Here is a 72,089-nt window from a genome sequence, read left to right as displayed (position 1 = left end):
GGTATCTTTGGGTCAGGATAGACTTGGGTCATCCGACATGTGAGATTAAGCTTGAAGGCTAATTCACTACTTTGGGATTTCACTTGATTTTAAGATTTTCAAGTTATTTAAGCTTCCGGATTATGTTTTCAAAGGGGCACTCAATTATGCTTAACTTATTGTTATACTTTGGAATTACTTTGGATATGGATTGTATATGTATTAATGATATGCTGTGGCATTTACTTTGGTTTGTACCTTGGTTGTTGTTTAAGATACTAGTCCTATGTGATGTCTAGTATTCTTAGAGTTAGGGGTTGATGTGATTTTATATTATACCTTATTTTAGACCCGTCGACTGCTCGTGCTTCGGAGTCTACGCAGGGTTAGCTGTTTGCCAAGATTATCACGTGGATAAGTAAGCAGTGAGTTTGTAGTGTTATTTACCGTTTTATTAAGTACCGCAAATTATTTTAGTATTACAACTGTTTGCGAATTGTTTTAAGGATTATGGATCTGGATAACGAGCTACTCGATAGGCTTGTATCGAGACTGCGTGCACCGGTAAGTACTTTGGGATTGGCTGACCAATGTCTGGCCTACTTTGGGATTCGATTAGGATTTATTCCCATCTACTTTGGATTATACTTTGGGATATGTACATACTTTTGGTATTTCATTTCAATATTGTATTCCATAATCAAGTATATAAGTATATTAGTATAAAAGGGTTTTGTTTTAATGTAAATAGCATTATGAACTCATCTCAGTATATCTGACCCCGTTGTTTTCCCAATTTTTCCAGGGTTATGATTTGAGAGCTTTGGTCATCTCCGATTCTTTGATTCCTCGGAGGTTTTTATGCTATTTAAACTAGTCAACCGTTTTAAACTCTATACCGCAGTAGAGCTAGTTTATTTATTATGGATATCTTATGTTAGTTTGTCAGATTAGACCGATTGTTTGTTTTTAACTTTGGCATGTTATACTTTGGTTTATATCGTTATATATATAAGGCATGTTGTTGAGTCTCGGGTTTTAGCCGAGCATTTCAGATATTTAAGTTGTTATATAAATTGCTAGACTTAGGTTGGAGTCTCGGTTGCCCCCGAGCATTGTTTTTCTACAGGTTTATAAGTTTGTATGGTTTCCGCGAGGCTTGCTACGGGTTTTGGTACGACCATACCCATACCCTAGCGCCGGTCGCGATCCATGAAATTGGGTCGTGACAGATAAGATTGTAAAAAACAGCAAGATTAATTTTTATTAAAAAATGAATTAAGGTAGTTCAGTTGATATAGGTTCATATCAGGTTCACATCAGGTTGATTTTCAGTTGTATAGACTGTCAAATACACTTCACTTAAAAGAGATTCAGTTTGTACATTACACTAAATGTCAAAATTCTCTCTATATAAAATTTCATATAAGATTGTAAAGAGCAACGAGATAAATTTTATAAAATAATTGAATTAAGTTAGTTCAATTGATATAGGTTCATTTCAAGTTCACATCAGGTTGATTTTCGGTTTTATAGACCGTCCTTAAAAAAAATATTCAATTTGTATATTACACTTAATCTCAAAATAGAATCACAATTTCAAACATGTAATCAATCAGTAAATGAAAGAAACATATAAAATTAACAAAATCTAAAACCAAAAAATTGAAACATATAATCAGTAAATACAATTCATTTTATACGTCTTCTTTTGATACACATACACATAACTCTACATATAGGCTGAAATGATATGTTACGCCAAATTTTACAAAATCTTTCTCTAACAACCGAATAGCAAGATGTCAAAAGCTTACGGCTGCATACATGAGTATGGCTCGGATCCGCGACCTCACTTAACGCGGGAGAGCGCCTACCAACTTACCTGCATCTTGGAGTTACTTTTATTTTTAATATTATAGCTATTTTATATATTTTATCAAAATTCGATCAAACCTCACAAAACGCAAGGAAGAAAAAGAAAAAGAAAAACCAAAAACTACTTCAGCACCATCACTCTTGTTCTGTTCTCTAGCTAGATATTTTTTCAGGATATTAAACTCCCTGGGTCACTAGAGTTACCTCGAATTACATAATGATCATTAAACTTGATTTTGTTACAAAATTGTCACTGAACTATACCTTTTGTTACAAAGGGGTGTCACTCATATAAAACGCAACGTTTTTGCTTACATGGCAAGCTTTAATTACAAAAAGGTACATAGTTCAGTGACCTTTTTGCAATAAAAAGTATAACTCAATGACTTTTTTGTAATTCATGAAAAGTTTAGTATTCTTTTTGTAACAACTTAAGCATGAAAACGATGCGTTTTATATGAGTGACACCCCTTTGTAATAAAAGGTATAGTTCAGTGACCATTTTGTAACAAAATAAAGTTTCGTGATCATTATGTAATTCAAGATAACACTAGTGACCCAGGGAGTTTAATATCCTATTTTTTCAAATTGCAGGAACCTCTTTCATCCAAATTATGTCTTTCTCTACCAAATACTCTTTCAAACTGGAGGAACCTCTTTCATCCAAATTGCAGCATTCCAACATTGTATCTTTCCAACAACAACATTAATAAGATCAGAAACTAAATTTAGCATTTCAATATTGTACAATTCCAACAACATTAACAATATCAATAAGAATAGATGTAAAACTCTTCTCACATGAAAACTTATCTAATTTTCTTTGTGAAAAGAAAGTTGCTCTGAAACCTTTTTTTTTAACAAATCAACCAAGAGTTTTTTAATTTTTTTTATTTTGAAAAAAAGAAAGCCATTACAACTAAGCAGATAACAATACAATACTACTAACAACATCTATAGTAAAGGAAGGATTGATCTTAATTATATCAATTTCTCCTCTCTACTCTCATGTCCTCCATTTCTCTATTAAATTTCATAATACTCTAAAATTTGGTCCTTTGCTGTAACCAAAAAAATTCATAGTTATTTCGTTTGCAATTCAAAAATAATATTATTTTCCAAAAGCTTTTCTGAAATAATTTCCAAGTCAATTTTGACATAATCATAAGTCCATCGATATAGAAATAAAAAAAACACATGTTTGTGTGCGACAGCGCGTGCGGTTAGCATCTTTTTGTTTTTGGATAATGTTCCAAGAGGTTCGTAAAGGGGAATTTTGTTGAACGGTTTTAGCTGGGTCAACAACCTATTCCCTAATCTGAGTCGTTTGTTTCCTAACGCCGATGTCACGCCCGAATTACATATAGTAATGTCCATCTCTTACCAAAAACAAGCCATTTATGGCCCAATTTCATATAATATGTCTTCATCTTCCCTACCAACAGCCACTCTGTCAAAAAAAATCCCAGTGCCAAGGAAAACCACACATTACTCATCAGTGTGACTATGAGGGTTATAAAAGTAATTAAATTATATTGAGGTACATCATGAAAACAACTTTTAAAAAATGAGATATTTTTGCATAAAAATAATTTCTGAGTCACTAAACTAAAGATTTCAACAATTGAATCATTTGGTGTAATCTTCTCTTGATAATATATCTACAACTTAAGGCCCGCATGTGATAAAAAAAAACTAAAAATTAGCGTCTATTATTGATCAACCGATTAAAGAATAAGGGCCATAGCTGATTAAATTTAGTACAATTAGTGAATATGATTCTGTCAGATTTGAACTCCCAAACAAGTGTCTTTCAAAACCACATTTATATCTTGCAATTAAACTACACCACTAAAAAAATATTAACAGATTACAATCAAATATCTCCTTATAACAAATATTTTTTTTGTCAAATGCTAAAATTTCTATTAATAATAATGAATATTATATAAATAAATAGTTCTTCGTCAACTTGAAAGAAACTATTTAAAATAATGATGAGAGTTGTTTTAACACAGTCATCGAATAGGGCTTTTTCAACCATCAAATGGTTACCCAAATACATAAATGGTTCAAATATTGAGACTACGATCTTGAAACCGCTTGACTCTTGAAGCTTCAAACTTTTCAAGTCTCATATTCAATATAGATCCAAAAGTTATCTTTAGATCGTTAGATCCGTTGAAATTTCATATTTCTGATCTTCATCTTCAAGAAGATTTTGAAAAAATAAACTTTCATCTTCAACATACCTTCAATCTTCAAAATAAAAGAGAGACAAACACAATAACAAGACTTAATAAAATCTAGATCAAAAGAATTTCCAAATAAACATCTTTAAAGACTTATTTAAACAAGAACAATAGATTTACAATAAATATTATTATGGGCGGAGAGAAGATGATTTTCCGTTTAACCGGAAAAATCATCTTCTCCTACCCTCAAAAGATGATGAAGAAAAAAGACTTGTTTTTATAGAGAAGGAGGAGAACAATTTCTAGAGAGAGAAAACTTGGTGGTTGCTAATTGAGCTCTTCCTTTTAACAAATACAAATTACATCAATTGAACAAAAACAAAAATAAAAACATATGGCTAACAACATTAATATGGACAGACATATTCCAACAAAAACAAACTTTACATTCACATTTTGCATACTATCAAAATACACTATACCGATATACATAAATGCACTTGCGTCCACAATCAAACTACACCTTGCACATGTATCACAAGCTATCAAAAACAAATTATTTGTTTTGTTCACCAAAAGAAATAAACAAAAGCAGTATTTAAAATATATTGTACATAAACAAAATAATAATATAAATATTTAGGTCTTCTTGGATCTCTTTTTCAAATTGTCCTTGTACATAGAGGGTACATCTCTAATCCTTTTCCTTTATCAGCTTGAGGAGCCGGTGGTTGGGAAGGACCAGGATAAACAATTGTACTCCTTTGCTCTCCATTAATAGGAGGTTGGCCTTGGGTCACAATAGGAGGCTCCCCATAGTCAACAACACTCGAGTGCAAAAAGAAAACAAATAATTAAATATGTAACGCATTGAAACATGCACCACAGATAAATAATGAAATATGCAACACGGAAACTGTACTTAATAAAGGTATTTCCGTTGCAAATGGAAACATTCCAAGTTTAGAAGGAGACACATGAAGTATTTAACTTGTACCTTACCAAGAAAACACACATTTCACAAGACATAAATGGCAAATGATATACAAAAATTAATACAGTTAACATGGAACTTACATCGGGCATCCATCAAACGATGGCCGGAGTCTCATGTAGTGCAGACCCCCTAGAGGAAGGTTGTGCCCCAACACCTCCACAAACAGACTATGCCTCAACCTTTTTTCTTATGTTGCCTCTTGTTGTGTTAAAATTTGCCACAAAAACTGCATGTCATTTTCTGATTCCCTTTCTTTGGAACCTTGGCTCTCTTTGTGTGTGCTTGCTTTGAATTCTCGGCGTATTGTTGTTTGAGTTCTTCTGCCTCCTTTCTTTTTGCCTTTAATTTTCTCCCCCTTTTCTTCTTCTGAATAGGTGAGGGTGGAAGTATGATATTTGACAGATTTGGGTGTAACACCCCGTAATTTTAAGAAACATATACCACGAGGTCAAATCTGGGTACTTAAAATATTTAAAATAATATTTTATGTTACGAATATTAGGAAAAATATTCGTAAACGATTTGTTTTAAATGGTTAAAAAGGATAAAAGTATAATTTGGCTATATGAAATTATTAATTTAAATTACGGTAAGTGATTAATAAACCAAGAGTACAGAATTAAGTGTCATACCCTATACTTTTAAAAGTATTAATTACAGTGTCACATGGTATAATTGTGAAAATATAGGTTGAGGACGTCAATTTAAGTTGATATATGTTAGATATAGGCCAAAGCGGGTCTATTTAAATTATCGTAAAATAATAATTTAAGTTGGAAATTATTATTTCATTAAATTGGGTTTGAAAGGGACTAAAGAAAGTTTAATAAATTAAAATAAAATAAATCGTAAGTCCCGTGCTAATGAATTTTACTTCAAATTCCGTAAAATAATTGTAAAGAGCTGGGATCAAAATAATGAGAATTTAGACCAAGCAAAGTTTATTTTAATTATCGGAAATTGATATGTTAAATCAAAAAATTTATTGGTTAAGAGAGTGATTAACGGACTGAAGAAACGTTCAGATTAAAAAAAACTAAAATCAAATAGATTAAGGTTCCGAGCTAATTTTTATTATGTCAAAGTCTGTTAATTATTACTAAGAGTATCATTAAAGTGTCGTTTAATTATGAAATCAATTTGGATTGATTTGGAGGATAAATTAAGAATTGGGTTAGAAGTGTAAAGTGTATTTTTACCCACTACTTCACTAACATAAATAGCATCCACTAACTCCACTATCATCTTCATCTTCAACCTTAAGATGCAAAAATCAAAACCCTAATCCAGGTTTCTCTCAAATTTCCGCCATCACCCTCATCATCTTTATCAAATTCTCTTACTTTCCTTGGACACTTAGCACGCGCAGGACGTTTCTTTCAATTCCAACATCCGATCTCGGAGATTTATGTTCGGTTGGAATGTTAACTCATTAACGCTTAAGTTATAATTTTTAGATTTAATTTGATTGTGTTTTTGAGTGGTTTTGTTGTGGTTAAAGTTGGCTTAATTGTTGTTTTTTCTTTTCTAGTGATGGGTGTTGGAGGTGAGTTTTCATGTCGTTGTGAAGGTCGTTTGAGGGCTGTTTCTTGTCAGAAATTGAATGTTTTGCGTGTGCGCGTCTTGGACTAAATCCCGAACAGCTCGGTTCTGCTCCGAGAAGCAGAAACTGCTCGCTGGGATGTTTTTAGTGCTATTTTGAAGTCCCAAAAACAGCTCAGGGTAGATAGTTTGGGTGCGTTTTTTGACCCTCTACGCGTATCGGATGAAGTTTGAACCTAAAAAGAAGTTGTAGAAAGTGTTTCAGACTATAAGAATGTCGATGTTTTTTAGTAATCATACTGTTTTAAGTGAGCGTTTTGTTAACCCGAAGTTGGATAGAAAACCTATTTTGAAATAATTGAGTTTAACTAGGAATTCTGTTAACTCGATAATGTATCGGTTATTCGGATAACGTGTTGAGTCAAGATTAATTAAATTTAAGGAAAATTGATTTCATAAATTAATTATCATATCATCCCGATGATTAATTTATTTTAGCTAATTTAGATAGCTAATTAAATAACATTCGGAAAATATTATTTAACAAACAAAATTAATTATTTAAAGCTTATCGATTTTATATCGAGCCGAGTATGATTCGAGTACGGCGTGGTATAAATTAATTTATTTGTGATGCGTTTTGTGTCTAGGATATTCCTAGACTAGAGTTGGTTTTAATTGCTTTTGTTACCGTTTTCGACCTAAATCTGACGAGGTAACTACCGGCGAGAACTGTAGCGTAACGAAGTTGCCTTAATTGTTTGATTATTTTGGGATGGCAAGTCGTGAATTTGCAAATTTACTTTTGTGTGTTATTTATATAAATTTCTTTTATTCTATCTTTATTATGTTTAAATAAAAGCATACCATATTATGATTTTATTATGATGCTATGATTTTGGTTATGATGTTGATCATAACAATGTTTTGCTTTTTGGATCAATCGATTTGATACATAAGGAGATGGATTATGATACAAATAGGAGTCGATATGCGATTGAGATTTAGGGTTTCGATCGGATCTACTATTTGGTTTTTATTATAAGATATGTTCTGAATATATACGATTTATGTTTTACAATACTATTAGTAAATGCAAACTCACTCAACATTGTCTGACCTCCCCACAGTGTTTTTATTTAAGGTTTGCTTGGATATTATGTGGTCGAGCATCCGTTCTATTTTTTTGGAAGTCTCAGGTCAAAGCATTTTTGGAAAGCTTTGTTCCTCTGTAGAACTGCTGAACTTATTAGTAGTAGACCTAGTTATATATCAAATAGTTTGCATGTCTATTGTAATATCCCATAGAATTTTAATTTATTTTTCGATAATTTCCAACGTTTTTCCGGTTGTTTTAAAGTTAATTCGAAGTTAGTGGTTTGGTTCAATTGGCTCGGGGTTAGGTAGATCTTGGTGGTTCAACCATTTTAAAATTAAAAAAATAAACAAAAAAAATAGAATTGTCTCGTACGAGACCATCAGGTCTCGTACGAGACCTGGGTGATTTGGGTCTGGTCTCGTACGAGACCAGACGGTCTCGGACGAGACCTCATCACAATTTGCTGGTCTCGTTCGAGACTAGCTCTACCCTTCCGGGGGAGAAACTTTGTCCTTTGTTTCTAACCTAATCGACCTACTTAAATACCTAAATTTCAACCCTAATTCATTCTCCACACTACAAACAAACCCTAGCCATCTTTAACGTCCATTTTCAATGAGAAACAACGCTGTTATCGTCCTCCAAACTCGCTGCCCCAATAAGTTGTGTTATTCTTTTGAATTTCAGTTTACCTTAAAACGGCAACTTCGTAAATCGATTCGTTCTCCTTCGTTTTTAGATCGAATCCATTGCCGTTTGATCCCGGAGATTGTAGACTCAATTCCCTTCGATTCTACACTTTGATTTTGCATAACGGTACGCTATCGATCTTGTTTCAATCGCCGTTCGGTTTATCGTTTTAAGTTGCTAAGACTGTTTCTTGGATTGAACTTGTTGCTGCCGAAAATTTGATTCATTAGTTAATGTTATTTCATGATCTCCTTGGCCTAAACTATTCCTAGGATTTCTCGATTGACTGAATTGTTTGAATGATGATGTTCCGTCGTGTTATCACCGTCCGTTTCATCATCGTCCGAGTTGGTTTCTGTCGTTCCCCTTTGATTTGTTTACTGCTAAGTTATGGGGAATGAGTTATTAAATGGTTATTATTTAGGATTATGATTAACGGCTTATTTTTAGAATTTAAGTTGAATTCATGATTAAAGTTTAAAGTATGATCAGTAGCTAATAAATGGTTGAATGGTGAGTTATTCATGCTTGGCGGGGATGATGCTGTGTTCAAGTAAAGGAGATGGCCAAATGGCCATTTGGTTAATAGTTTTGGCTAAAGTCTAATGAACCCCTCTAGTTATTTACATATTTATTTTGTTTTGATAACTTAAATTTCAATTTGATTTATAAATAAATGTTGAAAATAATAGCAATTTATAATTTAAGTTGATATAATTACTCGGATAATTATATTTAATTTCGAAAATCTAAATGGCGTGAAAATTGGCTAAATTACAATTTAGTCCTTGAACATATTCTCTTTTTAACATATTAAGTTATTGGTTATAACCTTATATTTCATTTTGAATTATAATATCTATATTTAAATTCGAATATCAATTTGGCATGAAATTTGCCAAATTACAATTTAGCCCCTGAACGTTTTTATAACTTATTTAAGTAAGTTTTTGGTAAATAACTTTATATTTTTTTTTTAATTATAAACAAAAGTAATTAATTTGATTTCGAATGTCAAATTGGCTAAAGTACAGTTTAGTCCCTAAACTTTTATAAACTTATTTAATTGAGTTTTTGACTCGTAACTTGGGTTACTTGAATTCGAAGTTATTGAGTTTTGTTTTAATGGTTAATTATTTTATCGAATAATTTTATAAATATAAACTCGGGTTTATATTTAATAAACGTTTTGAGTCGGGTTAGACTTGGGTCACCCAACAAGTGAGTTTAGCTTGGTAGTTATTGGTAACTCGGATAACCCACTATTTGGAAATTATTTATTATTTAAAGTTTATTAAATAATATTTATAAATTGGATTTTAAAATAAGAACTCAATAGACTTGTATTAATTGGACGTTTCTACGTTCTGGATTGTTTTATTTCGACGTGTTATTTGTGCTAGTCCTGTGTGGTGCTAGTACTCTCTAGAGTTAGGGTCTGTTTTTAATAATAAATTATTTGTCTAGACCCGTCTACTGTTCGTGCTTTAGAGGTGAACCAGGATTAGTTGCTTGCCAGTTATCACGTGGATTAGCAAGCAGTTAGTCTGTACTTACTATTTACCGCTTTATTAAGTAAATTGTTATTTTAATATTAAATATATAATGTGCGTCTATTTCGAACTGTTTTTATATTATGGCTCTTAGTTGGAACATGCTACCTAATGGGCACATTAGGACTGCGTGCGCACCGGTAATGATCTGGGTAAGGTATATATGGAATTGCGGTAGCTCGGTGTGAGCATAACTCTCGGGACCAAATAGAGTAACTCGGTGTAGCACAGCTCTCGGGGCACTGGATATGGTAAAAGTGTGGTCAGTGGTAACTCGGTGTAGCTCAGCTCTCAGGACCATGCCTATTGGATTATGTATATTATTTAGAATTGTGGATTAGGGTTCCAACTATTATTCGTAATAGCGTTATTAAATGTTTTAAACGGTTTCAAAGGTTTTCCACTTGATAAATGTAAATAGTGGTATAAACTCATCTCATTATATCTGACCCCGTTGTTTTCCAAAACTTTTCCAGTGCTATGATCTGAGAGAGTCTGGTGATCTCCGTCTTTACTTTTCTCGGAGGTTTCATTTATTTTGATAGACTGTCAAACTATTTTATTCTTAGACCGCAGTAGTAATTAGACGTCTTTATTTTATTCTAGTTGTTGTCGGATTGGTCCGACTAGATTATTATTACTTTGGCATGTTATATAATTATTCAGAATTATTTATGTTACGCCTATTTATAACTCAGTATTGGAAAGCATGTTATATTTAAATGTTGAATATTATAACTGCTAGAATTAGGCTGAAGTCTCGGTTGTCCCCGAGCATTGATTTTCTTACAGGTTTATTATAATTGTATGTTAACTGAAAGGCTAGCTACGGGTTTCGGTACTACATTACCCATACCCTAGCGCTGGTCACGATTCATGAAAATGGGTCGTGACAAACTTGATATCAGAGCTTTGGTTTCAAATCAAGGCCATTTGCATGCTATGTGTTTACTCTGTTAAGTATGGTTGTGTCTTAGGAACTACTGCGAAGGTTTCTTGTCATGTCTTTAAAATGTCATCTTTTGATTTTAAAACATTCTGCCTACACCAATAGGATTGCGTCGAGTCAATCATATTACGTTAATTTGATTGCTTTTAATTGTTAATGTTATTTCACTTGGGATAATATTTTATTGTTGTTGATTTCTTGGGAAATCCTATATGTTGCTTGTTTTGTTCATACTTGGGTATGAATTTATGTGTTATTTAAATTGTTTTTGTTCAATCCTTAGGATATGAACAACGCTGTTCGTCCTCGTGCTGCGGCAGAGCAAGAAGCTGAGACTGATGATGCGATTTCCATGGAAGTCGATCAGAATGTACCACCGGTTCAAGCTAATGCTGGACGTGGTCGAGGTAGAGGTGCTGGTATTGGTAGAGGAGCTGGTAGAGGTAGAGGTAAAGGACGTGCTGCAGCAGGCGTTCAGACACCAAGAGTGCAGTAGTACCGAATGTGCAGCAGGCACCGGAGGTGCAATTGGCACCAAACATGCAGGCGTTCGACTTCACTACTTTCTTGGCTGGGATTGTCGAGATGTAGAACAATCAGGCTCTTCTGCAGAATCAATGTACTGTACTGGGTCAGATAGTGCAGCAACAACAGCCTCAAGCTGGTGCTGTAGCTGGTATTGGTGGACTTGCTGGTGTCGACCATGTTCCGACAGATAGAGACGCGGTGATGAGCTACACGAAGTTGACTCCGACTACATTTGATGGCACTGGAGATGCCCTTGAGTTTTTGGAGGAGTTTGAGTACAGCAGCCAGAGGATTCAGGCTACTGATCGTCAATCAGTGATGCTTGTGGAGATGTCGCTAAAGGGTCCAGCTAAGGACTGGTTTCACGATAACATCATACCAAAGATGGCTACAACGACTTGGGCTGCGTTTGTGGTCAGGTTCAAAGGCTTCTATCTACCCTTCTCTGTTACTGAGAATTTCAGAGAAAAGCTGCTACATTTGAAGAAGGGGATAGATCAGTGACTGATTACACTACGGAGTTTGTCCGTTTGAGGCGGTTTGCTACAGATCTACAGGGTGATCGAGTGCGGGTGAATGACCGCTATGTTAGGGGCTTAGGCTCGAAATTTTTTTCCATTGCTGATAGGGACAGACATGGAGTTCTCTCGAGTAGTGGATAGTGCTCGTCGGATGGAGAGCTCATTGGTTCAGTTTGGGACGATCTCTGACCCTTCCCAGATTCAGAAGGGAAAGAGTGACCTTCCTAGTGGGGGGGCAGCAGGCCCCAGCGCAGCATGGTAGTGGGAACTACTACAGCGGCTCTTCTCAGGCCAATTGGGGGAGTCGTCGGACGCACAACAAGGGGAGGCATAGTGCTAGGAGTGCTCCGTACAGTTCTAGCAGCAGTGGGAGTAACCGTGGTTCAGGACGCGGGTACAGTGGTGGATCTAACATTCTTTTCTGCCAGAATTGCTGACGTAGGCATTATGGTCAGTGCCAGTTAGCTCCAGGAGGTTGTTTTTCTTGTGGCCAGCCGGGTCATTTTTCCAGGGAGTGTCCGACATCTAGGCAGCAGATGTCTAACTCCAGTGTGGCGCAGTCGTCCTACCAGAAGCAGAGACATGCGTTTACACAGTCTGTAGGATACTCTCAACCTGCAACATCTTTTAGTGGCCAGCGGGGCCATAGTTCTGGTGGCAGAGATTTTGGTGGCTGTGGTAACGGTGGCAGAGGTTCCCACAATTATGCTACTGGACAGAGTTCTCAGCAGCAGCCGCAGGGTCAGGCCAGAGTGTTCGCTCTTACTCCTCAGGATGCGCGTGCATCAAATATCGTGGTGTAAGGTACCATTCCGATTTGTTTTACAGATGCTTTGTTGTTATTTAATGCGGGTGCAACCCATTCGTTTATGTCTACATGCTTTGCTGGAAAATTGGGTATTGCACCATCTATTTTGAGTGAACCTCTAACTGTGTCTACACCGATGTCTGAAGGTGTAGTAGTGGACGTCGTTTATCCTTCTATCCAGTGGTTATTCAGGGTAGAGAATATGTGCTAATTTGATTGTGCTTGACGTTCTTTCTTTTGATGTCATCTTGGGGATGGATTGGTTGTCACGCCACTTTACTTCTATTGACTGGCGAGGGAAGTCGGTCGAGTTGAGATTTTTTAAAAATAAAAAATAAGTTGGACGCGAATAAAAATTATATTTTTGTTCGTTTTATATTTTATTGAATTTTTGAAAAACGTTTCATGAAATTTGGAAATAGTCTCCGTTTGAGATATGACGACAAATTAAGAGTTTGCATTAAAGTGCATGATTGAACTAGTATTAAATGGCACTTTAGCTATTTATATATACTAGCGTCGCTTTGCGTGTTTCACACGTGACTTGTAGTGTGACTTGTCAAAATATTATATGTATGTTTAGTTACTAAATATTTTTTATAATTATAAATTATATTTAAATATCAAATATCAAATAATATTGATATAATAGTTAATTAGGAATAGTCTATATTAGAAGTAATTTAACTTCATTGGAATTCTAAGTGATTAAATAATAATTAAAATAATATTATTAAATATCAAAGTAGTCTATTTGAGTTAGTACTCTAAACAATTCTGAGCATGCACTGCACATACGTGCAGCCCTTGTTGCACAAACATGCAACAACCTGCCGTGGTTTGCATGGCAGGTCGGCTATCAAACGGAGGAATTTTCAGGGCTATGCCGTAAGTAGTTCGACATATTTTTTTCGGTCTGAAAGCGTTTTAAAACGGAACTTTTGAGTTTGAATTTAACAGATCGTTAAACGTAAACGAGGATATTTGGAAAGTTAAACGAAGTGTTTAACGCCGAGCCGAGGTTGAATTTTATTTGTTTAATGTCTATACATCAGAACAATATGACGTTTTAATTAGGCTTTATGTTAATCGAAGTGATTAATGCTAAAGGACGATAGGTCCATACCAAAAGCGGTATTAAAGTTTGAACGAGAAGTTCAACATTGAGTTTAATTTATGTGATTATTTATAGAGTCGTCTATAAACTGCAGTTATTTAAGTCTATCGTTTATATGATAGGACTAAAGTTAGGAATTCAAAGTCTAATTCTATTTTGATGTTTGAATTCTACCTAGATATGACAAATGTCGATATGCCAAGTCAGAACACCAAAGTGTTTGACAAGTAGACTATCAGGAGCATACGCTTTTGGGGACATCGGTTTTGTGAGTTTTCTTTATGGTTTTTACTTTTGAGTATTTATATTTAAATTGTTTTAAATAATAAATCACACTAATATAACAAACCAAGAAAGATCCATTGAAACAAGCTTCCTATTGGTTGTCAATAGGACAGTATGATCACTATAGTGTTCTTGATACGAGCCTGTGTCTGACATAGAGGTCAATTAAGTCATTGGGCGTTGGAAGTGCTGGCAGCCCTGACTTAACGGGTAATGCTAAGACGATGGTAACACGGTTACAGTCATAGGTAACGCGGTGATGGAAGTTTCATGTTTACAGTCGACATGCCCCAGATTAGACCGCAGTGATTCAGTTCACGGTCTAAAATCTAAGTTATGTGAGTTAAGAATCATACAAAAGTTCACCTTTTAGGGTTCCATCTGAATCGATTAATTGATAGTATTTTGTATATGTAAGCGTTTTGTATATATGTGGTTTTAAATATTCAACTGTAAATGTGTAGACTCGCTCAGAAATATTTATATTTTTATTCCCCCTAGTGTTTACCCTTTCCGGTAATCAAGTTACGAGGCCAGGCTTCCCTAATAATTCTTGAAGTCAATGTCAACTCTACCTCTAAAGCTGCAAGTAGTTGGGTACCGGGAAGTATGTCTTTCTGTTTACAGTAGTTCACGATATTTTAATAAACTCTGATTTGAATTATTGTATATGATATATGTTTGAAAAATTGCATGTTGATACACTAGTTTAATATTATTAGCATTTTAGGATTGTATTGGAATAGAGTAGGTGCATCATAAGAGATTGATGTTTGCTCTCTTATTTCTTAAAATACAATTAGGCTTTTACGATCCAGTTTTTATACTGTTTGCATTTTATTCGGACAGTGCTAATATGTTATGTAAAATGACAATTGCGCCCGATGTCTAGAGATACAATCACAGTTTACGATCGTGTTTTTAATAAAGGTGTCAAAAAAAAAATTGCAACAAGGTTGTAAACCTTTTTATGTTTTAAACGCAAAAAATTTGTAACGGGTTTCAGGTTTGCTACGGATTAGGAAGCAACCACTTCCATTTCCTGGCGCCGGTCTGGGCTCGGGTTTCGGGTGGAAATCGGGTTGTGACATCGGCTCTGCTTCCCACATGTCTACCCTGTTCATAGGGTTGATCAGAAAGTTGTAGACCTTCTCATAAGTGGCTTTGCTGTAACATTTATCTACATACTGCTCTGACCTTTCGTTATTCTCATATATGCAAGGGTATAGATGCATACATGGGATCCCATTTAACTACCACCACCTACATGTGCATGTTCTGAAGTCCAAATCCACCAGAAACTGCCTCCTTCGGATGTAATTACCCGAAAATTTAATGGATAAAAAATAGCTACGTGTCTAATATTTTATTAGACGGAAATAGATAAATTAAATTTAAAAATTTAATTTATAAGTGTCCCTAAAATTATATTATGACTATAGGATTGTAAATTTAAATTTTTAGAATTTAAATTTGATTAACTATATAGTTAACGGGGACAATATAGATTTATGAATTGGGTGCAGAATAATTCATAAGTCCTTAGCGAATATTTTTGGTGCCAATATTCGCAAAATATTTTTAAAAGCTTATCGTGAAAATTTGATAAAATTTGGTAGCATAAATTTTATTAAGCGTAGTCAATGCGGATTTAATAAATCGAAAATAATTTATTAAGAATAAAATATAAGTCGGATGGGAATAAAAATTATATTTTTATTCTTTTTTTATTTTATTTGATTTTTGGGTAAATTTACACGAAATTCGGAAGTCGTTTCCGTTTTGAGCTACGGACGACTAGTTTAGAAGTTGGTTTAAAGTACATGATTGAGTTTGTACTAAAGCGCACATTAACCAATACTATATATACCGAACCATATGAATTCTTAAGCATAAGAATTCATTTCTTTCTTAGAGGAAAGAAAAAAAGAGCAGCTTGCTCTCTAAAACGAAATCGAAGCTAGGATTTCGAACCGTTTCGTCCATTTCTCAATACTAACTCCGTTTCTTCAACAATTACTCAAGCAATCAAGGTAGTATATCCGTATTGAACATTTATTTTGAAATATTTTGATATATTTCGAATATATATTCGTATATAAACGATTACCGTATCGAATAAGACGTATACGTATTGTTTTTACGTTCCGAACGTAAATATGGATAGATTGGATTGTGTATACGTGTTATAAGCGGAAAAACAGAGTTGGACTACAAAGACAATGTGTATACTTTTGCTGGCCTTACGTTTGTGTGCCTGTTGTGCATGTTATAAATATGTTTGATATAACGCTTTGAAAAGGAAACTGTTTTATATATTTTATTAAACATATTGTTCGGATACGTGGTTTGAGACAGGGCTGTCTGTGAGGTAAGGCACGTGAGCTAAGTCCCTGAACCACCGCACCGGTTTTCAAAAATGCGTGTGGGTCAGAATAATTAGGGTTATTCAACCAGCATTTCTGAAAATATAATTTTGCTATATGAATATTTTCAGAACTGTTTCTATATTAAACGAAAAAATATTTTAACGGTGTTTTCTGAAAACGGGTCGTACGGGAGATACGATCTAGATCTATATTTGTGATACCTTTATAGAGGTTTTAGGCTTGCTACGGATTTCGGAACAACCATTCCTATTCTCTAGTGTCGGTCTCGGCTCGAATTTCGGAGTGGAAATCGGGTTGTGACATCGGACCATTAACTTAAAATTTGTTGCTATCGTAAACTCCGATGTGGAATTCGAAATCCTCATTCATAATTTTATCAAGCTTTTTCTAATTCCTGGACACAAAATATCCTCAATCTTTGTCCCAGTTGCTTTTCATTTATCCTCTTCATCAAATGAGTTATCATTTGGAATATTGTCAACGTTAGTTTCTCCCTATAAGCTAATATGTACTTGTTAAAAGATCCATCCAAGTTGTTGAGGAGGATATCACATTTCACTTCAATTATACTGTTAATTTTCTATAATCTTAATTGATCATTGTTAATGCCTGTGTTTTAAAAAATAATAGCCTAAATAATATGTGGTATGAAATGTGTATATTTTAATGTGGTAGTAAAAAAATAAATGTTGTAAAAAACATAGTATTTCCTGTAAAAAAAATCCCAGATTTTATGAGATTTATAAATTTTAAAAACTCTCAATGCAAACATTGAATTAAGTTTCTATGGAAATATTACAAGATTAGGCTAAATGCGGGTCTTTATTATAAAAATATTAAATTTATAATTTTCTTTCATCAGTGCTAATATAAGATTTACATCTATTAACTAATCTATACTATATATAAAAGCACGGATGGGGGGCAGGCAAATTTACCGAATAATCCTTTTCAGTTTACTACTAAATAAAGGTTTTATAGTCATTAACTAATTAGTTATTTAATTAATCACTATTATAATTAAAGTCCTAATTAGAATAGGTAGCTAAATTATGTCCAATTTAGTTTTTAATATGTAAAAAATAACTAAATTGTCTCCAAATTAGTAGGAATACCTATCTTTTAATTTGATTGAACTACAAAATTAAAATATTGTATTTGATCAATATAATATTATTTAAATTTCTATCTTATTATTTTTAAAAATATTATTAATAAAGTTAAGTTAATTATTTAATTATGGTTATTATAAAACTAAAAGAAGAATAAATTCAGTATGGAAAAAAATTTAACAACCGAATATATTATATTTACTTTTACAAAATTTTTTAATTAATTTAATATTAATTATAAATAAAAAAACTGATATAATTATAATAAATTTACTAATATGTTCATTGGCGAGTTACATTACGAGCCACGTGCATAGCATGTAATGCGAACTACAACTTATCTGTCAACGGATTCATTCGGCTTTTTTCAAAATTATTGTATTCCTATTAGTATTAATAGATCTGATGAAGGGAAGGCTGAACAATTTCGAGAAAATATTCGACCAAGTATTGTTTTAGATCTTAAATTTCCTGCTGACTCACATAGGGGGATTGCATGTTTATCATAATGCACCATGGAAGGCTGAGTTGGACAATGGCTTTCTGCTTGTGATTTTATTACCAAGGAAGTCAAAGTTACAGAGGTAATAATAAAACTATTAAAACTAAATTTTTTAATTAATTCCTGCTAATCCCGACTAACAACTAAGATAGAATAGTTCTACTTCTGTTATAGAAGTTAAATTTAAACTAAAACTCCTAATATAACAAAAACTCTAACTTTTTTGACATGGATTAAAAATAAAATAAATTAATACAATTATAACAAATATAATTAACAATTAAATTGATGAGTCACGTTACGAGCCACGTGCGTAGCACGTAATGCGAAACTAGTAATAGAAAATGTTTACATGTTATACATAATGCATCTCTGCCCTACACATGTCGGTTTGAATTTTATTTTTTTGGAATTAACACATGTATCTTCCCTTGGATTGGGATTCCCTCAAGTTCAAATGAACTTGAGGGGGTCATGTTCATAATCTACACCGTTCATTGTAAAATGAATGGTGTAGATTAATTTGATTAAAATTATACCTTTTTGATCTACACCGTTCATTTTACAATGAACGGTGTAGATTATGAACATGACCCCCTCAAGTTCAAAATGAACTTGAGGGAATCTCAATCCATCTTCCCTTAGCTCTTGTCATTTTCTTCTTTCTTCTATTACGCCATGGGAAGGCTGGGAAGCTTTGGAGAGGAGACTGGGCTGATTTCAAACCGGCAAGAAGATGAGAAATTGAACTTCGTCGGAAGAGACCCTTTCACCTACCCGGTGTTTAAAGCCGGACCGAGAGATTGTTTGGGTAAAGAAATGGCGTTTTAGCAAATGAAGAGAGTGGTGGCCGGAGTTTTAAGCAGGTTTAAGATTATTTTGGCCGATGGATTTGGGTTTGAACCGATTTTTATTTCGTACCAGGATTGAAGAGAGAATAAGAATTAAGAAATTGATTAACAGTTAACTCTATATTATTTATTTTATATTAATCCTTTATGGAGTGAAGAAGGGATTAAAGAGAGAAATAAGAATTAAAAAATTGATTAACAATTAACTCTGTATTATTTATTTTGTATTAATCCTTTGTGGAGTGAAGAAGGGGTCCTAATGTATTTGCACTAATGTCCAATGATATTCATAAATTTATCTTGTGACTATACAGTCGGCAATTACTTTAAATTTCAAATTTCTTTTAAATTCTTTCATCATTGTCGGTTTAATCTAATTTTTAAAATCTAGCCACGATTTTACTGTTTCACTGCTACATTCCTTTTTGTAGCTATTTCTTTTTTAAAAAAAATCTATAGCAATATATAAATTGTGTAATAGTTATCTCTATTAGACAGAGAAAAATTGTGGCAGTGGAGGCGAATAATTAAAAGCAAAAACGATGTCATTTAGTAATTTGCGCTCCAACCCCGACTTTGGTCCCTTTCTTCTCCCGTGGCCTCTCTCCAATTGCAAGTTTCAACTTATGAACTCTCAAGTATGTCTCTTCTCCGTCATTAATTTGATTATTTTCTGCTCGGAAACCTAATAAATCAGCTTGCAAAAGCTAAATTAAAATTTTGAAAAACCGTAATTATAAGAGGATTTTAAGCTGTTCATCAACCTCGTCATCCAATCCATTTACTGGAATTACATAATTCAATAGAGTTTAATTTAATTTATTTCAAATCTCAATAATAGAATTTATTTCATATTTTTTAAAAAATGGCAATACATTTCTATAGAAAATATGGTAGCACTACGAATAAAAAATTGATGTATTATTTATGTATTTAAGATGTATTTTCTGTTTATATTATTTAAGAGATATATTTCTTTTATTTTTTTATACATTATGTGATATAGATTAGTATATTATTATTTGCAAATTTTTCTTAGGTGTTTTTTTATTTGTAGTTTATGGTTTTAACAATGTCTTCAGTGAGAAGTTCAGTATGTTTTTTTTTATTTAGAAAATATATTTAAATTGTCTCTAAGATGTATACAAAATGTATCTAAATTGTCTCTAATACATTATCGATACATCTCACATACATCGTGGGATAAAAATGTAAAAGAAGAGATTAGAAATTTCAAGAGGCTAGTGATCAGGTGTTGGCAGCATGAAGAATTGTGAAAATTCGCTGCAATCAAACCTCATCAACCTCGTCATTCAATCCATTTGCTATAAGTGCATAATTCGGTAGAATTTAATTCAATTTATTTGTTATTTTTTTTTAAGAATGCTAGTATATTTATTCAGAAAAAATGATGTACAGGGAATGAGAAAGCAATGTGTTATTTATATATTTAAGATTTATCATCCATTTATATTATTTAAAAGATGTATTATTTTTTACGTGATATAGATTAGTATATATATTATTATTTGCGAACTTCTCTTATGTGTTTTTTTTATTTGTGATTTATAATTTTAACAATGTCTTTATAGAGAAATTTTGTATAACACTTTATTCTTAAAAAAATGTATTTCAGTTGTCTCTGAGATGTATACAAAATGTATTTAAGTTGTTTTTAAAATTTAAATTTTTATATGTATGTAAATTATAAATATTTCTATTATATATAAGATTTATTATCTAAAAATTTATTACCTTTGCATGCTAATTTTATATTTTTTGATTAATGATATGTCATATGTGTCCATCTAATAAAGGAGTTTGGCAATATAATTTTTTCGGTACCAAATCAACTTGTTATAAAGTTTGAGAGGGTGTTAAAAAGTGAAACCATCAGTAAAGCATCTCCTTTATGTTACATTGTAGACTGATTTTTTTGGAAATTATAAATATATTTTTTATGAAATAAGTGTCAAGTTATGATACATTGTAGATACATTTTTGATATATAATTGATACATTGTCATGTTTATATCAATATAGATGGATTATTAAAATTATATTTAAGATATGTTATTAATGTACCATAGATGTATTAATAGAATTATATTTAATATATATTATTTGTGTATTTTGATATGCATTATATATAAATAATATATTAAAACATATCATTTGTGTATTTTGTATATATTACATGATATTTATTAAAATGTTATTATTTGCTAAACTTTTTTCTCAATTTTTTTTTTGTATAATTGATGGCTCAATATTGTATCTAATATTTTTGAAATGTATCTGATATATATCAGAGCTGTTTTTGAAATTAATTTTTATATGTAAAACAAAAAAAAAATTAAAAGCTTATACTTTTTCTTTATGAATTTTCATATATATATATATATATATATATATATATATATATATATATATATATATATATATATATATGTAGAGAGAGAGAAATTTGATGAAGTGGATAATATGGTTATTTGGTTCTTTTTTGTGTGTATATATCATGTATATAAAGATGTTTATATCGAGTAACAAATTAAGATGTTATTGATGCGTGAATTTCAATTAAAGTATATGATGCATGTATCTTTAATTTAAAATATGTTATACATACACCTTAGAGACACATTACTAATACATATAAATAATATGAGTGTATATATTTATATTCATATTTATTTTAAAAAAGTGAGAAAATAATAATCAAATATGTGTTTGATACATTGTTGATACATAAAATATACATAAATGATACATATTTAAATATTTTTTAAAATGTTGACTTATACTGATGCGTGACGCACGTGTAAGACGCGCTTTTTACGCATTTTGACAGCTGTTTGACGCGTTTTGACACTTTTTTGACACTTTTTTTTTTGTTATTTGAGTAAAACATATGTCTTTTATTTAGTGATTAGGTATAAAATATGAACTTTTTAAATTTTTAGGTGCTAGTGTAATGTATGAGTTTAGCTAGCATTTTTGTCAACTTTGTTAATTTCTTATGTAGTTTTGTAATCTTCTCAATTTCTATTTTAAAGTGTCTATACATCTCCTTGTGGCCGTAGGCGCTGCTCTTGGAATAAGTCCGACAGCCCAAAGTATAATATATATAAGCAATAAAATAACAAAGTAATTAATAATGTAATAAAGATTTTATGTAATAAAACAAGTAATCATAAGAACTTTTCTATAAATAATAGTTTTTTTTAACAAAGATAAATTCATATTAAAGAAGAAGATTAAAGTATAAATATGAAACCAATGTAACAACAAGCAAATATATAGTCTTTCAAATACTCTAATTTAATAAAAAAATAACGATAAAAAATATAAGTAAAGGATGATAATCGGAAAAGAAAAATTAAGAACCAAATCCCGCTGACGCAACGAAAAAACAAAATTTCGTTGGAGCGGGGTCTTAACTTGATTCTCGATCGACTATACCGTTAAATCGCTTGATCCTTTAAAGCTTCAAATCTTATAGACATATTCTTCATCATGAATTTAAAGTTAGAAAACCATCACAACCATCAAAACAAAAATTAAAAAAACAAACAATTAAAATAAAATATTGAAAAAAATCTTCAATATTTAAAGGTTCATGAATCATCATTTAGACAAGTTTTTATTATGCGAACCATAAAAATTTCAAAATTTCAAAATTTCAAAAGTTTTTATTAGTATAATGTTAGTTTAGTTTTAATATATTTAAATATATTATCGATATAATAATGGTATAATTTTGGTATAATTTTGTTTGGGAGGGGGGGGGGGGGGGGGGATTATATCCCATATACAATTTTATCATGTGGCTGGTGATGAAAAAAAACTCAAAACCAAAAACAGATTGAAGGCTTAGGGAGTGACAACTGATGATTATTGTGTGCTTTGTTGTAATGAGGTTGAGGCATTGGACCACAGTTTATATGAATGTGATTTTGCTAAAAGGGTGTGGAGTAGAGTTATGCATTTGTGCAACAGTCCTCCTGTTATTATAAGTTGGAGAAGATCCATCAGTTGGTTCACTAGAAAAGCTGTAGGGAAGAATGTCATATCTATTATCAGAAGATTAACCTTTGACAGTTATAGTTTCCCACAGATGGAATGCCAACAATAGAGAAGTGTTTTCCAATGAAGCCCAAAGCCCTTATATAGTTTCTTAGAAGATCAATGACACTATAGTCTCAAAGATAGAAGAAATTTGATTCGAATTAATTAGTTTGTTCCTGGTTTTTGCTTACTCTATGTTTGGTTGTTTGATGAGCTTTGCTCCTTCAGTTTTGGTGTTAGGTTGTAGCTGCTTCTTATTTTGCTCTTTTCCAACTGTATCAAGGTTTTGCCCTCAATTGTAATCTTTATTGCTTTTGGAGTAAAGTTTTTTTCTGGATAAAAAAAAATAAAAATTTAGTATACTGTCAGTTTATTTTTAGTATAATGTTAGCTTAATTGAAGTATATTGTCAGTTGCATTGATACGCACTAAAATCACTGTAAATAAATATTTCTCATAGAGTTAAAAAAAACTAAATCTTTATAGTAGTAGTGGTCAGAGTTACATGTGTAGTGGAGGTTTTAATGTTGCCCGCAAATTTGGCCGTGAGATTTTTATCGTTGTTAATGAATTTTAACACTATCTGTGCATGGTTTGATGAGTGTGGCATCAATAAAAATTGTTTTGAAAGGAGCAGATGGACGACCGCAGCAAGGCGAGACTAGTCGAAAATATTTGAGTCAGGTTAATAAGAAGAGATAGAATTTGCATCTTGAGCTAATGGAAAGATTGAACAGAAAATAAAAAAAAAACATAAATTTTGTAAATAAAAAAAAGTCCCATCATACTTTTGAGAAGTCAAAAGATTTTGCAAACTAAAAATATGTTTTTAGCATATTTTTGTTTTGATGTTTATAATTTTAATATACTTTTAGTATATTTTTGAGATTAATGGACTTTTAGTTTCCTGAACCTGATTTTTCAAGTTCGATTAGAAATGAAATTTTGTTTGTGCACGAAAAAAAAAAGACAATTACAAAAAATATACTAAATTTTTACACAGTATATATAAATTAAAAGTATATCAAAATTATACCAACATTGTATCGATGATTTACCACAATCTACTAAAATTCAACTAAAATTATACCAAGAGTTTACACATTAAAACATACTAAAAGTTTATTAACATTAAACGATATTATACCAACATTACACCACACAGTATTCTAAAAATTAACTTGACAATATATACATATGAAAAATACATAAAAATGTAAATATACCGAGGTATACTAAAATTACACCAATATTAAATCAAATGTGGTTCCCAAATACTTTAATTCATGAGTTTCTGGTTTATGTTTCTCATTGGAAAACCTCAAATTGCAGAGTAACATTAAAACAATGCTCAATTTGCCGACCCAAACCGAATATGTGCCGATCCAAACCTCACGTCGTCGTGACACTCCAATACTGTCATAACATTCCACCTTCTTTTTAAATTACGGGATTGCATATTGTGATTTTGATTTGAAAGATGAATAATTGGAAAAGGAAGGAGAAAGGGATGAAAGAGGCTGATGTGACCATGTCGGAGACTAATGCAACATTGTTGGAATGTCACAGCGGCGATGGTAAATGATATGTTGGAAAACAAGAAGATAAGAAGGTGAAGTAGATCAAGTAATAGCCATGAGAACAACTAGGAAGTGAAGAGAAGAAAACAAAAAGGGATGATGACAAAATTATCTAAAATTTTAAAAATATTTACAAAAGTACCTACAAACTTTTTTATTTACAAAAATATAGACTGATTTAAAATTAATTATAAAACTACCAAAAAATGAAAATTATTTACAAAAGTACAATGTGTATAATATCGGTATAATTATGGTATAATTTCGGTATATCAAAACTATAAATCAAAAATTTAAAAATAGAATTTGGTTTATTATTGGTATAATTTCAGTACATTTTCGGTACATCGATGATAATTTTTTATATATATTTTCTAGTTGATAACATGTATATCTTTTTTATATATATTTTTCACTATAGTTGGTAATGAACTAAAGAATTTGTATATTGTTGGTATAATTTTAGTATATTGTTAGTTTAATTTTTAATATACGATGTGGTGTAATGTTGGCGTATTTTTAACGTTTAATAAAATTTCAGTATATTTTGATGTGTATACTTTTGGTATACTGTTGGTATATTTTTAGTATATTATTAATTGAATTTTTAGTATACGATTTGATATAATTTTGATAAATTTTTATTTAATATTAATAAAATCTCAATATGCATAATGTTGATATAATGTTTGTATAATGTTAGTTTATTAATATACTGACATTATACCAATAGTATACACCGTATGTTTGTAATTATTTTTTATTTTTTGGGACTTTTATAATTATTTTTAAATCAACTAGGATTTTTATAAATAAAAAAAATAAATATATAATTTTGTAATTATTCTCATTTTTTTTGGTAAATAGTGTAATTTCCTCAAACAAAAAAGATAAAAAAAAGCCTTATGAATAGAGTTGATGTGAAGGAAACCCAGAGTTAAAAAAGAAAATGAGAAAATCCTAAAGCTAAAGGCATAAACTGTATAACTGGTGTATTGAAATAAGAAAATAGTGTAATTAAAAACACGAAAGTTAATTTTGTAAGCTAATAATTGAAATCGTAATTATGTAATTAATTTTATTATTTGTGGTAAATGGTGTAATTTCCTCTTAAAACTATATTCTCATTAATAATTAATAAATTGTACTCCCTCCGTCCCAATAGAGTTGTCCACTTTGAGAATTTTTTTTGTCCCAAAACTCTTGTCCACTTTCAAAAAGTAACTAACTTTACACTTAATTTTCCTACATTACCCCTATTTAAAGTCCACTAATAAAAGTAAATTGCAAGTGGACCCTACATTAAATAGGGGTATGACAAGAAAAGTAAGGAAAATTTTATAAAAACTATAAACAATGATTGCTTTTCTTAAACTATGTGATAAAGGCAAAGTGGACAACTCTATTGGGACGGAGGGAGTATTAATTGGGACGATATTTTTGATATTGAAAAATAACCATAAAGCACTTAAAATTAGGGTCGCAAATTCTTGCGTAATTCGAAGACAGTTCTAAACTTAGTTAAGACTAAGATTCACATCATTCCGACTAATTGACTATAAATTGAAATAGTAAAGCATATCCACACAAAAACATGTAGGCATGACAATTGCAGTTTAAAACAAGTGTTGATGAATTGAAACAAAAGAAATAATGAAAATTCAGAGCTTGGAACATCTTATTCAGTACTTTTATAGAAAATCTCAGTACTAGAAACAGCTACTCCAGCCTCTTGTCTGCCTACCAATACATGTTGAGATGCACACTATTTAGTACGATATTGAAGCCAGAAAAGAAGGCCTCAGCAAGCATCACAAGTGTCAATTTGACTCTTGAACTTGCATGCAATACACAATTCTTCTTTTATTAATTAGACCTTTGAATTTTTGAAAACAATTGTAAGGGGCCAATTGATCAAAACATTGGATCAATTGATCTAATTTGAACTGATTGATCAAATGATTAGTTCTTTTCTTTATTGCCCATTGCATATAACTTCAGGAGTCTGAATAATTATTTATGTCAAAACATACCTGCCATCTCACTTTCTGTTCATATCTCCTAAGCATACATATTTGAGCTGCACCAAATGAAAAGGATAAGAGATAGAAAAGAGAAGCATGCCTTATTAATCATTTTTCTTTTTCAATAAAAGACAATTCCGAGACTTACCTCCAAATAGTCATCCATCCCATACTTGGAGCCTTCCCTTCCTAGACCAGACTGTTTTACTCCTCCAAAGGGAGCCACCTGCATTATCATGTAACATGTTAAAATGCCAAAATATTTTGCATGTGTGATTACTTGAATGCGTCCCACCTCAGTTGAAACAATTCCTTCATTGACGCCTATAAGCCCATATTCCAGAGCTTCAGTCACTCGCCATGAACGTTGAATATTGTTGGTGAAAATATATGCTGCTAGTCCTGCATATTTAACAGTAGAGCAAACACAGAAATCAGGCATCTCAAACAGCATAATGGAAATATTATTAGAATATATACTTTTATTCATCGAGTGTTCATTCTTCATTCATTATTGTACATCTCATACTTACAGCTTTCAATATATATATATATATATATATATATATATATATATATATATATATATATATATATATATATATTAAATTGCATTCTAACTAATCACAGCAAGAAGAATATATATAATTTCAAAGATTCCCTCAAAACAATAACAATGGGAATCAAAGACGGCCAATAATTTCAACTTGCTCCTGCCACAAGATTCATTTATGTTTGAACATACAGTCAAATCTAATGCAAGAACCTGCATTTGTGTCATTAGCAAGGGAGATAGCTTCCTCCTCGGTTTTGAACCGCAGTATTGGTGCCACTGGTCCAAATACTTCTTCTCTGATGTAAAACGAGAACGGAACAATTAATACTTGAACTATACTTTTAAAATAATAAGCATCAAATTAGAAACAATTTTAGGCATACAACCGGCTAAAGTGTTTTACAGCACAAAACCTTTACAAGATAACATAATGATCAAGAATTGCACACTTCTAGGAAGCAGGATAATTGTCAAATGCACAGCACACAAGTTCACCTGCTAAGTATCCATTTATTGTACAGTGAAGGTTCACTACTAATTGTTCAACAGGCAAAGTGCAAAAATATTCTCAGTGAACAGGCTTAGATGATCAAATTATGGTAGCAAAATAAGGCAAAAAAAAAATGAAAGTTCAACCACAATCTAGATTTAGAAAAATTGGGAGGCATCAATATCCATCATCATTTGATGGCAGCTTCAAGTTAAAATGATATCGCCATAAAGCCCTAGTGACGAAGAAAGCATACCTTATACCCACATATTCCAACAGCTTGACTTCAACCAAATTTCAGAATAGTATGGCATCTAATGGCTTGCTACCCTCACAAGCATATCCAAATGCACCTCCATTACATAATCAATCATTTTCCACTACCATGGAGATGACTTCCTAAGTACGTACACACACAAAAAGGAGCATCTATTACCATATGTGCACTAGATTACTACAGGTTCTGTCAAATTTTGCTACATGTTTCACATATCAGCCCTTCAGCACATACATAACATCAAACTAGAAAGTGTTTTACAGCGGTCAAATATGCACATGGACACATGCATATAGATAACACTTTGGTCCTAATTTCATTTGATAATCAGACATTTGATGATTTGATAGTTATATACAAGTCCCCAGTGGAGCAAAATTTAAGTTACTCCGTAAAAAACATGGTTCTTTTTCTGTTCATTTCAAATAACCATGGTATTGAACTGGTTAAAATATAAACTAGAATGAATTCATCTTGCTTTGGGGTAGGGTTCAATTCAGCATACAGATTATTCCACCTTTATTATCATTTATCAAAGATTAAAAGGATAAAGTTAACAGCTTTTACCATGCATTACCTGGATAAAACCATATCACTCTTGACATCGCTGATTACCGTAGGCTCATAGAAAGTCCGGCCCAAACTATGTCTTTTGCCACCGAGAAGGATTTTTGCTCCCTTCAAGCATAAAATTTTTAAGCTAGGATCATTACAAAAAACATTGATAAGAAAGAATTTCAAAGCCACAGGACGCATTACTATTCCTTTAACAAAAGAAAGAAATTACGTTTAATTTTGAAAACCTAGGCGGAGGCCTAGGGTAGTGAATGTAGTTGTAATTCGTTCTGATGAATCTTATATTCAGTCTCTTTAGAAACTGCAAAATATGACTATTTTGAGAAAACTTTAAATACTTTAACAGCATAGTTTAAGAGCTATGAAAGGCGGACACGGAAAACGGAACGGGAACGGATATGGATTTAGACTCGGGTACGGTGGGAACGCGGAAAATTAATTATATATTCATATATATCAAAGTTACCTTCGATGGTTTTTGATTTGGAACCTATGTTGCACTGCAACGGAAACAGACACCACGAAACCGCTTTCTTCAAAATATAGGAAATGAAAACATGTAAATAATAAAAATATAGGGATATATTTATAACTAATAAAAAATTTAAAAATTTACATATATTAAACTTTATCTATAAAAAATTTAGTTTTCATACAAAAAAATCATTTTTTTATCTCAAAATAAATCATTTGAATCCAATCAAAATTTAAGTTCGTAACAAAAAATTACACTATATAAATTTCATAAATATAATTAAAATTAATATTTTTAAGTTTCGCAATTATAATAAAATATAGTATAATCCAACAAAACTAAAAAAATTACTGGAAGCGTGTTTCATGTGAGGAGATGGGTATCTCACTTTTATTATTTACAGAAATGGCCCTCAAACACTTCTGAAGAGTTTCCGGGAGTTTCGGAAACGGAAACGTTTCCGGGAGTTTCGGAAACGGAAACGTTTCTGAAACGGGGAAATGTAGATTCCTTAGCATCATAGTTTGCAACACTTAAAGAAGAGGAATCCATAAAATTGAAAAGAAATTATTAAGAGAATATGTTTTCTTTTTGTGGAAAAATTAAGAAAGAAATTAGAAGAGAATCCTGGAAACTGAAAAGAAACCAATAAGAGGGTTTTTTTTTTAAAAAATGAATAAGAAAAAAAAAACATTAGAAGAGAATTGAAGGGAGGGAAGCATTTTTATTTTAAAGAAGAGAGTGAATTATGTTTATGTTTTAAGAAAGAAAAATAGGAGAGAACTGATTTTTTATTTGAGTTTTTGTTTTAAAAATCTCTCATGGTGCCTCATGGCATGTCCACCTCATTCAAGAGTAAAAATTGCAGGAACACTTATTTTACCATGTCCTGGCGTGTTCCTGTGTCCCCCAGCATACGACACCTTCGAAAAGTGTCAATGCTTCATAGTTTAACAACTGTTGTAATGTAAAAACACAAGTTAAGGAAGTTTATTTCAAAGGATTCCGAGTATTAGAAAAGTGCACATGAAGTTAAGACCTCGAGAGTAAAGTGATCAGCTATAATTGAAAGTCACACTAAGTTTTTGAAAATGGTTTTGTTAGAAACCCCAATTTAATTAACTCCAATTTATGTAGTGGTTGTTTTAAGATAATGGAGTAAGTGTAAAAGAAACTATGGGTTTTTTAAGTGAGATTTCTGGTAGACATGCATGCAACACCTTCTGTTTTCTTCTTTCAAGAATTATAGGAATAATTCTTTCAATTAGCTTATATTCATCAATTTTTGTTATTTCCATATTTGTGACTTTAGACTATGGATTGAGTCAATGGGTTTCCTTTGGAAACTTTGCATGTTTTTTCTTTTCTAATTAAGGCTCCCAACTGATAACTAACAGCCAACCTAAGCAAACCCTAGGTAAAAAAAAAAAGAGAACCATTCATGACAAGATTACAAAATTTACATCTTGCTATTAGGATGCAAAAGGAAATGAATGCTGTTTGATAAAAATAACAAGTACAAATCCAGTACAATAAGTGGTATAAAGGACGAACCTTTGAGACGGCATCTTGAACAAATGATTCAACCTGCAAGCCAAAGCCATACAAAGAGCAAAATTATAGTTTGTTAATATTTTGAATGGTTAAAATGCACAAGTTGATACAGATACAAGAAAAACAACCTTCTGAACTGCAGCTTCATTAATTAATGGACCCTGTAGGAAAATAACATAACAATCAAAACTGTAATCTTTAATCTCAAACAGCTTTGCATATTGCAGATATCAGAACAAATCACTATCAAATGCTGGAACATAAATGAATTATCTAGAGGGGTCAATTATGTAGCCAACTATTCGATGATGAATGGTATATGCCACTTGAACATATTTTTCTGAAATCATTAGGACAGCATAAGGTAATGATCATATTAGACTTCAACTGCGGAGAACATAATATTTTACTAAACGTCACATTGAAGGTGTTAAGAGAAAATAAAGAAACCATAGTTGGAGACTCATTAAATAGCTTGAGTTTTTAGGTGGATTAGTTATTTGATACGGTAAGAGAGCATCCATGATTGAAAAAACTATAATTTGATCCTTGGCAACCTCATTGATTACTTAAAAATTTGAGCATAAGGTAAGATGGGCCTATATGCTTGTTCATATTTCAAATTCAATAGACATTTGCATACAGAAACATGTTGGTTAGAGATAATAATGAAACAATAATTGAAGTCTCACCTAATACATGACCTTTGGATAGATTAATTATTAACCTTGGGATCGCTAATAAGGAAACTATAAGAAAATAATAGAATACATGCATATAAACATGCGGAAAGAGTAGCACCCACTTCTTAAGAACAATGAAACATTTGAAGTTTATAGACATAAAAGCTTATGAACCACACTATGAATCTGTGGGTGAATATTGTGGAACACCATCTATTTTACAATGCCATATATTTGGGCCTGATCGGCAGATCGATCAACCATAAAAGCAATCCTACTTACTAGAGTCTTAATGGAGAAGTAAGGTGAACGCAGGAAAGGACCCATTATATATATCTATATCTATACTATATATAAAAGCACAGATGGGTGGGGGACAGGCACATTTATGTTAATGTCCTTTTCACTTTATAAAATATAATTATTAATTAAAAACTATTAAGATAATTATTAAAATTAGAATACCAACTAAAATATACTATTATGTTAAGATAATTGTCTAGAATACTAATTAAATAAACTACTATAGAGTACTAACTAAAATAAACTACTATATTAAGATATCTATATCTATACTATATATATAAAAGCACGGATGTGTGGGGGACAGGCACATTTATGTTAATGTCCTTTTCACTTTATAAAATATAATTATTAATTAAAAACTATTAAGATAATTATTAAAATTAGAATACCAACTAAAATATACTATTATGTTAAGATAATTGTCTAGAATACTAATTAAAATAAACTACTATAGAGTATTAACTAAAATAAACTACTATAGAGTACTAACTAAAATAAACTACTATATTAAGATAATTGTATAGAGTACTAAATAAAATAGACTACTTTAAGTATTTAATTATTTCTTCAATTTATAATTAATTACTATTTCAAATATTATATGACATTGACGAGTCACACTACGAGTCACGTGTGAAACGCATAAATCGACACTATTATATATATATATATATATATATATATATATATATATATAATATATGCATGTTTGAGAGTTGAAGGAAACGTAAAAACAAAGCCTGCAGTAGTATTCATACAGATGAAGTAGATACTAATTCTATATTATAGTTAGGTTGCGAGAAAGATTAGCTCTTAATACTTATTGATTTACCATTGTCGTGAATGAGTTGATGCAAGATGTTTGACATCTTGGCAATAAACCAATCTCAAGTGGGAGTTGATGAAAAGTTAAGGCTTTGGAGATGCATTTTGCAACCCGAGGGCCTAGTAGAACTAAGATAGACTATATCATAAAATAATAATTGTTAAAGCATATTAAGAATGTGGATATATTAGAATCAATTAGTCTATTAATTAGTAGCTAAAAAATTTAGGCTAATTGAGTATGATTGATAGTGTTTGATTATTTCCTAAAATAGGATTTTTTTACAAAAATAGAGATTCTATACTTGCATAAATATCCTTACAATTCTTGAACATAATACACAACATATTATTCTCTATCTCTATATTTTACATGGTATCAAAGCGTTGTCACAATCAATTTTTTTCCTGCCAAAGAAGCGGTGGTTCTTTCTGCCTAACACAACATATTTGGTTCTCATAGAACAGTCAACCTCAAGTTTTAAGTCACCTTCTTAGGGTGATAATTTGTTCTCACTACCAGCAAATTTCTGGAGTCGGTTGGAAGTTAGTGTGCTCGGGTGTGCGAGTTTTGCACGGGTCAGTTTGATATTTTCTAATATAATTAAATTCAGAATTTGTTGTTTGTTTATCCCGTGGGAGTTAGAGTGGTCAGAAGCAAGAAAGGCATCTTGTTATCTCAAGAAAGTATGTACTTGACTTGTTATCCGAAACAGAAAAATTGGGAGCCAAACCATGTAGTGCTCCGATGATTCCAGGTCAGCAACTTACAAAGAATGGTGAATTACTTGAAGAGGCACAGAGATATAGACGGTTGGTGGGTAAATTAAATTATCTTACTGTGACTCGTTCGGACATTTCCTATTGAGTCACTGTAGTCAATTCCTACTACTTATCATTGGAAAGCAGAAGAGAAGATTTTGTGCTATCTAAAAAGGACACCTGGATGTGGAATCTTATATGGTGATCACGGTCACACTAAGATTGAATGTTTTCAAATGCTGATTGGGCAGGATCTAGAGAAGATTAAAGATCCACTACAGGATATTGTGTTTTTACTGGAGGTAATTTGATTTCTTGAAAAAGCAAAAAACAAAATGCGGTTTCACGATCAAATGCAGAATCAAAATATAGGGCTATGGCAAAGTTTGTATCTGAGATAATGTGGATATACCAGTTGCTTGATGAATTGGGTCTGAAAGTTTCTAAGCCAACTAAGTTGTGGTGTGACAACCAAGTTGCGCTTCATATTGCATCTAATCCAGTGTTCCATTAGCGAACCAAACATATTGAGTTTGACTGTCACTTTATTTGCAAAAAGATTCATCAAGGTTTAATCTCTACAGGTTATGTGAAGACTGGAGATTAAATGGGAGAAAAATTTACAAAAGCTCTAAATGGAGTTCGAGTTGATTATCTTTGTAGCAAGCTAGGCATGATTAATATCTATGATCCAGCTTAAGAGGGAGTGTTAAAGTATATTAAGAATATGGATATATTAGAATCAATTAGTTTATTAGTTAGTAGCTAAATTATAGGCTAATTGATTATGAGGATTTTGTTTGATTATTTCCTAGAATTGGATTTCTTCCTATAATAGAGATTTTATACTTGTATAAATATCCCTATAATTCCTGAATATAGTACACAACACATTATTTTCTCTGTCTTTATCTTACAGTAATAATAATAAAAGTTACTTTAGACCTAGGAATTGTTAGAAGTAATACAATTGTTAGAGCTTCACCTTACAGCTTGCCTTTCGGGTGAATTAATTATTTGACATAGTATTAGAGCTTTTGAGATCCAATTGTCTGGAGTTTGATCTTCGGCAAGTGGCAACCCAATTTGATTAATTAAATATATAAGGTAAAGTGAATCTGTACTTGTTCATGCTTCAAGCCCAATGGATATTCATGTGTGGGGATATGTTAGAGACAATACTATGGTTGGAGCCTCGACTAACTTGAACTCTTGTATAAATTGGTTAACTGACAGGACTGAAGCAGGGTGGGTGATACCTGTATTTTTATGTGACCTTAAAATTCCAGATATGTTGATAGGCAAATCCTATGCAATTGGCCTGCCATAGCAAATGTTGGGCAATACAAAGTCCACAAACATCTAAGATGAGTGCTATTAACATTAATATGCGTGCATATGAGGATAAATAAGATTCACAGTGACTAAAAAGAAAAGGCAAGGGTAGCTCTTATAGAAGACTAGCTGAGAGCGTGTAGATTGAGATGGTTGGATCAATTAAGTCGTAGATTTAGAAATTCCTTAGCTTTAACAATTGCTTGTATCGAGAAATGCAGAGGTAGACCTAAACTAACATAAAAAAGAGTGGCCAAGGATAATTTAGTATCTTCACATCTTTTCCATTGTTTGGAATGGAGAAAGAAAAATCTATACAGTCAACGCCAAATAACTTGAGATTGAGGCTTAACTTTTTTTAAGTGCAATAAAAAACACGAGACTAAGGCCTAGTTTAGTCAAGTATACAAACAGCTATACTTACCTGCGCCACACCTTCAGTAAACCCGTCGCCGACTTGCAAATTTTGAACAGCTTTTGAAAAAGCTTCTGCAAATTCTTCATAGATACCTGCAGGAAAAGGTTTAAAATCACAAAAGATAGCAGCAGCATATTTTAGAGGCGAAAAGGAGATCATAACTAGTCACATCAAATTGTAATGGCCTAGACCACTTGTTGAATTTTACTAGAAAGAAAGAGCAAGTGTAAAGGTTTTGCGACTATGTTTTTCCTGGAAACAATATGCAAAAAGAACTGAAGATATTTGGTGGTTGTAAGCTTAATTTCACTATACCAAGTGAAAGCCATTAGGAGCACTATTTATTAATATACTTTATAGAAATATTGATAGGGTCATTTGGATTTTAGCATAGATTACATATACAACACCATCAGAAACAAAATGAAAGAAAGAACTCCAAATTTGAAAATGTTCACTTCCTACCTTCTTGTACAAGTATTCGATTTGCACAGACACATGTTTGTCCACTATTGCGGAACTTCGCTGCAAGCTGCAAAGACATAAAGCAAAAGACACTAAATAAAATTGAAAATCTAACTAAGACCTCTCAATTGTGGATAATTGTAAACGTATTCACTTTCAATGCATTAAAGAGCCAGAATAATGCACAACCCCAACAATTAGGGTGAAGTTGAACCAAGCTTCATGGATACAGTGCCATGGGACTTGGCTCAATCAAGTTATGTTTTTGCTTACTGGAACTCAACTGAATTTGACACAGGAGATAAATAAAGCATTTTTTGACTGGATTTCATAATTTTAATTATATAAATAGGCAAGGTGCAGGTCAATAGCTGCCGCTGTAACTTATTTTGTGGAGCTCAATGATCTGTTTAGAAAGCATCAATAATCATCATGATGCATAAAGCATGTTAAAATCACTTTGGTGAATAGCAAAAGAGAAGTTTACTGCATTTTAACTGCCAAGAAGCACATAACCAGGAGATTAAGTAATAGCAATCAGGAACTCCAATCAAAATTCTTGACCCTAACACATGTCAAATTTTTTGATACAAACGTGATCATAATTTATTAGCATCAAATCTCAGAAACATAAGTAACACATGTCAAGTTATTACACAAAAGGAAGTGGTTTAACATGGTCACTATCAGCATTCTTTAATTACATTGTTTTTATACAGCTACAATAAAAAAAACAATCAACATCAACATTAGCGACGTAAACAAAAAATCACTATGTCAATCACTGACCTCTTCGTTTGATTCCTTGAACAATTAGCTCAACTTGATGGATCAATTACCAAAGTTTCAAACCAAAACCATTAGTGATGGTGTTTATAGGTTTAGGCAATTTAAAAAAAGGAAAAATAGGTGCAAATCTAAAAGAGAAATAGATGCAAGTCTGTTTAAGCCTATCATTGCAGCAAAGTAAAATGAGAATGGAATTAGTCTTAAACTAAGGAAGATGCAAAGAGGAAGATTGATAGGTAGACCATAAATGTAACTATTGAAGAGCTGTCATCTGTAAAACAAAGGACCTAGATATTAAAGAGGCAACGTAGCTAGTAGAATTTTGGTAAAAAGACCTCATATTGCTATCAGCTTATTCTTTGAAGTGACCTTATAACATTTACAGCTGTAAATTATTATAGACTCAATTCTTATTCTAGCACAACTGTAAATTATTGTCATAAATTTGGATAAATAGTTGATGTAACAAACTTTCTAAAAAGTACTCTAAAAATTTGAGCAGAGAGTTTACTAGAAGCCTATCAAATTAAAAGGCTTTCAGCAAAGTTGCCACATTTTTATCTTATAAAGAATCTCTATGCCTTTACTTCATTCAATAAACCCTCATCACACCACTAAAGCTAAGAGACTTCACTAGCCACATCGCCAAACAATTTGCCTACAAAACTCACCCTCAAAGACAATTTGACTCTAAAATGGCTCCTCTAATAAGATCTATAGGCAAAAAAGTGTGTAAGAATTGTGTTTTTGTTAATTTGACAACAGAGGTTTGCATAGAAAATTAAATTACACAAAGAAAATGTTTATTGTTATCCTAATCAAAAAATTAAAGCAAAAGATGCTATTTCCTTCTTGTTAAGCATGCTAATTACTTCAGGTTCGATGAAGATGAGGTAAGATTAGCAATAGCATAATCACATTAGGTACATAATATTAATAGCACAGAATACGAGGTCCATGTTAGATCGCTCAAACAATTTAGACATGATTCACATCTAAAAGAAAATCAATTACAAAACATAATAGATCAAACGTTTGAAATAGTTGAATTGTAAAACATGAGTTGTGTGATAATTACCAAAGTTCAACTTTTACTAACAAGTAATAGTTTTAAAAGGAGGAATGAAAATATTAAATAAGCTTCCAAGTTTATTTTTTTTTAATTAGGAGTGATTGTTGTAGTAGACAAAACATTTATAACTGTCCAGTCCAGAGAATCAATAACTTTCACAACAGATACTAGGTTGTTTAGAGAACAAAAGCCCGTTGTATCAATCAATAAAACAAATTCCATACAGTAATTAAGGTTTCGAAAGTTTAAATGTAAACAAGTAGCAATTTTTAAGATTTAAGAAAAAGTTCAGAAATAAAAACATCCCCTGAGAACCCCTCTTCTTCTCCTCATCCTTTTCAGACTCGAACAATACATAAAGCTCCATTTTCAGGAACTGGACTATGACAGCCTGCCAACCATTATTACATTTGCCTCTTATCCATGTGGCATACAGTAAGAAGCAAAACCACAAAGCACCAAAGACATAAAGCGTAGACCACAACCAACCAAAAGCAGAAACTTCAAAATTTTGAATTGTTTCTTACATGCAAAATAGAACCCAAAAACTAATCCTGAAACTATTAGGGCCAGCAATCCTAACTATGAGCATTTTCTATCAATTATAACTAGGAAAACAACAAATCAATGCCAAAGAGGAAAGTAAGTATATAACCTAATTATTCCTAATGACCAATAAATTGCTAAATGATTCTAAAACTTAAACTTTCTAAATAGCAAATTACAAGAAAAACAAGAATTCACAATTGACAATTAGGTCAAGATAATCTAAAACTGAAATTCATTAATCACAGGGTCAATCATTTTAGCCTCTTCAGATGTCAAGGATAGCGGAATACATCAAGGAATCTTATATCAGCTTCCTTGTTTTCTATTACAAAATGCAAATAGGCCAAATTCATTTAAGAAGACCCATGTTTAATACCCAGGATTACAATATCTTGAGAATGCTTGTCAAAAAATTTCATATCCGCAAAATAAACTTCTCATCATTAAATGTCCAACTCTTCGAAGAAAGAGAAGAGTAATGCAACAGATATTTATTCGAATAAAGGTACATGAAGTCACGGTCGTATGAATGAAGCCTGGTTTAAGAGGAACTAGTAACAGCTACTTTTCCTTTAGCCATAGGAAAATAAGTGATTTGACACTTTTGCTACATTTTAGCGATCTTTTAGCTTTAACAGTATTTAATGATGTTTCAAAGCACACTTGGTTTGTAAGAAAAATAAAGTAGTTCAGATATGAAAGATACTTTACATCAGAGAGCATTTGTAATAGCATGCCAGTTTCCATCTAAAGAGATCTAATATATCCACTCGGGATGCTTCTGATATGTCATGATACTGGAACATCACCACTATAAGCAAATTACTCAAACCAGTAGATAGCCGAATAGCAATTGGTAACATTTTTCTATAATATAGATACTATTGCACTGCCAGATAATTTAGCAACTGATTAAATTGATCTATAATAATAATAAACCAAGAAAGAATGTGTATTAACATATAATAAAAGGCTGGATTTACATTGACACGGTATAAATTTAAAAAGATGAATCAAAAGGTGGTAAAATACAATGCAGGGTGCAGTGCCACAAAATGCAAGCACACAATGAAAGCTACTTAAGACTTACTGATCCTTTTACTGCCGTGTCAATATCTGCATCATCAAATACAATGCAGGGTGCGTTGCCACCAAGTTCTAAAGATACCTATCAAGGGAATAACATACCCGTTTAATTATGATTATTTATACTATGTAATTTGTGAGTGCACATTCATTAATGCGCACCTTTTTAACAGTCCCAGCAGCACCTTCCATCAACTTCTTTCCCACAGCAGTTGAGCCCGTAAATGTGATCTTCCTGACCTGGATTAGACACAAATCAAGACGTCAGCATCATTTCCTTTCCTCATCTGCTTCATTCAACTAGGAGATTATATCCCAACTTCAAAATGACAACAAGGACAAGTAAATATAATAGCCAGTAGAAACCTGTGGACTCGTGAGTAAAGTATCTCCAATTTCACGAGCCTTTCCCATAACAACATTTAGGACGCCCTACAAAATTAAAGATCAAAACCGTTTCAAACAACAAACTAAAACTTATCGTCGTTTCAAATTCATAAAAAGAGCTATCATGCATCATTTCATGTCTCAAGCCGCTTTTTATTTTGGAACTTATAAGGCTTCAATAGGGTCGATCTTACTTCATCATTACATTGATAGATGAGCTTACCTTAGTACCATTTCTACATGGCACACCTTGAAATCCGAAAATTACAGATCATTTATTAGATATAAGCATAGTGCCAAGTGGCACACCTGTCATTTCATAGGTGCGACGATTTCTATCTCAGATCACCATTTTTAACAAGGAAAAAAAAAACATCACTGTTGATAGCTCTTGCAACAAGAATCAAATCTGCTCCTTCTGCGGTATCATCCTGGTTTAAAAAGTAACTGCTTCACATGATCTTCATGATGCCTACACCGGATATAGTGTAATTTCTTCTATCTTCCCGACAACCATGGCTCTGCCAAGTCATTTTGTCCTGTCAGTCTCATATATTCACTTGTGACATCGCTAGGTTAGGCTCTAGCCCGGATTGTGGTCGGAAATCATCAAGAAAGTAAAGTAGGGTTGTAGTGAATTAAAACTAGAGGGAGGTTAAGCTCGGACTAATAGTAGCAGAGTCATAATGGATTAGTGAGGTGTATTCGCGTCGTGTCGACTCATTTTGTTGTCACAATTAGAGTCAACATGAACGTAACATTTAGTTAATCATGTCAAAATTATCAACCCTAACACGACATGAATTTAAAACGGATAACACGGTACAATTAACATGTTAAGATAACCGGGTAACACAACTAAAGCGACGCAACTGTCACGACCCATTTAACTTGTAAGGTAAATGTAATTTTTACTTCAAACTTATCAATACATATCCAAATTATAGAATTTTAATTAATAAATTTATACTTAATATTATATTTTACATTTTACATTTTACAAAATTATAATATTTTTATTCCTATATTCTTATTAGTATAATTAATAAATGGGTTAGGCAGGTTCACGAGTCCTAACAATCCACTTTTATCATGTCATAAATGAGTTGACATGTTTTCGACATGAAAACATTAAGACTCGGCCTGGATTCGTCAATTTTACGTATTTGGCGATTCAGATTACCATGTCACGACTCATTTTGACAATGTTAGGTGTCAGAAGGTCAGAAGTGGAATAGAGGTTAAGCCCGAGCTCAAAATAAATCCTGGTTCCGCCACTTTCTGTGATACTGCTAGAATAGATTCTATTTATAACCGTGAGGAAGAAAATCTTTTTATAAGAACTGCTTCATTTATCAGGACCTAATATTAATAGCATAAAAATAAAACTATTCATCTAGATAACAAAAGCAAGCTCAATCATAGAACTTGTGTCACAAATTAAAATAAGAAGTATTATGTAACAAATGAAAAATAAAATCAAACTATTACATAACCATCTGCAGCAGTTTAAGCCCTAATATTAGGGTGAATCACCATGGGCTCCTTAAATTAGTTCATAATGAATGCTTGTTCCCTGATAAAACTAAATCAGGTCCTCATGTTTCACATAATTACTTCCATTTTTTAAAAATGCACAGAGCACACAATATTAATTTCATGCTAAAAGCAAATTGCAAAGTAAAGCAAATTGCTAAGTCCTATTATGGCATCTAAGTACCAGTTGCATTTGAAGGTCGAAAAAACTTTTCTAAAGACTACCAAACTTGCGATTTTATGTGGTCTAGATTGAATTACAAATCTAAAATGACAAGTATTTGGTTAGGTTTTCTTTTTCTTATCTTTAAACACATTTGGTGAAGTTACAACAAGCCTTGTAGTTCTGAAAGTTACTAGACATGTAGGAAAAGGAGAAGCCGCTAATCTTGCATTACACAATAAAATAAACGGGACCCGCTTCCAACAAACAATTTGCATCTACCCTTATCTTATTAATAGGAAATCCATTGAAGAAAGAGAGATTGAGCTTTTTCTTCTTCCATGCCTCCAAACAGCAACACATTTGAGCTAGTTTTACCGAAAACACATCCACCAGCAGGAGACAAATCTCCATCCAACATCAATTTTATCGATGACAGCTGATAATTTTAACATTTCCAACACATTGTTATAATGTAGAGTCTCCTAATCTATTAATTCTACTATGACAATTATGAGGGTATTTAACGAATTCCAACAAAGTCAATATATTGTTGACCATTGCGTCACCGTAGCTATATGAAGACCTAAAGTTCTTTCAAAAGATGAACTTGTTGATGAAAAGCAACACATCGAGACTACCCAACTTAGTTTTCAAATCACAGGGATTAACAGGTAAATTCTAACCTAGCCTAAGCGGCACTTGTAACCACTCATAGAGATATTATAGACACCAAAGATTAATGCTATAGGACCAAATTAATGTTTTGGACCCTAAGTAGGCTTAAAATCACTAAGGACTTGCAACTGAATATTGGAATTTTTTCGCCCAGCCTACTCCATAAACTGATTTGCAACAGCTCTACCTCACACAAGGACCAGATCCCAATCTAAAATTCCAGCTTCTACCCTTGCTGAACCAGCCAGTGAATTTTGCATGGTTTTATGACGTTCGTGCAGGTTTTAATTTTTGGGAACTCAAATTACATATTAATCGACATCAATCTCTTTCACAAAGCAAGCTTTTAGAAACACATGCAGGTAAAACACAAGATTTTTTTCATGCAGTTAGCCATAGAGCATATGTGTATACGATTGATGTTAATAGACACTGGTAAATACAATAGAAAGTCGCCCGATCCCTCCAACATCATTTTACATTTGTAAGAAAATTAAACAATGGACCAAATGATCTTACGTACTAACTACTAATAGTCTTCAAATAACAATAAAATATCTGGAAAAACACGCATCTGACAAAAATTAGAAGGCCTCGACAAATCATGCTGAAATAACTTTTATACAAGTCATTATCAACTTTGCAACATATTGTAACAATTACCGGTGGTATTCCAGCTTGAAGGGCTAGCTCTGCTGCTGCCAATGCTGTGAGAGGAGTGATTTCAGAAGGCTTTACGACCACTGTACAACCACAAGCAAGGGCAGGACCAACCTGTGTGCGCAAGGAAAAGGCATTTTAGCTTAAACTAGAAAGCCATGTGCCATACGTATCTTCCAAGCCACCAAAAGTAATCTTTTTCTCAACTGAGCACACCTTACGAGTAATCATAGCCAATGGAAAGTTCCAGGGTGTAATTGCTCCAACAATACCAACAGGCTGGGAGAAATATACGAAAACAAAAAGGTGAAGCCATTATGATGAGCATATGAATCAATTAATAGACAATAACAAGAAGCATACAATTAATAAAACAATACAAAAAACTTTCAACGAGAAACATTGGCCCTGGTCCTGGTTAATCCTCAGGATTAGCCCTGGTCCTGGCTAATCTTAAAGATTCTTCAATTCTAACTCCAAGAGATTTCAGTGGTGATGGAACTCAAAATCATTCAAAACGAAATCATTAATCCTGGTATTAATACTTAAAAGTGCAGGTACTATGGAGCTCAAAATGATGGTGACCTGTTTGAGAACAAGCAGGCGACGATCGGAAAGAGTAGGTGGTATGATGTCACCATAGACACGTTTGGCCTCCTCTGCGAAGAACTCAATAAAACTGGCTCCATAGCTAACCTCGGCCATGGCTTCTTTGAGAGGCTTGCCTTGTTCCAAGGTGATTAGTTGTCCGAGTTGTTGTTTGTGGGCAATGAGCAAGTCAAACCTTCACATATTCAGGGAAGATGATGAGAATAAAATGGGGAACAGTATTATTAGATGTAGATGAGAGATACCATTTGCGTAAACGGTTGCTCCTGTCGGCGGCAGTGAGTTTGCTCCAGGCTGGACAAAAGAAGGATTGCATCAGAATTAGGAATTGGAATATGGAGGAAAGAGAAGACGAGTTTGTACATGGAAATGCAAGATGAGCAGAGGATATGGCGTCCTCCGTCTCCTTGCGCCCCATGCAGGGGACATGGCCTATAACTTCACCGGTGGCGGGATTGTGAACCTGCAAAATTAGGTTAAAATTAGGAAATAAAAGGTTGGTGAGTTTTGTTTAAGAAAGTTACCTGAAGGGTGCTTCCGTCGTATGCATCGCTCCACTTTGCTCCTATAAGACCTTGGCTTCGTAACAGTCCTGCCTTGCTCAGGCGGGCGGCGAGGTTCACGCTTACCTAAATCAAACTTTTATTAACAATGAATTCTGATATCAACAGATTTAGTTGACATTGAAAAATTGATACCTGGGATGTAAAAGTACGGCAACCAATCTGATTTAGGAGAGGGACACTCGATCTCAGACGCCAAGCTATTGCCATTCCCTTTTCTTTTTCTTTTTCTTTTTCTGTTTGCTTCTTCCTTTACTAGTAGTAGTACCAAAAGAGGGATATTAAACTCCCTGGGTCACTAGACTTACCTCGAATTACATAATGATCACTAAACTTCATTTTGTTACAAAATGGTCACTGAACTATACTTTTTATTACAAAGGGGTGTCACTCATATAAAACGCAACGTTTTTGCTTACATGGCAAGCTATAATTACAAAAAGGTACATAGTTCAGTGACCTTTTTGCAATAAAAAGTATAACTCAATGACTTTTTTGTAATTCATGAAAAGTTTAGTATTCTTTTTGTAACAACTTAAGCATGAAAACGATGCGTTTTATATGGGTGACACCCCTTTGTAATAAAAGGTATAGTTCAGTGACCATTTTGTAACAAAATGAAGTTTAGTGATCATTATGTAATTTGAGGTAACCCTAGTGACCCAGAGAGTTTAATATCCACCAAAAGAGTATATAATACACACGTGGCAGCCAGCGAGCTGAACCTCCCTTTCTTCATTTTCTATGGGTGTTAGAGCATGGGAAGTTCTTATCTAAACCCGGTTCATGAAAAATTCATGTACCTATCAAATGAGGTGTTAGAGAAATGAGAAAAAAGAGAGAATAATAAGAAAACGAGAAAATTGTGTTAGATTTTCTAACATCTCATTGGGTAGGTGTATAAAAAATTTATGGACCGAAACTAGGTAAGAATTTTTCTTAGAGCATCCCAATGGACTCTCTAAAATTGTCAAACTCTTTAAATTAAAGAGTTTGACAATAAATTAAGGTCCAATGGACTCTCTATTTTTTATATTTAGAGTATAGAGTGAAAATGACTCTCCACATGTAGAGATGCATTTTCACTCTCAACTTCATTTTCCAAATAGTAAAATTTTAAATTTTAAAAAATAAGGTGGTTATTTTTGCTTTTAAATATTATATTTTTACTTTTAGTAAAAAACTGAATAAATAAATGAATAAAAAATTAAATAAAAAATTTATTTTATTAATATTGAATATTTTATTAATATTTTTTATGAAAATAAAATAAAATAAAATCTAATATTAGAGAGGCAATATTATTGTTATTTAATATTTTTATTTTATTATTAATTATTAAAATTATATACAATAAAAAATTGATATTAAAGAGTCCATTAGAATAAAATTTTAAATATCACTATTTATCTTTAAGATGCTCTTTATTTTACAAAATATGCTCTTTATTTTAAAGAATACCATTGGGGAGGCTCTTACTATTTACCGTCCCAACTTTACCACCCACCGCCCCGTTTTTTATTTTCTGGCCCTTTGCCAAAACTGCAAAAAATATACTCTTTTAACTCATTCGAATCTCAAAATCATAATTACTGATAACGCTTCAAATTCGTCAGAAAACAAATATCAAGAACCGGAAATGAATTTTCCAGTTTCTCCCGAAGTAATTTTTACGATTTTTCAGTTTTTTTACATTTTTAAATTTCTTTTAATCTGTTTTTGTTTCCGGATCGCGCCCGACATTCCAGGCCGGGAGCCTCCGAGGGACGCCCTGTATCTTAGCCAGCGGCGACCGAAAAGTCGCCACGACCCAGAATTTTTTTAAAAAATAAATTAAATTAAATTTATCAATTATTTAATTAAAATTTAATGGACTAATATTTGTTTGGTTTAAATTATAGGTTCAATTTGAAGTTTTTAGGGGTGACTGTGTTGATTACAGTGCACAATTTCAGGCCGAAAAGCGTTTACAAGCGACGCTGAAGCAATTCAGTGGGCGAAATGAGTTGCCATTCGTATTGGGTTCGACCTGGTTATTTCTTCCCATAAAAATGGGGAAAACGAAAGCTTCTGAGATGTTCCCAGGGTGAGCGGTATAGAGGATCCTTCACAGATATTAAACTCTGTAAATCACTAAACTTTTCTCAAATTACAGAAAGGTTAATAAACCGATTTTTCTTACAAAATGATCACTAAAGTATACCTTTTCTTACACAACTGTTTCTGTTGTTACGAAAAGAACACAAAACTTTTCGTAAATTACAAAAAAGTCATTGGGTTATACCTTTTATTACAAAATTATCATTGAACTATGTTCCTTTTTGTAACTTCTGCTTGCCACGTAAGCAAAAATGTTGTATTTTTGCGTGAAAACAGTACGTTTTATATGGGTGAACCCTTTTGTAATAAAATGTACAGTTCAATGACCATTTTGAAAGAAAAGTTTGTTTAATGACCTTTCAAGAATTTGAGAAACGTTTGGTGACCTACAGAGTTTAATATCCGATCTTTCACAGATTCAGGTTCTTTCGGATAGAAGAATACGAAGACGAAAGCGTGCAAATGCACTTTTGCGATTGTGGTCCAATAGTTTGGAACCGCATGGACGGTCGTTGCGATACCCGGGAGTACGAGTATGCACAATCATAACTTAGTTATGTATCTTGAGGGACATCGTCAGATGAGTGGACTGAGTCCCGCGTCCAAAACAGATTGTGCGGGAAATGAGCACGGCACAAGAAAAGTTGCGTGCTATTTGGGCGGCCCTGCAGGAGAAGTATCCATCTGACAACCCGACCAGACGACATGTGTACAACTACAGAGATAACCTAAGAAGGTCCGGTTTTGAGAGCAGGAACATGGTGGGCCAGTTTTATCATATGGCCTTGGAAAGCCATTATGTGCATTGGACGCTTGCCGATAAGGATACCAGTGCGTTGACTCACATTTTCTTGGCGCATCCAGATTTTGTGAGGTTGCTCCGAGACTACCGTTGGGTCATCGGTATGGATTCCACCTACAAGACCAACAAGTACCTGATGCCTTTCTTTGAGATTATCGGGATAACTTCGTGCAACAAGAACTTCATTATTTCATATGCAATTATGAAGGATGAGACTGAGGGGAGCTACAGGTGGGTATTGGAGAGGCTGAGGTACTTGATTGGCAAAGATGTGCACCCGACAGCTATTGTCACTGATCGGGAGTTGGGGCTGGTTAAACCATTGAGAGAGGTATGTTTCACTATAGATTCCACGTTGTTTTTTTTCTGTTTCACATTTAAATTTTTAAAAATGTTATATTATATTTTTAATATTAATAATAATGTTTGTAACAGGTATTCACACATACTTCTCATCTGCTTTGCACGTGGCACATCGACAAGGATGTGGAAGACAAAGTTTACAGACTGTGTGGGTTGGAAAGAAGCTATGCATAGGCATTCAAGAACAGTAGGTGAAAATCTGTTATTCAGGCTCGGACAGAGGAAGAGTATGAGGCCTTTGTGATTCTCATGAGAGATCGAACTGTGGTGTTCCTATCTATGAAAAATTACGTTGAGGGGACATGGTTGATACACAAGGAAAAGTTATACTGCTACTGGACGAACAATGTGCTGCATTTTGGAAACACCACTACATTTAGAGTGGAGAGTGCACATGCTCAGCTGAAGCAGTGGCTCAACTCTAGTGCAGGTACACTGGATACAGTATTGATGAAGGTGGATATGGTTATACAGTCACAGCTCAGTGATATTCGGTATGTTACTGTTACACTTAATATTACTACTAGTGATACTTAATAATTGTAGTATTATTAATATAAATGTTATGTATATTGGCAGGTTCACACTTGAGTAGTCAAGGCGGAATGTAGGCTCCCGGCGTCGGGGTTTCCTATTGTAATACCCCAAAATATTTAAGTATTTAATTGGACCACGTGTCCAGTGTTGCATCGCCGGAGTACCGATATCGGAAGAATTTTCGAGAAATTAAGATAAGTATAAAATATTAGCAGGACGGTTTTGAAAAAGATTATGGCGAGGAATTTAATATTATATTCCAATTCTAAAGTTGGAATTGGAATTAGAAGAGAAAAGTGTCAAGAAAGTCGCAAAATAAAGTACATGGACTAAAATGGTAATTTAACCATATAAGACCCGAAGGGATATTATTTTGCCAAGGTCCGCGAAATGTTTTATAGTATATATGGTAAAATTTTCGGGTCAATCGGAGACCTTTTAAAATTTGGACGCGGATGCGTTTGGGCTAAATTGTAACTTTTGAAAAGTTTCAAGGACCAAAGTGTAAATTAGCCAATTAAGCTTCGAGAATAGAAATTGGAAGATTATTGACGGAAAGTAATAATCTTGTATTAGTATTATTTATATGGATATAAAGAATACGTAAATGATCGAGTTTAAAAGGATAATTTAACTGTTTGGTTAAATAAGAAAGTTTAAAAGAGAAATGGTTTAAGTTAAAAAAACTGAAGGATTAAAGTGGCTAATTAGCCAACTTATATGTTAAGGAAAGGAATGAATTCATATGATCAGAAGGAGAAAGAAATTCACAGAAGGTTTTGACGATCGACTTCGATCCGCCGCGGTTTCGCCGTTTCTCGTCCAAATCGCGAGTTCTTTATATCGATTCGTCCAGAATTCGATTCTCAATCATCGTTAAGCTTCAAATCGAGGTAAGCTTGACGTTTTTATTGTGAGAATTAGTAAATTAGGGTTATATCGTTTTAACGAATTAAACGAATTGTAATCGCGTTTCTATAGTCGTATTTGGTGAGATTCGAATTGGGTTATATGTTAAAATGAAGCGGAAGCACGTCGGGAGTGTCGGAAAGCGGCGAAGCGCCCGGAAAATGACTTTTCCGGGGGCTGTCAAGGGTTTGCGTTCGCACACATTGAGTGTGCGTTCGCACACTCCTTGAATTTTGGGGTGTGCGTTCGCACACTCATTGTGTGCGTTCGCACACTACCTAAATGTTGCCAAATTGAGAAACCCTACGATCAGTTTATAGATTTGCCTCTTAGGAACGCCTCTGCCCAATTTTATCTCGATCCAACGGTTCAATTGGGAGAGATTGCCGTTTTACTAAACAGTGTCAGTGCGCAGGCAGCACCTGCGCATTGTCCTGAAAACTACTTGAAACTTCATCGGAATGAAACTAAACCCTAAAGTTTAAAGGTATCGTACGTATTGGAATACGATTAAGAGATATAACAAGTATCTCGACTAAGTAGTAGAATACGATCAAGGTTAAAAGTCGTATTTGAACTACGATTATATTAACCTAAGTTTATAACTTAGAGTTTTGATATTAAGCCTACGTTTATGGATTAAACGTACAGGTAACTCGACTAAGTAACTGACGTATCGACGAGCTACCAAGCCATTGGGCCGAAGTGTTTACGTGATTGGACAATGCATGGAGCTTACGCTTGCGGGATTATAATAGTGCCGTTTTGGATAGCGGTCACTGTGAGTGGCAATTTACTTTCGCGTATTATTATTATTATTAAAGTTATTTTCATATATTATGAATATGAATATCAATACGTTGCATTTATATGATTTGCTTATATAAGATGGTATGTTTGATGAATGTGATTATATGAATGCCGTTACATTCATTGTTTGAATATGAGTATCTAGCATGCGATCCGAAGAAACCAACTACCTATTGGGTGTCAATAGGCTGTGTGATCACCAGTATTTGAGTCAGTCTAGCGTGTCTAGATTGTCTATGAGATTATAAAATGCGCATACGATATGAATGTGATACGAGTGAGAACTCGGTTACGGTGTAACCTGAGCCCCGTATCTAGTGGGTTGGACCCACCAGTGAGTTGGACTCACACTTTGAGATTAAGAGATTGGTCGCGGCTGACGTGGTTGAGTGTGAACACTCCCGGGTCGGACCACTTGGATCAGTTTAATTCGAGTATTCGGAATGAGATAAGTTCAGAGTTTAAGATTAGGGTTTCGGTCGGATCTGCTATTTATGAATATTATGTTATTTTCATATTATATCGAGATAAATATATATATGATTGAGTATGCGATGTGTATTTTGATAATACCGATAATAAGTTGCATACTCACTCAGTATTTTCCCAAATACTGACCCCTTACTCTGATGTTTGCAGGTATTAGAAGTCGGATCAGACAAGCCATCTCCATTGTGCCAAAAGTCATTGGACTTGCACAAGTATGAGTTCCTAGAGCTGCAGTAGTCAGTAGGTGTCAGTATAAGGATAGTGATTTAATTTCAAATAGTTTATTTAGAATGTAAACCCTAATATAATACTTTGATATCTATAAGTATGTTATCTAAAAGAGTTTTCTGAAAATATTCTATATATATAATAATATGTTTTTAAATGCGAAAAATTATTAGTGGTTTTAGGCTTGCTACGGGTTTCGGAGCTACCACTCCCATTCCCTAGCGCCGGTCTCGGCTCAATAAATTGGGTCGTGACAATTGTGGTATCAGAGCAGTTGGTCCAGTTACCTCTGCTAAGATGTGTTTGTCGGTTGAGTAACCTAGGAACTACTGCAGCTATAGAGTTGAGGTTTGTCTGATCCAAGTCGTTAGTGTGATTTGCTTGGTGATCAGTATAACAAATTGATTTGTGAAACGTTTGTTTGTTTCTTGTAACACGTATATACGAGATATATACGTATATGTTGTTTCGAGGAGACATGCATATATAATGTGCTTTTTGAAATGAAGCTTCTAGGAGATGTATTGCCTCCTATGAATAGAATATATTGAGATAATTGCAATTTGATGATATGTATGTATGTGTGTTTAGCATCATATAAAGTGAGAAATGTTATAGGATTCGATCGATCAAAATTTTAGAAAGAGTGTGGAGAAGGAATGCAAAGTTGTAAAAGTTGAGGAACTTTTCAGAAGCAGAGTTTAAAGGTCTAGAGAACTTACAAAACTCGAAGTTTATAACTCGTTAAAGTTATTTGTTTAATGATTCTAAAAGCATAATTGTGCCTAGACCCGTAATAGCCATCGATAAATGCCACGACATCGATAGAAATGCATCACTACATACATCAATACATGCATCAATAGGACATGCATCATATGCATTATGTTCAGGCGAAGAGGTGAGATGTGGCAACTCTTTGGGGATGAGAGACGTCATCACCCTAGTGCACAATTTTGCTAAGATTTAAATGAAATTTTTAAATGAGTCGTTTTATTTGAAAGAGTTTTTCAAAGAGTTTTGTTTTTAATGTGAGTATACCTAGACCAGAACTCTGTGACGGAAGTGAGATGCTCGCGAACAAGCTGTGATCAAGGCTAGGAGGCGAATGAATACGTATAAGTGAGAGAATATAGGATTTGTACCTCTAGTTATTGAACTTAGCCTTGATTAAGCAAACTAGTACACAATTAGAATAGTATATGTGTTCGGATAATAATTTATATCCGATTAATAATGTATAGAACATGTATGATATGTTTTGATACTTATGATGTTTGATTAAGTCCATGTGAGTGGAATGCTCGCAAGACTTAAGATGCGATACGTAATCAAGAAAATCTAGGGGACACTGATTTTCTTGAATCCGGTTAACATAGATGCTTATAGCTACGATAGATATATGTGTGTAACATATACAATGCGAGTATATGTTTTCGTAAATTGCTAAGTCTACAATGAGTTAGAACACTCAGAAGACTAGCAATAAACGATGTAATCATAAAAGGTAAAAAGGAAAGAGATGTTCCTAAAGTCCAACGTACGTGGACAGCGATTAGTTGTGATGATTAATAAGTGTTATATTTAAGGAGTTTGTCAGTATTCCTTTATATAATCGCTATACTATGAACAAAGAACTGCGCGAACTGTTGCACAGCAAGTATATGAGACGCAAGAAGAAGATCGAGGTAACCAAGCCGAATGCAATCTACTCTAATTGGCCAGTAAAGGCCAAAGACGAGATAAAGGTTAATGAGAACCTAGCAAGACAAAGTGGGAATATACAGGCATTGGATGTGCCGCAATAACCCAACATCATTAAGAATCAGTAGCAGTAAAAGTAAGTGACACAAGGAATTGTATGTCAATAATAGAATGAGGGATACAAAGATAGTATCAACGTGAAGGAAGGAATACATGTAGAGATTTGATGTTTGCATACTTAAGTTAAGACTAAAAGCGTTTGATGGATCAAGCGGTATGCTAAAACCACTAGGAAAGTAAAGTAAGATGCTCGTACACATAGAGCGGATGACGGACAAACAGTAATGTCAATAAAGATGTCGATGAAAGGTTCAACCTATAATTAGTTCCGACATGCAATTAGAGCGGTGAAAGACCAAATAACATGAACTAAGTTTGTGACCCGATTTGGGAAATTCTTTCAACTATTAGTTCCGGTTGAGGATAATCGGGAAAGATCAAGGTACTTAGATCAAGAGATAAACAACAAGAACTGCAATCGGTGGATTGAGAGTTGAAACTTCCACCTCAAGGTATCAATTATGAAACGAAATAATAGGCTGAAAAAGGTACAAATGTAATGGATGCTTGTGAAGTGCTAAACCTTAGACTTCAAGTAAAGCAAATAAAGAATAAAGTACATAATGTGATCGATATAGAAGATTGGTTATGATCCTCAAAGGATTAAGATGTATTAGACACGATCAAATTTGTTTGATACATTCCCAGAAAGAGATCCTCAGGAAGAGGACTTCGAGGAAGAAGAGTTATCATACTAGTCCGATGTCGAGGAGTACCGGAGTAAGCATTTCTGATCCAGTGTACGGTAATATCACAATTTGAGGGAGGATGTGGAGATAGCCAATGGTCAGACACGAGTGGCTCTGATCAGGTTAAGAAGCAAATGCGCTCCTTTTCACAAGAAATGCTACCAGTAGGACTGTATTCCACTGACTTCTTGCGTACGGTCGAGGGATTACTAAAGGTACATGACGTATATGATATAGTATAAAGACGCAAAAGTAGATTATGGATAATAAGAAGTTAGTTAAAGTAAACAGAGTTAAGGAAAGTACGGATAACCTGCGTATGTCGCAAAGAACTTGATAAGAGTTATTGAGAAATGAAAAAGAGAAAGTCACGTGGAAAGATGACGAGAGGATCATATGGATTAAATTCTATGTAGTCGTCAACGCATAGAAACAAAAAGGGATAAAGATGATAGAGTCATATGAATGGATCCACTGACAGTTAAGATGTCAGTAAGGGTACAATAGGGCGATATGTAAGTAATGGAGAATGCACTACGTCAATAATTCAGGCAAAAGAATTGCGGCCCATTATTTAATTGGTAATCGACGTTCAGAGTGCCGAAACAAGAAAAATCAGGAATACGAGATGCGATAGAGGTGATACCCGCATATGATCGGTTTTACAGACGGCCATGATAATATATATACGATTGAGAACGCACTACATCGAGAAATTCAGACGAAAAAGGCCACAACTCTCTATTAATGATTGATGTTGTGGATATTAAAAACAAATAGTATACGATGTACAAGGTGCGTAGAAGAGGAAAGCAAAGAATGCAATAGAAGATAATCAAGAAATATGATAAAAGCGTGAATTAGGAACGCAATAAGAGTACCATAGGATAATAGCATTTAGACTATTAATCCTATTGGTTAACTAAGGACAAGAAGTCAAAGAAAGTAACGAAGAAGTATACCTACGATATGGATAGAAGTGGGAATAACAAGTGAAATGGAAAGATCATGAATAGTAATGAGAAGTAAGTTTAGTACTACATGATAGTAAGAGGGAAATGATTTGGAAGTTAAGAGCCAATTAAGATTGAGAATTGGAAGGAAGGAATAGATAAAAAAAGAGTTAGATTATGATGAATAAAAAGATCAAGCATGGAGTGAGCCATGATGTCATCAAGGAACATTCATATGTAAGTATATGATTGCAAAAGGATTAAGATCTTCACTTAAGGAATGGAAGCAAAGAAAGCCTGCATGAGCATTGGTCACACACTGTCTTATTAAGATAAGATGTTAACGACCAATATGAAAACCCTAACTGATTGGAAACCAGATTGATGTGAGGAAAGAAGAGACAAGGAATTTCAAAGAATTGTACGTCATGCTTAAAGGTAATAGATCACTGGATATGCAAATGAATAGAGTGATATATGAAATATCAAGATGCAAGGAGAAAGTTAATTGAACTTTACAAGAAAAGTGAAGACCTCATAAGGATATAACCTGAGGATTCACCTCATGGATAACCATGATTAACAACGATAGTGAAAGAATCTTCATACGAGAAGTGAAGTGACGAGATAAAAGGAGATAACAGAGAGTGGAATAAGCTCCTAGCACTACTATAAATAATAATCAGCCGACGGCAATAGTCATACAAGAAAGACTACGTAAGTAGTGAAACCCGAGTGGTTTGAGTGTCCATATCACTCAACAAGGAATGATGATAAGATTAAACGATATCGGAAAACAAGATCAAGTCGTGACAACGACCAAATAGAGAAGATTAACGGATCATTTAAACAAGGAAGCCTAATGACGAAGATTATCGTCTTTAATAATAAGATATCATTAAGACGAGCTATCATTGAACATCAGTAAGAAGCTGAAAGTTCAATTACAATTATAAAAGGTTATAGCAATGAATGTTAGACAAAGGACAAACACAAGGATTGTGTTATAGGATTAAGAGAAGCAATCAAAGGTAAGGAGTCATAATACATAAGAAAACGACTAAAATCACTATGAAGGACGGAGACGATATGAAAGGTCGTCAATGACGGTTAACATTAATGTAAAAATGGAGTGATGAATGAAGTTCAAAAGGGTAAGGGTTTAAGTTAAGTCAAGGAGTTATATGAAAATTCGAGGACGAATTTTTATAAGGAGGGAAGAATGTAATACCCCAAAATATTTAAGTATTTAATTGGACCACGTGTCCAGTGTTGCATCGCCGGAGTACCGATATCGGAAGGATTTTCGAGAAATTAAGATAAGTATAAAATATTAGCAGGACGGTTTTGAAAAAGATTATGGCGAGGAATTTAATATTATATTCCAATTCTAAAGTTGGAATTGGAATTAGAAGAGAAAAGTGTCAAGAAAGTCGCAAAATAAAGTACAGGGACTAAAATGGTAATTTAACCATATAAGACCCGAAGGGATATTATTTTGCCAAGGTCCGCGAAATGTTTTATAGTATATGTGGTAAAAGTTTCGGGTCAATCGGAGACCTTTTAAAATTTGGACGCGGATGCGTTTGGGCTAAATTGTAACTTTTGAAAAGTTTCAAGGACCAAAGTGTAAATTAGCCAATTAAGCTTCGAGAATAGAAATTGGAAAATTATTGACGGAAAGTAATAATCTTGTATTAGTATTATTTATATGGATATAAATAATACGTAAATGATCGAGTTAGAAGGATAATTTAACCGTTTGGTTAAATAAGAAAGTTTAAAAGAGAAATGGTTTAAGTTAAAAAAACTGAAGGATTAAAGTGGCTAATTAGCCAACTTATATGTTAAGGAAAGGAATGAATTCATATGATCAGAAGGAGAAAGAAATTCACAGAAGGTTTTGACGATCGACTTCGATCCGCCGCGGTTTCGCCGTTTCTCGTCCAAATCGCGAGTTCTTTATATCGATTCGTCCAGAATTCGATTCTCTATCATCGTTAAGCTTCAAATCGAGGTAAGCTTGACGTTTTTATTGTGAGAATTAGTAAATTAGGGTTATATCGTTTTAACGAATTAAACGAATTGTAATCGCGTTTCTATAGTCGTATTTGGTGAGATTCGAATTGGGTTATATGTTAAATGAAGCGGAAGCACGTCGGGAGTGCCGAAAAGCGGCGAAGGGCCCAGAAAATGACTTTTCCGGGGGCTGTCAAGGGTGTGCGTTCGCACACATTGAGTGTGCGTCCGCACACTCCTTGAATTTTGGGGTGTGCGTTCGCACACTCATTGTGTGCGTTCGCACACTACCTAAATGTTGCCAGATTGAGAAACCCTACGGTCAGTTTATAGATTTGCCTCTTAGAAACGCCACTGTCCAATTTTATCTCGATCCAACGGTTCAATTGGGAGAGATCGTCGTTTTACTAAACAGTGTCAGTGCGCAGGCAGCACCTGCGCATTGTCCTGAAAACTACTTGAAACTTCATCGGAATGAAACTAAACCCTAAAGTTTAAAGGTATCATACGTATTGGAATACGATTAAGAGATATAACAAGTATCTCGACTAAGTATTAGAATACGATCAAGGTTAAAAGTCGTATTTGAACTACGATTATATTAACCTAAGTTTATAACTTAGAGTTTTGATATTAAGCCTACGTTTATGGATTAAACGTACAGGTAACTCGACTAAGTAACTGACGTATCGACGAGCTACCAAGCCATTGGGCCGAAGTGTTTACGTGATTGGACAATGCATGGAGCTTACGCTTGCGGGATTATAATAGTGCAGTTTTGGATAGCGGTCACTGTGAGTGGCAATTTACTTTCGCGTATTATTATTATTATTAAAGTTATTTTCATATATTATGAATATGAATATCAATACGTTGCATTTATATGATTTGCTTATATAAGATGGTATGTTTGATGAATGTGATTATATGAATGCCGTTACATTCATTGTTTGAATATGAGTATCTAGCATGCGATCCGAAGAAACCAACTACCTATTGGGTGTCAATAGGCTGTGTGATCACCAGTATTTGAGTCAGTCTAGCGTGTCTAGATTGTCTATGAGATTATAAAATGCGCATACGATATGAATGTGATACGAGTGAGAACTCGGTTACGGTGTAACCTGAGCCCCGTATCTAGTGGGTTGGACCCACCAGTGAGTTGGACTCACACTTTGAGATTAAGAGATTGGTCGCGGCTGACGTGGTTGAGTGTGAACACTCCCGGGTCGGACCACTTGGATCAGTTTAATTCGAGTATTCGGAATGAGATAAGTTCAGAGTTTAAGATTAGGGTTTCGGTCGGATCTGCTATTTATGAATATTATGTTATTTTCATATTATATCGAGATAAATATATATATGATTGAGTATGCGATGTGTATTTTGATAATACCGATAATAAGTTGCATACTCACTCAGTATTTTCCCAAATACTGACCCCTCACTCTGATGTTTGCAGGTATTAGAAGTCGGATCAGACAAGCCATCTCCATTGTGCCAAAAGTCATTGGACTTGCACAAGTATGAGTTCCTAGAGCTGCAGTAGTCAGTAGGTGTCAGTATAAGGATAGCGATTTAATTTCAAATAGTTTATTTAGAATGTAAACCCTAATATAATACTTTGATATCTATAAGTATGTTATCTAAAAGAGTTTTCTGAAAATATTCTATATATATAATAATAGGTTTTTTAATGCGAAAAATTATTAGTGGTTTTAGGCTTGCTACGGGTTTCGGAGCTACCACTCCCATTCCCTAGCGCCGGTCTCGGCTCAATAAATTGGGTCGTGACACCCATTCAACTACATGTCGTGCAAAGTCTCATATTACTGTTTGGATTTAATCGTTAAGGAACTGGAGCATATGAGAGATTTGAGTACCAACGTTCATGATCAGTGTGGCTGTGTGCTGAGGTCGACGCATCAGATTCCATGTGCATGTGAGCTGAGAGGAGTGATTGATTCAGGTGCCACGTAGCACATTCGTACACTAATCATAAATATTAATGTCGTTATTAAAAGTTCAAATATTTGTTTTCATAACAAAAAGTTAAAATATTTTTGATTTATTATTATCAGGTATCCCCATCAGTCTGGAGAGTACCCACCCATTCTGGACGAAGTTTATTATTTGTGATGGGGTGGACACATCCGATCAGGCCGGTCGTGTTGTCGAGTCAGAGGATTGCCAGTATTTTCACAAGATCGTTGGGGAGGTGATGACTCAGGATCGCTCTGGGGTACGCGGATTATCTTTTTATGATCCATGATTGACTCCACCCAGAGGAATCAAGTTACACTGAGCCTGAGGTGAAAACCACGATCAGAGGTAGACCAAAAGGGAGTTCATCAACCAAGCGGAACCCGAGTTCTTGGGAGTATAGTCTGAGAGGCCATGTGTGAGCAGAGCGGGGTTCAGGGGCCGCTCGCCTAAGGATTATGGCTGACTTCTTGATATGAAAATGGTTTGAAATATGGAGTCACCACCTAGTTCAACTAGGAAATGCCTTTTAACCGACTAGATAGCCTTACTCGCATCCGGTAAGACTATCGTGCATCGGACCAAAGACTAGGGTTCATGGACCTCCCCGAGACTCTTGTGCTTGGCTTATCTGTTACCGGCTTTATTTACTGGACAAATTCGTTTTTATCTCATCTCAACAGTATATGCAGTTCACAAAATATGAAAGCTGTAAATAAACAAGTATGAAAGTTGTAAACACGTTTGACGCGTATATAACTCGATCTGGACTGACATTTGAGGCAAGTAGTAGGTACTCCTAAACATACATCCAACCTAAGAGGTTTCTAGCAAATACTCATAAGTCTGGCTGGTTTGGATTGATTACATGCAAATCCTAAAACCGAATGTATAAGTGTGATTGATTTATTTTATTAGGTGAGTCTTGAAAAATCTACACAACCGTTTACTACATTTTCGTATTAGTCCTACGAAGTCTAGGTGATGGGCTGTAATTGCATTAATGGACCAATTTTAGACGATTAGTCCTTTAACCGGTTATTATTTGATTTGGAATGGTTTTGGAAAGCAGTAAACATTATTAGCATACACAAGGGGAATTGGATATACATATAAGGTTAGGAATACTTTTTAACCTCGTTGACTTTTGAGTGCCTGGCACTCGGCTCGATTTGACCGTCGGTCCGGTCAGATCTGGCTCTCGGTTAAAACACGAAAGTTTACCGGCTCGTCGATACAAAACCACTAGTTCAAATCGGAGTTGATTCGGAGTCCGATTCAACCAAGAAATCAGGACTCGGTCAGAACACGACTGCTTTTTTTCTCGTCGATACGAATCCATTGGTTCAAACTGGGGTCAATTCCGAGTTCAGACGAACCCAAAATCGCATCTGGAAGTTGCTAGTTTTGACAAATATGGACTTCATGGCCCGGTTGGGTTTGGCATATTACAATTATGGTCTTCGAGGCCCTAAATAAATTTACAACACACATTATGATTCTATAACTGATTACATAATCGTGGGTTTCAAACGGGGCCAAATTTCGAGTTCAAACGAACTCGAAAACATGAAAACAAGTTTTAATCGGAGTCTAAAGGATTTGGGAATCAATTTTGGGAACGAAGAATAGTGGCACCACGGTGCCAAAAATGAGTGGTGGCGGTTGCTCTTGTCGGCGGTGCCACTATGTATTGTCGTTTGGCTCCGGTTTTCATGTAAAAACACTTAAAAACGAACAGAAAACACATTAGAATGTACTAGAATCGATATACATTTGATAAAACATACTAAATCATATGAAAAACAATGTTTTTGGTATGAAATCATGGCAATTTGAGCAAGAACACATTCATGGAAAGAAAAGCATAAAACACGTCCTAACATGCGTTATAAGCATCAAAATCAAACGAAAACTGGATATGATTTATAAAACATGTTAAAACAGCCTAATGACATGTTTCTAATTAGTTTGCATGGAAACCATGGAAAGAACATCAAAATTAATGGTTATAGTAGTTTTATTGCAAAAATAGTCAAAATAAGCTAAACATGCAATATAACACATAGAATCTAGCAATCCTGTATCATACATGGCATAATGATAAGAGAATATAATAGGGTCCTCATAAGTACCATTATGAGTCCTTAGCTCGTTTTCTGATTATCCGGATGTGGAATCTAGCTTCGGATCAGTGTGCACCAAGACATTCTTTAGAAATTAGAGCGTACTTAGCTCGATTCTAGACTAGAATTGACTAGTGTGTGTGTGTGTAAGGAGGGGCGTTCGGCCACCGCTAAATTCCTAGGGCTTGGTGTTACGTTTTTTTATGTTTCCGGTCCTACCCTTAGATAGGCTGGTCTAGGGTTCTATTTATAGGGGCGAATTAGGTCTAGGGTTTACTCGGTAGTCGAATTAGATCACGTTTCTACAAATGTGTGAGGTGGTGGGATTACAAGTATGAAAAGATAGACTAGGTAGAGTTAGAATTAGGTAAAAATCCTAGTTTATTAATTAAATTCTTAATTAGTATTGCTTGCTATGTAAAACATGGTTAAAAGCTATTTTTGGTGCACAAAAATGTTAAAAAGGGCTTGTAGAATCCTATGAATTTGGGTATAGTCAATTTAGCCAGCCAAACTTGCAAATTGGCCATAAACTTTTAAAATATTGAAATTACTATTTCTTAGACTTAGGTCACGATTTATTTGGATTTTTATAAGCTATTTACGACTAATTATGTTTTAATCTCTCAATTTCTTGAAAAATCATCATTAGCCGATTCAGTCTCTTATCACTTTTTACCTGTTCATAAAATAGGTGTCTACACATGAATTAATTTGTACCATTATAACTACAAGGACCTAACTGAGACGACATCAACCATGGAAGTTTAAATAGTATTGGCTCCAACCATAAGAGCTTATCAGTATCTTTTGTCTCTTACAAATTGATTCTTGATGTTGAAGTACATTTATGAATGGATGGAATGTTGTAGATATTGACTCAATGCATCTTCTGATCTCTGAATTTGTACTTATAAATTCATGTTACCTCTTATCTTTCAATTTTACCCATCTAATATCTCAACTTGTAAAATTTGTCTATTTATCCTTTAAATTGTAAGTTCTATAATTGTTTGACCTCTTCTTATATAGTTGGACCAAGCGTTTGGATATAAAACAAGAACGACGAGTAAACATATATTTCTAGCTGATGTGTCATATAGTTAAAGCATATTTTTGACCCATGAACTTTTACTGTTTCACGCATAGGATCATTGAATTTGCACTTTTACACGAATTTGATCTCTCTATCTTATAGTTTAACCTAATTGAAACTTCAATTTTAGTGATATGTCAAGTTAGGTGGCATATCAAACATGCATTTTTTTGCTACATCAATACATTTGCGGTTCACGTTTTTTTGTTTCAAAGTTTAAAGAAAAAGAATTGACAAGTTGAGAATGAAAGATGAAGGACTTAAATAGCAATTTGCCCTTTCAACTTGTAAGCAATGGGCAATTAACACATAAATTAATTTTGTTATTAATTAGTACACGAACTTGGTGATTATGGGGAATTAGCCCATTTTAGCAAATTAACTTACAAGTTACGGGGGGTAAATTGCCAATTTAAGAGACAATTAATTTATAAATTAAGGGGAAAAAAAGTGTATAGTTTAGAGGTCAAATAATGTATTAAGCCCTTAAATCAAAGATGAAGGGTTAGAGAGTTGATAAGGGTGAAATGATAGATTAAAAAAGCATAAGATATTTATGATGAGAAGAAAAGCATAAGAAATTGAGAAAAATGAAAAAAGAATTGCGAGTTTGGTTTGACCGGCGACTGTGAAAATGAAGTCGTGAAGTTCTAGAAAGAGTAGAGAAATAATTTCGTGGTTGGCTGGCTAGCCGTCTGGAGAGAGAGAAACATCTTTACTCTTTCCGAAGTCAAAGACCAAGAATTTTCTTTATCTTCATTCTTTAAAAGCTCCCAATTTCTCTTCTTTCTTCTCATCTTGTTCATTCTCATCTTGGATCCGATGAATACAGCGACCTCTAGTGCAGGATCCGCCGATCCCAGAAGAAATTCGAAGCGCCCCAAATGTACGTATAATTTCCTTTGACTTGCTTACTGCTTACCAGTGTAGCAGTGGATGATTGATTTTATTGTGTGCGTGCAGATTCTAGGTTTACCCAGCAAGAACTGCCCGCCTGCAAGCCAATTCTGACTCCCCGATGGGTAATTTCTGCCTTCATGCTGGTCAGCATCGTCTTCATTCCCATCGGAATCGCGTCTCTGTTTGCGTCTCAAGATGTTGTTGAAATCATCGACCGCTACGAGACGGAGTGTATTCCTCCCCTTAACCGAACCGATAAGGTTGCTTTTATTCGAAGCTCTGCTGATAAAACCTGCACCCGCACCTTGAGAATTACCAAGCGCATGAAGCAGCCTATTTATGTATACTATCAGCTCGACAACTTTTACCAGAATCATCGCAGGTATCCATCTATTTACTAAACTACTTTTTTATGATTCTATTACAATCAGTGGCGTGGCGGACCTAGGAAGAGCTTATAGTTGACCACCTTATTTTTTGAATCCCTGAACAAAATATGAATATATACGTTAGTAGTATAGTTTTACGACCTTCCTTAAATTTTTTATATTATTCATCTTATAAATTTTTGGTACAATCTTGCCCACTTATATAAAATTTCTGGGTCCACCACTGATCAGAATGTTCCCAATTCTATTTCAGTTTGAATGCTACCAAATGATTCCATTACATTATAATTTTCAGGTACGTAAAGAGCCGAAGCGATGAGCAGTTGCGAAGCCGAAGTTCTGAGAATGAAACCAGTACCTGCAAACCCGAAGATATTGTGAATGGGACTGCAGTAGTGCCGTGTGGTCTAATAGCTTGGAGTTTGTTCAATGATACTTATGTTTTCTCCCTCAATAACACACAGTTACCAGTGAACAAGAGGGAAATTTCATGGAAGAGTGATAGGGACCACAAATTCGGCAAAGATGTCTTTCCTAAAAACTTTCAGAATGGAGAGCTCAAAGGCGGCGCCACCCTCAATGATACTATACCAGTAAGTTTTTTCGTCAAATTATACAAATCTTTCCTGTAAACTCAACTTTGGAAGATAATAGCTAAAATCATCTTGACAAGTAATTATAGAAATTCATTTGGCTAAATGGACAAGTAAAAAAACGGAGGGAGTATAATCAGAGCATTTATATTTGTATCATACACTGGAATTCAGAATAATTAACTAGTTTTATTTAGCATCCAAATAAGGAAATTTTCTATCTTTTAGGCACACCCAAAAAGAAATGTTTTTCAATCAAAAAAGGACCTAGAGTATGATATATTAAATATGACATAAGGAATCAGAAATTTATATAATTTTCACATTATCATGATTAGTAAGCAGTAGTGTTTCTGATTTCATTAGATATGAAACGTATACATTGTATATTTTTTTCCATGTAAAGTTTGTTATTCAATTTTCTTCAACTACCAGCGAGTCAAAACATACATATCTTTTCCCTATTCAAGTAAAACTGTCAACTCCGTACAGAGTAAGCAAATTACATCATGTTTTCTCAACGGCCCTCTATATCTTCATTCTCCAATGTCTATCCCTCATGGTGCTATATATATGCAAAGCAAGATTTTAATTTATTTCTTTATGTTTTTTGTACTTGTTTGCTCATTTCCCTATCGACATAGTGCAAATGTCTTAACCTCCCAAAATTATTAAATAGAGATGAGTAAAATGAAAAATGATCAAGTCCTTTTTCTCTTGTTAATTAGAAAATGCAATTAAGCTTCAAATGTCATCTGGTGCTAGAAGATACAGATGTTAACTTTGGTTTATTATTATTTTACGTATGCTGTATATGGGAGGCGAGAGCAGTTTTGCAACCATAATTGCTGCTATTAATGGAACTGAAATTTTTACATCATTGAGTGAAATGCGAGTGGCAGAATTTTCCTGCAGCCTTCCCACCCGATAAATCAATCAGTTGTAAATTAATGGTTTTGAGAAACTGACTTGTGTGTGACCTAGTTGTATATGACATTGTGTGCAGTTAAGCCAGCAGGAGGACCTCATTGTTTGGATGCGAACTGCAGCTTTGCCTACATTCAGAAAGCTGTATGGAAAGATAGAGAGGGATCTCCAGCCTAATGATGTGATACTTGTAACATTGCAGAACCGGTATAATACATACAGTTTTAACGGCAAGAAGAAACTGGTGCTTTCAACTACAAGCTGGCTCGGTGGAAAGAATGACTTTCTGGGCATTGCTTATATTACTGTTGGGGGTATCTGCTTCTTTTTGGCCATGTGTTTCACCGTTGTATATCTCATCAAGCCTCGGTAATATTCTTTCCTATTTGAAGTCTAATTCTGGTTTCTTATTGCATTATTGTTGGGCTAGTTCCAGTTAAATCGTTGTGTAAAATTGTCGTGAGCGTCCACCTGGAGTTAACTTCCTGACTGTTTTATCTTTAATGCAATTTCAGGCGTCTTGGAGATCCTTCTTATTTATCATGGAACAGAACTCCTGGGGGTCGCTGATAAAAGCTTTCAGAATCACACTTATGTATGGTTGATAATTTTATGTGTATTAAGTTTGTAAGTTTTGAAGTGGAATATTTGAGCATTGTAGTAAATTGTATTTGTAACATATACATTAGAATTGATTGTGATAACTTTTGCCACTCTTAAATTATCATACAGAATCTGCTTTTGCTTGAGACTATGATTACAGGTTCCTGCATTTCTATTATATTATCAGCAAAAAACTACCCTCACATGATTATTCTGTTTGCTAAAGAATGATATAACAATACTCTAAAGCAACATTATTGTCAATCAACAATGCCAGCATCATTAATTAATATTGTGTAATAAAATAAATTGAAATGCTTATTAAGAATATTTTACTTAAAATAATGCATTAGATCGATGATAAAAAGGACAAAGCAAACCTTGGTCTTTTTGCTAGCACCAAATTATAGATAACTCATATTTAAAACATAACATAGTCTCATATCCCAGAACAAACCATCAAAGGTATATAGTCATACTAGCTAAATCATAAACCATTATTTGAACTCAAAAATTTAAACAAGTTAGCCAAATTTCGAACTAAACAACGTATTCACCAAAAATCCACATTGATGCTCAGCATGCTACTGCAATTTCCACAATCTATTCTGTAAAAGCTTTCTTCCACCTAAAAACATATATGCAGATTATAAAAAATGAGTTACAATTACATATTTTTTTAAGTGTAAACTTGATATTCAACACATTAAAAGGTTTACATTTCTGCAAACTGCAAAGCAGATTTTATAATAAAGCATTCTTAAACAACAAACTACAATAAACCCCACACTTCACATGTGAATTCAATTCAAAAATATAGCAGCAATATATGGTAGTATATCTAAAAATTGAGTGAGCTAAAAGGAAACAGACATACCTTTCTTCTACTCATTACTGTTGATGAGCTGCACTTGCTATTTGAGATATCAATCCGCTTAATAAACACTTGCAGTTCAGCCACATTTAAGTCCCTCAATTTAGCTTGCATTTCAGCCTTTTTATGCCCGTCCACCATCTCCATTCTCTTCATAGCCACATAATCTCCCATTTTAAAGAGACGAATATTAAAAAAAACCCCATTTTTTGGCTTACTACAGTATCCAAATTCTTCCCATGATCGTTTTCTGGCTTTTTTGCTTATACCATTAATACACCCATTCACACACCCCAAATCAGTTTTGATAAATTAAAGCCTTTTTTTTTATAGTGAGAATTAGAAAAAGATACCTCTTTACCATTTTTACGAATATGACGCTCAATTTTTTTTCTTTCTCGATACTTTATCTTTAAATTGTATGATGGTAGGATCAAAGTGAAGTAATTGTTTAATATAATTAGAAAAAGCGCCCGTATTGTTGGTAGGATCAACTCCTTTTTTATCAACAAATTTGATCATAAAATTATTTCGTCATCCTCACTCCACACTCTTTTAAAAGGCCGTTTCTTAATATCCTCATAATTTTTAGTTTTCTTCTATATGAGTTGTGCGTCAACCTCACTGGTCCTTTTCATTCCAACGGTTTTTGGTGCCGGTTCGGGTGTGATCTTAAAATTAGGGGCTGCATAAATGTTTAACAACTTAATGAATTCAAGTAAATTCAAATGAATAGATAAATGGGCTGTGTGAAGACTCCCAGAAGGTGCGAAGCAGATCTTAAATATATAATTGTGGCTACTTTTTGTTTATTTGAAGATGTCAATTCGAGAGTATAAGACATTACAATTCCAAATTTATGTATTGTTTATCATTATTGATATTTCAGGTTTTGAGTTTTCTTATCACATGCCACTAATCAGACTGCAAATTCAATTTGAAGCTAGTCATATCCTGTAATACACAAAAGGAACACAGCAACAGAAAAAAGTATCTCATGAACTCTCTAACAAGTGATGTCAGTTAGGAGTAGGACACATTGTTTATTATTAATTATCTAAAATTTGAAACCAATTTATTCTTATTAGCCATCAAAAGCAATTACTTTACGCATTCTAAACATCAAAAGCAAAATCAAGTTCAGCGGATAACAAAGAAAATGCTTCAGAATAGAAAATGCTAGTCGTACTCGTACGAATACCCTAAACATCTCTTTAAGTTTTGAAAACACCAAATTTAACAATTTATACAGAATAATAAAGCAGCAAGTAATTATAAAACTAGCTGCATCATTTGTAATAGTCCATTATAAACACTCTATAACTTCAGTTTGACAACGTTACAGGCTTGGTGGTGAGAGCAGAACTTTGCCTGCTCTGGAGATGTATCTGTTCAGACTCATCTGCTGACACAGTAAAGAGTTAATATAAGATGTATTACTCTCAATAGAAGCAGGCCAGTGAGGTGAAAAATCTTCACTCCAACAAATGTACCTGAAAATCTGATCAATCAACAAACATCAAAGTTACAGGCTATAAATATTTGCTGGGTTGTCCTGATAGATTAAAGAAGACGAGTGAGCATAAAAGTAATTCAGGCAAAGAAAGATAACCAATTGACAATTTCCATCCAAAAGACAAACATAAAGCTTCACCAAAATTCATTAAACAAGAAACATAACTTCCTCCCACTCAAAACATAAAAAAAAACATAACTTTCTCCCACTCAAAACAAACATAAAACTTCAACAAAATTCATTAAACAAAACACATAACTTCCTCCCACTCAATACAAACTTAAAATTTCAAGCTACATGAGCTCGTGCAGGCGATAGCGCTTCATGAGAAGTTCCACCTGATCAAGCAATGACATAGGTTCATCCAGGCCTGATGTCATTTTACTCCAACCCTTTCGGCACATTGCACCACTTCGATACTTCAAAAGATTGTCCCAGTCCACATTTTCATAGCCGCACTCATCCGATTCATATAGGGCAATAAGAAGACGGTAATCATCGACGCCGAGCCACTCCTCGTAGGCTGCCATAGTTGTTGATAGCTTCGCGTACCACGTAGCATAGCAGACTTGAGGTGTTCTGGTCTCCATCTTGTCGCTAATTGATGCCCAGTGAATGTTATCGTGCATCCTTGGACGTTTGTTCGACCTTTTTTCTTTTAAAACTTGCCTACGCAAGTCCCTCTTCACCAACTCAGCTAATTTGTAGTACTCCTCAGTAGACCAAATTTCATTCTCGACAGTTTTCTTCCTCTTCATGACAACACCCTTAGTAGCCATGCACACTTCCTGCTTCTACTTGTATCTATTTATAGAGGCCTTCTTAGAAGTTGAAAAGGTATCAAAATATCTGAGCCATATTAAATCTTCATTTCTGCAACTTCCAATACATTCACTTTATTTGGAGTAATTATACAAACTCCCAATTATCGATAAAATATAAACATTTTCAAACATTGTGCACGTAATTTGTTAATACAAAATAAATAAATTTATAGTATTTGTTATTTTACTACTACTACTAGGGGTGTGCAGTATTCGGTTCAAACCGAATTAACCGACCGAACCAAACCGAAATTTTAATTTGGTTTGGTTTTTGGTTAATTCGGTTCGGTTTCGGTTTTTATTTTTAAAAAGTTTGGTTAATTCGGTTCGGTTCGGTTTTGGCTATGGAATTTCCGAATTAACCGAACCGACCGAAATAACCGAATTATATATATTAATTGTGTTATTTTTGTAATTTTTTTTAAAAAATAAAGTAATTTTGTAATTTTTTTAGAATTTAATTACTAAAACTCCTAAAATTGTACTTAAATTATTAATTAGTATTAAAATTCTTGTTATTTATTTTATTTTTTATTTTTTAATAATTAATTTTAATAAAATTTGGTTATTTCGGTTAACCGAAATAACCGACCGAACCGAAATATTATTTCGGTTCGGTTTCGGTTCGGTTTTAATATAGTTTGGTTCGGTTTCGGTTTTGAAAATTTCTAACATTTCGGGTTCGGTTAATTCGGTTTCGGTTCGGTTCGGTGACCGAACCGACCGATGCACACCCCTAACTACTACTTAAATTATGTAATAAAAATATAAGTTTGGCTTACATTTACCTAAAAAATCAAATCGAACTAGATTGATTAGGTTTTATTTCTATCATCTAATTAGTAATATTTTATTTAAAAAATCATTATTCTTAAATTACCATTTCAACTCCTAATATATTATCATTCCTTAAAAAGAAATTTTGTAATTATATTCAAAATTAGATTGTTGAATCTCATATGCAATAAATTTGATTTTCATCAACATAGAAATAAATAACCTCCTTACTTAGATATTAAAAAGTTGTCACTTTAGACTCAATTAGCTAGTAACTAAAATCATGTATTATGATTTATTAACAAATACTAAATAAAATCAACTAAATATTATAATTCTTTAAATTTTATTTAATCAAATAAAATTAAAAACAATCATGTTTCCCAAATCACATTGCTCAATTTCATAAATCATTAGGTAATGACTCTAGTCAACTTGAAATAAATAACCAATTTGATTTAAATACATAATTTTTTTCATTTTTAATCCAATTAACTGTTAAAATCATTTATTATGATTTTTTTTACCAAATTCTAAATAAAATCAAATAAATATTATACTCTTTTAAGTTTTAATTAAACAAATAAAATTAAAATATAATTATATTTACAAAATCACATGACTCAATTTTATATGTAAATTAAATATGACTCACGAAAACAAACAACATATTTGACTAAAATATTAAACATTTGCCATTTTTGACTTAAATAGTGATTAAAGTATTTTTTAAACCATATCAATGAATCTCATATAAAAGTTAAATGTGACTTTAATGCATGGAAACAAACAACTTATATAGTAATTGAAATCATTTATCATAATTTCTTACCAAACGGGGGATAAAATCATATACTAGTAAATGTTATACTACTCTTTAATTGATTTTATTAGTTTTAATGTAAAAAATGAGTTAAAGAAAGCAATAAAAAACCAAAATCTATCAATTTTAATATTTTAGTCAGAAGGAAATTTTATTTGCAAATTATAAGGCGACAATTAGATTTTACTTGCTAATCAGTTCTTTCTATTCTTAGTTTTAGGAGTATGGAAAGAGCATTTAATGATTTTGTCAATTTCCGAGAAAAGTAAATACGATTATATTCCATCAAATGTGTTAATTAAGGAAGGTAATTAATATGCATGTATTCCTTCTTTTTTACGAAATATTCATCAAGGCTAATTGATATTCATGAAAGGTAAGATATTTATAGATTAGATTAGTGACCTTTACTATATTAATATATGTACACGATAACATTAAGAAAAATATAAAAAAATAATAATTATTAAAAGTAATAAAGTTAGTTGTAAATAGATAACAATTTTATTGGTAAAAATGGTCACGGTTCAAAAAAATTAGAACCGGACATTTCCAATTTATGATTCCAGTTGGTTCTATAAAAACATTTTTAAAATTAAATTTAAATATTTAAAATAAAATCATATTAAAATTTAAATACTTCAAAAATTATATGGACACTATTACTTGCAATTGAGACTTATGTAAAATTTATTTGCAAAGTAATCTTTTTCAATTCTTAAATAAAAAGAGCAATTAATCATTTTCACATTTTCAACTCCTCTACGGTTAATATCTTGATATTATATTTCTAAGATCATTGAATTAAAATTAAAACTATCAATTACTCTCAAGATGACAAACTATTAAAAATACTTTTAAACCCGACATTAAAATTACCAATTACTTTATGTAGCTTGTATAATAATTTGATGCTATTGTTTTTTTTTTCATTCAACAATTGGTAAATTAAGAACTAAAATTATTGAAATGGCAGATACGAATGGGTTTATAGCATAAATAATGAGAAAAATATTTGATTTGAGTGAAGAAAATAGTTTGTCCAATTCAAATTCTGAAAACAACGATAATACGAACGATATTTGAGTTGTTTGAGATCAACTCGAGTTCATTAAAGAAAAAGTTATTAAAAATTTCATAGTCGACATATTTTAAATTTGTTTCCATAAAATAGCAATTTTATTAATTAAATGATATATATTTAAGTAAAAAGCTAATATAGTAAAAATATTATTATTTTATATGTGTAAGAGGCTCATGAACCTCGCAAATCTATTAGCTCGACTTGAATTTTTTGAGTCAATCTCGAATAACTCATGAATAGGCCAACTTGTTTATATCCCGAATACAAGTAGAAAATAGTCTAAAATTTAGGTAAAAATAAGATTTATATCTATCTGTAATATTTATGTTTATTTTTATAAGTTTATAATCTACAAATAATTATAAAATAAAGCCACATATTATAGGAAATGAAAGAATTTATAATACATTTAACATTTTAACATAAAAATAAAATATTTAGTATATATATTTGCAAATCACATAAAATACCTAGTTATATTTATCTCTTTTATAAATATCATTGTTTTTGTTACAAAATACATACATTAGAAAATATTAAATTTAATAAGTACTAAAATATAAGGAAAAATTACAAGTTAAATTAATAAATTCATTAATATAATACAATTGAAAATTCTAATTAATCATAATTAATTCCAATTAGTCATAATCAGTCCTAATTAATTAAAATTCTAATTAATCATAATTGCACCTAATTAAACATAAGAATCTCAATTATCCGTAATCAAATAAACCAGATTACCCCTAATCAAAACAAATCGTTGATGCTCCTCAACAAACGCCGGACGAACATGCTTCTTCTCCAAACTACTAGTCAAACATTCCACCGTTGTTCGCAGTCGAACAAATATTTATTTGAAACTGGGTTCGAACAGATGTTTGTTTCACTATTAGAAAACAGCGTTTTAGCGACGGATTTTAGTGACGGATCTAAAATCCGTCGCTAAACACCACATTAAATTGGCGGGAATGATCCCGCCAACTTTAGCGATGGATTTTCCGTCGCTAATGTTTGCGGGAGTAGTCCTGCCAATTGTTTTGATAAAATTTAAAAATCCGTCGCTAATTACTGGCGGGAATACTCCCGCCTTTTATTTTTCGCAATTAGCGACAGATTTTAAAATCCGTCGCTAAATTATGCCTTTTGCGACGGAATTTAGTGACGGATTTCAAATCCGTCGCTAATTTTCAATGTCAAAAAAATTAAAAGGTATCTAATATTATTTAAGATAGTATTTAATAAAAAATAATTATTATTTTTTTTAATTAAATTTATATTATTTTAATATAACATTTTTATTTATAAAATAATAATTAAATATTATTTATGAAATAATAATTATATATTATTTATTTATTTAAAGTATATAAATATTTTAATAAAATTATTAATTATAAAAAAATTATCTTAGAATGCAGATTTAAATTATGGAAACAAATATTTGTTGTTTTTAGTTAAATTTAAGTATAATATACATAAATATATAACATGAATATGAGCTGGTTAAGGTGGAGTTGTGCGCGGGAGAACTACAAGGTTAAAAAGTCTTGAGTGGGAGCAATGGAAGGATGGGTGACCTACTGTGAAGTTAGCGAAAATTGACAGGTGGATGCGAGTGGGTGATTTAACTCAGGTGGGTGAGTGACGGAGGGCGCGGATGAGGGATTGATTAAATAAAAAATTTATTTTACGATGTAATTTTTAAATTTTTTAATTTTTTTAAAATTAGTGACGGATTTAAATCCGTCGCTAAATCCGTCGCTAATTAGCGACGGATTTAAAATTCCGTCGCTAAAACGGAGACCAAAATCCGTCGCAAAATTGTTTTCCCGTCGTTATCAAACGTTGCGACCAAAAATGTTGCGACGGACTGTTTCCGTCGCAAATCCGTCGCTAAACGTGTTTAGCGACGGATTTTGGTCATTTAGCGACGGAAATATCCGTCGCTAAATGACTGTTTTCTAGTAGTGTTTGTCTATGAATAGTAAAAGTCAGACATATGTATCTAGTTCGTCTTTGGACAAAAACGGCTTTTGCAAAAAAAAAAAAAAAGACAAACGGCGACGAATAAGGAAAGAAGAAAAAGAGAAAAAAAAGGAAGAAATAAAAAAAAAGATTTTTAAAATTTTATTAAAAATTGATATGATTTTCAAACTTTTAAAATCATAGGTTTATATTTGAAATTTAGAAATAATTAAGTTTTAAATTGAGGACTAAATTAAAAATTAAGAATTAAAAAAAATTATAATGGAGAAGATAACACATATATGGGGGTACAATTGGAGGAGGACTTTTTTGATACGAAATGTCAATTTTTGAATTTGTTTGGCTTACATCTACATAAAAAAATCACATCGAATCAGATT

At 33.1% G+C, this 72,089-nt stretch overlaps 2 protein-coding genes across 7 annotated transcripts; one reads left to right on the top strand and one right to left on the bottom strand.

Moving 5' to 3' along the window:
- Positions 1-13,481: 13,481 nt before the first annotated feature.
- Positions 13,482-43,747, bottom strand: LOC126676869 (succinate-semialdehyde dehydrogenase, mitochondrial). 6 transcript variants are annotated; one of them, XM_050371187.2, is made up of 21 exons: positions 43,618-43,747; positions 43,444-43,548; positions 43,283-43,382; positions 43,165-43,213; positions 42,896-43,094; positions 42,527-42,589; positions 42,314-42,424; positions 39,253-39,318; positions 39,049-39,126; positions 38,891-38,968; positions 35,391-35,457; positions 34,932-35,017; positions 30,725-30,757; positions 30,597-30,629; positions 29,926-29,999; positions 28,569-28,691; positions 27,435-27,520; positions 26,964-27,070; positions 26,817-26,894; positions 26,678-26,724; positions 13,482-13,492 (listed from the first exon to the last, which is right to left on the bottom strand). In XM_050371187.2, exons 1-20 carry the CDS (start codon positions 43,690-43,692, stop codon positions 26,686-26,688), a joined length of 1,650 nt encoding a protein of 549 aa, XP_050227144.1. In that variant the 5' UTR covers positions 43,693-43,747; the 3' UTR covers positions 13,482-13,492; positions 26,678-26,685. The 6 variants fall into 6 exon arrangements, 5 of the variants coding, with proteins under 5 accessions (XP_050227144.1, XP_050227142.1, XP_050227141.1 ...); XM_050371185.2 differs by lacking the exon at positions 13,482-13,492 and adding an exon at positions 24,177-24,480; XM_050371184.2 differs by lacking the exon at positions 13,482-13,492 and adding an exon at positions 26,187-26,384.
- A 17,238-nt stretch (positions 43,748-60,985) lies between these two features.
- Positions 60,986-63,973, top strand: LOC126677004 (ALA-interacting subunit 3-like). Its single transcript, XM_050371414.1, has 5 exons — positions 60,986-61,296; positions 61,374-61,692; positions 61,995-62,292; positions 63,299-63,588; positions 63,735-63,973. Exons 1-5 carry the CDS (start codon positions 61,233-61,235, stop codon positions 63,787-63,789), a joined length of 1,026 nt encoding a protein of 341 aa, XP_050227371.1. The 5' UTR covers positions 60,986-61,232; the 3' UTR covers positions 63,790-63,973.
- Positions 63,974-72,089: the final 8,116 nt, after the last annotated feature.

This window comes from Mercurialis annua, linkage group LG4 (assembly GCF_937616625.2).
Source record: "Mercurialis annua linkage group LG4, ddMerAnnu1.2, whole genome shotgun sequence".
In the NCBI taxonomy this organism is placed as follows: Eukaryota; Viridiplantae; Streptophyta; class Magnoliopsida; order Malpighiales; family Euphorbiaceae; genus Mercurialis; species Mercurialis annua.
Note: the sequence above shows the minus strand (reverse complement) of the source record. Positions and strands in the feature narration are given on the sequence as shown.

Excerpts from the sequence above, each read along its gene's own strand:
- LOC126677004 (XM_050371414.1), top strand. The coding sequence starts at position 61,233 with ATGAATACAGCGACCTCTAGTGCAGGATCCGCCGATCCCAGAAGAAAT. Across the intron at positions 61,297-61,373 it reads AAATTCGAAGCGCCCCAAAT|ATTCTAGGTTTACCCAGCAA; the intron begins GTACGTATAATT and ends GTGTGCGTGCAG. Across the intron at positions 63,589-63,734 it reads GTATATCTCATCAAGCCTCG|GCGTCTTGGAGATCCTTCTT; the intron begins GTAATATTCTTT and ends ATGCAATTTCAG.
- LOC126676869 (XM_050371187.2), bottom strand. The coding sequence starts at position 43,692 with ATGGCAATAGCTTGGCGTCTGAGATCGAGTGTCCCTCTCCTAAATCAG. Across the intron at positions 43,214-43,282 it reads TGCTCATCTTGCATTTCCAT|CCTGGAGCAAACTCACTGCC; the intron begins GTACAAACTCGT and ends TCTTTTGTCCAG. Across the intron at positions 26,725-26,816 it reads GGATGGATGACTATTTGGAG|CTCAAATATGTATGCTTAGG; the intron begins GTAAGTCTCGGA and ends CATTTGGTGCAG.